This window comes from Phyllobates terribilis, unplaced genomic scaffold (assembly GCF_046119375.1).
Source record: "Phyllobates terribilis strain yellow unplaced genomic scaffold, ASM4611937v1 Scaffold_9__5_contigs__length_417890890, whole genome shotgun sequence".
Taxonomy (NCBI): Eukaryota; Metazoa; Chordata; class Amphibia; order Anura; family Dendrobatidae; genus Phyllobates; species Phyllobates terribilis.
In genome coordinates this window covers 294,621,665-294,693,753 of record NW_027362769.1, presented here as the reverse complement: position 1 = coordinate 294,693,753, position 72,089 = coordinate 294,621,665, and positions in this window count along the sequence as shown.

Below are 72,089 nucleotides of genomic sequence, written 5' to 3'. Positions count from 1 at the left end.
TGGTGTCTGGCCAGTCAGGGAGACACTATTACTGTTTTTTTATGTCAAAAATTGCCAAAAGCAGGATAATACAGAGATTAGACCAGTGGAACTGCAAAACCACAGCTCTATTTCTCTGGCCTACACCAGACTCTGTTAAACAGACATATTGGCGTATGACCAGTCAGGGAGACACTATTACAGTTTTTTTTACGGCAAAAATTGCCAAAAGCAGGATAATACAGAGATTTGACCCGTGGAATTGCAAAACCACAGCTCTATTTCTCTGGCCTACACCAGACTCTTTTAAACAGATATATTGGTGTATGACCAGTCAGGGAGACACTAGAACTGTTTTTTTTATGGCAAAAAATGCCTAAAGCAGGATAATACAGAGATTTGACCAGTGGAACTGCAAAACCACAGTTCTATTTCTCTGGCCTACACCAGACTCTTTTAAACAGATATATTGGTGTATGACCAGTCAGGGAGACACTATTACAGTTTTTTTTATGGCAAAAAATGCCAAAAACAGGATAATACAGAGATTTGACACATGGAACTGCAAAACTACAGACCTATTTCTCTGGCCTACACCAGACTCTTTTAAACAGATATATTGGTGTCGGACCAGTCAGGGAGACACTAGAACTGTTTTTTTTTACAGCAAAAAATGCCAAAAGCAGGATAATACAGAGATTTGACCCGTGGAACTGCAAAACCACAGTTCTATTTCTCTGGCCTACACCAGACTCTTTTAAACATATATATTGGTGTTTGACCAGTCAGGGAGACACTAGAACTGTTTTTTTTTTTTACGGCAAAAATTGCCAAAAGCAGGATAATACAGAGATTTGAGACGTGGAACTGCAAAACCACAGTATTATTTCTCTGGCCTACACCAGACTCTTTTAAACAGATATATTGGTGTATGACCAGTTTGGGAAACATTATTACAGGTTTTTTGATGGCAAAAAATGCCAAAAGCAGGATAATACAGAGATTTGACCCATGGAACTGCAAAACAACAGTTCTATTTCTCTGGCCTACACCAGACTCTTTTAAACAGATATATTGGGGTCTGACCAGTCAGGGCGACACTATTACTGTTTTTTCTATGGCAAAAAATTCCAAAAACAGGATACTGTAGAGATTTGACCCATGGTACTGCAAAACCACAGTTCTATTTCTCTGGCCTACACCAGACTCTTTTAAACAGATATATAGGTGTCTGACCAGTCAGGGAGACACTATTATATTTTTTTTTTACACAAAAAATTGCCAAAAGCAGGATAATACAGAGATTTGACCCGTGGAACTGCAAAACCACAGTTCTATTTCTATGGCCTACACCAGACTCTTTTTAAATTATATATTGGTGTCTGACCATTCAGGGAGACACTATTACAGTTTTTTTTTACGGCAAAAATTGCCAAAAGCAGGATAATACAGAGATTTAACCCGTGGAACTGCAAAACCACAGCTCTATTTCTCTGGCCTACACCAGACTCTGTTATACAGACATATTGGTGTATGACCAGTCAGGGAGACACTATTACAGTTTTTTTTACGGCAAAAATTGCCAAAATCAGGATAATACAGAGATTTGACCCGTGGAACTGCAAAACCACAGCTCTATTTCTCTGGCCTACACCAGACTCTTTTAAACAGATATATTGGTGTCTGACCAGTCAGAGAGACACTATTACAGTTTTCTTTTACGGCAAAAAATGCCAAAAGAAGGATAATACAGAGATTTGACCTGTGGAACTGCAAAACCACAGTTCTATTTCTCTGGCCTACACCAGACTCTTTTAAGCAGATAAATTGGTGTCTAACCAGTTAGGGAGACACTAGTACAGCTTTTTTTTATTGCAAAAATTGCCAAAAGCAGGATAATGCAGAGATTTGACCCGTAGAACTGCAAAACCACAGTTCTATTTCTCTGGCCTACACCAGACTCTTTTAAGCAGATATATTGGTATCTAACCAGTTAGGGAGACACTATTACAGTTTTTTTAATATGGCAAAAAATGCCAATAGCAGGATAATACAGAGATTTGACCCGTGGAACTGCAAAACCACAGTTCTATTTCTCTGGCCTACACCAGACTCTTTTAAACAGATATATTGGTGTCTGACCAGTCAGGGAGACACTAATACAGTTTTTTTTATGGCAAAAATTGCCAAAAGCAGGATAATACAGTGATTTTAACCATGGAACTGCAAAACCACAGTTTTATTTCTCTGGCTTACACCAGACTCTTTTAAACAGATATATTGGTGTCTGACCAGTCAGGGAGACACTATTACAGTTTTTTTACGGCAAAAAATGCCAAAAGCATGATAATACAAAGATTTGACCCGTGGAACTGCAAAATCACAGTTCTATTTCTCTGGCCTACACCAGACTCTTTTAAAGAGATATATTGGTGTCTGACCAGTCAGGGAGACACTATTACAGTTTTCTTTTACGGCAAAAAATGCCAAAAGCAGGATAATACAGATATTTGACCCGTGGAACTGCAATACCACAGTTCTATTTCTCTGGCCTACACCAGACTCTTTTAAGCAGATATATTGGTGTCTAACCAGTTAGGGAGACACTATTACAGTTTTTTTTACGGCAAAAAATGCCAAAAGCATGATAATACAAAGATTTGAACCGTGGATCTGAAAAATCACAGTTCTATTTCTCTGGCCTACACCAGACTCTTTTAAACAGATATATTTGTGTTTGACCAGTCAGGGAGACACTATAACTGTTTTTTTTTACGGCAAAAATTGCCAAAACAGGATAATACAGAGATTTGACCCGTGGAACTGCAAAACCACAGTTCTATTTCTCTTGCCTACACCAGACTCTTAAACAGATATATTGGTGTATGATCAGTCAGGGAGACACCATTACAGTTTTTTTTATGGCAAAAAATGCCAAAAGCAGGATAATACTGAGACTTGACCCGTGGATCTGCAAAACCACAGCTCTATTTCTCTGGCCTACATCAGACTCTTTTATACAGATATATTGGTGTCTGACCAATCAGGGAGACACTATTATAGTTTTTTTCATGGCAAAAAATGCCAAAGGCAGGATAACACAGAGATTTGACCCATGGAACTGCAAAACCACAGTTCTATTTCTCTGACCTACACCAGACTCTTTTAAACAGATATATTGGTGTCGGACCAGTTATGGAGACAATATTACAGTTTTTTTTTACGGAAAAAAATGCCAAAAGGAGGATAATACAGAGATTTTACCAGTGGAACTGCAAAACCACAGTTCTATTTCTCTGGTCTCCACCAGACTCTTTTAAAAAGATATATTGGTGTCTGACCAGTCAGGGAGATAATATTACTGTTTCTTTTAAGGCAAAAAATACCAAAGGCAGGATAATACAGAGATTTGACCCATAGTTATATTTATCTGGCCTACACCAGACTCTTTTAAGCAGATATATTGGTGTCTGACCAGTCAGGGCGACACTATTACTGTTTTTTCTATGGCAAAAATTGCCAAAGGCAGGATAATACAGAGATTTGACCCCTGGAACTGCAAAACCACAGTTCTATTTCTCTGGCCTACACCAGACACTTTTTAAATGATATATTGGTGTCTGACCAGTCTCGGAGACACTATTACAGTTTTTTTTTTCGTCAAAAATTGCCAAAAGCAGGATAATACAGAGATTTGAGACGTGGAACTGTAAAACAACAGTTCTATTTCTCTGGCCTACACAAGACTCTTTTAAACAGATATATTGGGGTCTGACCAGTCAGGGCGACACTATTACTGTTTTTTCTATGGCAAAAAATTCCAAAAACAGGATACTATAGAGATTTGACCCATGGTACTGCAAAACCACAGTTCTGTTTCTCTGGCCTACACCAGACTCTTTTAAAGAGATATATAGGTGTCTGACCAGTCAGGGAGACACTATTATATTTTTTTTTTACAGAAAAAATTGCCAAAAGCAGGATAATACAGAGATTTGACCCGTGGAACTGCAAAACCACAGTTCTATTTCTATGGCCTACACGAGACTCTTTTTAAATTATATATTGGTGTCTGACCAGTCAGGGAGACACTATTACAGCTTTTGCTATGTCAAAAAATTGCCAAAAGCAGGATAATACAGAGATTAGACCCGTGGAACTGCAAAACCACAGCTCTATTTCTCTGGCCTACACCAGACTCTGTTAAACAGACATATTGGTGTATGACCAGTCAGGGAGACACTATTACAGGTTTTTTTACGGCAAAAATTGCCAAAAGCAGGATAATAGAGAGATTTGACCCGTGGAACTGCAAAACCACAGCTCTATTTCTCTGGCCTACACCAGACTCTTTTAAACAGATATTTTGGTGTATGACCAGTCAGGGAGACACTAGAACTGTTTTTTTTATGGCAAAAAATGCCTAAAGCAGGATAATACCGAGATTTGACCCGTGGAACTGCAAAACCACAGTTCTATTTCTCTGGCCTACACCAGACTCTTTTAAACAGATATATTGGTGTCGGACCAGTCAGGGAGACACTAGAACTGTTTTTTTTTACAGCAAAAAATGCCAAAAGCAGGATAATACAGAGATTTGACCCGTGGAACTGCAAAACCACAGTTCTATTTCTCTGGCCTACACCAGACTCTTTTAAACATATATATTGGTGTTTGACCAGTCAGGGAGACACTAGAACTGTTTTTTTTTTTTACGGCAAAAATTGCCAAAAGCAGGATAATACAGAGATTTGAGACGTGGAACTGCAAAACCACAGTATTATTTCTCTGGCCTACACCAGACTCTTTTAAACAGATATATTGGTGTATGACCAGTTTGGGAAACATTATTACAGGTTTTTTGATGGCAAAAAATGCCAAAAGCAGGATAATACAGAGATTTGACCCATGGAACTGCAAAACAACAGTTCTATTTCTCTGGCCTACACCAGACTCTTTTAAACAGATATATTGGGGTCTGACCAGTCAGGGCGACACTATTACTGTTTTTTCTATGGCAAAAAATTCCAAAAACAGGATACTGTAGAGATTTGACCCATGGTACTGCAAAACCACAGTTCTATTTCTCTGGCCTACAGCAGACTCTTTTAAACAGATATATAGGTGTCTGACCAGTCAGGGAGACACTATTATATTTTTTTTGTACACAAAAAATTGCCAAAAGCAGGATAATACAGAGATTTGACCCGTGGAACTGCAAAACCACAGTTCTATTTCTATGGCCTACACCAGACTCTTTTTAAATTATATATTGGTGTCTGACCATTCAGGGAGACACTATTACAGTTTTTTTTTACGGCAAAAATTGCCAAAAGCAGGATAATACAGAGATTTAACCCGTGGAACTGCAAAACCACAGCTCTATTTCTCTGGCCTACACCAGACTCTGTTATACAGACATATTGGTGTATGACCAGTCAGGGAGACACTATTACAGTTTTTTTTACGGCAAAAATTGCCAAAATCAGGATAATACAGAGATTTGACCCGTGGAACTGCAAAACCACAGCTCTATTTCTCTGGCCTACACCAGACTCTTTTAAACAGATATATTGGTGTCTGACCAGTCAGAGAGACACTATTACAGTTTTCTTTTACGGCAAAAAATGCCAAAAGAAGGATAATACAGAGATTTGACCTGTGGAACTGCAAAACCACAGTTCTATTTCTCTGGCCTACACCAGACTCTTTTAAGCAGATAAATTGGTGTCTAACCAGTTAGGGAGACACTAGTACAGCTTTTTTTTATTGCAAAAATTGCCAAAAGCAGGATAATGCAGAGATTTGACCCGTAGAACTGCAAAACCACAGTTCTATTTCTCTGGCCTACACCAGACTCTTTTAAGCAGATATATTGGTATCTAACCAGTTAGGGAGACACTATTACAGTTTTTTTAATATGGCAAAAAATGCCAATAGCAGGATAATACAGAGATTTGACCCGTGGAACTGCAAAACCACAGTTCTATTTCTCTGGCCTACACCAGACTCTTTTAAACAGATATATTGGTGTCTGACCAGTCAGGGAGACACTAATACAGTTTTTTTTATGGCAAAAATTGCCAAAAGCAGGATAATACAGTGATTTTAACCATGGAACTGCAAAACCACAGTTTTATTTCTCTGGCTTACACCAGACTCTTTTAAACAGATATATTGGTGTCTGACCAGTCAGGGAGACACTATTACAGTTTTTTTACGGCAAAAAATGCCAAAAGCATGATAATACAAAGATTTGACCCGTGGAACTGCAAAATCACAGTTCTATTTCTCTGGCCTACACCAGACTCTTTTAAAGAGATATATTGGTGTCTGACCAGTCAGGGAGACACTATTACAGTTTTCTTTTACGGCAAAAAATGCCAAAAGCAGGATAATACAGATATTTGACCCGTGGAACTGCAATACCACAGTTCTATTTCTCTGGCCTACACCAGACTCTTTTAAGCAGATATATTGGTGTCTAACCAGTTAGGGAGACACTATTACAGTTTTTTTTACGGCAAAAAATGCCAAAAGCATGATAATACAAAGATTTGAACCGTGGATCTGAAAAATCACAGTTCTATTTCTCTGGCCTACACCAGACTCTTTTAAACAGATATATTTGTGTTTGACCAGTCAGGGAGACACTATAACTGTTTTTTTTTACGGCAAAAATTGCCAAAACAGGATAATACAGAGATTTGACCCGTGGAACTGCAAAACCACAGTTCTATTTCTCTTGCCTACACCAGACTCTTAAACAGATATATTGGTGTATGATCAGTCAGGGAGACACCATTACAGTTTTTTTTATGGCAAAAAATGTCAAAAGCAGGATAATACTGAGACTTGACCCGTGGATCTGAAAAACCACAGCTCTATTTCTCTGGCCTACATCAGACTCTTTTATACAGATATATTGGTGTCTGACCAATCAGGGAGACACTATTATAGTTTTTTTCATGGCAAAAAATGCCAAAGGCAGGATAACACAGAGATTTGACCCATGGAACTGCAAAACCACAGTTCTATTTCTCTGACCTACACCAGACTCTTTTAAACAGATATATTGGTGTCGGACCAGTTATGGAGACAATATTACAGTTTTTTTTTACGGAAAAAAATGCCAAAAGGAGGATAATACAGAGATTTTACCAGTGGAACTGCAAAACCACAGTTCTATTTCTCTGGTCTCCACCAGACTCTTTTAAAAAGATATATTTGTGTCTGACCAGTCAGGGAGATAATATTACTGTTTCTTTTAAGGCAAAAAATACCAAAGGCAGGATAATACAGAGATTTGACCCATAGTTATATTTATCTGGCCTACACCAGACTCTTTTAAGCAGATATATTGGTGTCTGACCAGTCAGGGCGACACTATTACTGTTTTTTCTATGGCAAAAATTGCCAAAGGCAGGATAATACAGAGATTTGACCCCTGGAACTGCAAAACCACAGTTCTATTTCTCTGGCCTACACCAGACACTTTTTAAATGATATATTGGTGTCTGACCAGTCTCGGAGACACTATTACAGTTTTTTTTTTCGTCAAAAATTGCCAAAAGCAGGATAATACAGAGATTTGAGACGTGGAACTGTAAAACAACAGTTCTATTTCTCTGGCCTACACAAGACTCTTTTAAACAGATATATTGGGGTCTGACCAGTCAGGGCGACACTATTACTGTTTTTTCTATGGCAAAAAATTCCAAAAACAGGATACTATAGAGATTTGACCCATGGTACTGCAAAACCACAGTTCTATTTCTCTGGCCTACACCAGACTCTTTTAAAGAGATATATAGGTGTCTGACCAGTCAGGGAGACACTATTATATTTTTTTTTTACAGAAAAAATTGCCAAAAGCAGGATAATACAGAGATTTGACCCGTGGAACTGCAAAACCACAGTTCTATTTCTATGGCCTACACGAGACTCTTTTTAAATTATATATTGGTGTCTGACCAGTCAGGGAGACACTATTACAGCTTTTGCTATGTCAAAAAATTGCCAAAAGCAGGATAATACAGAGATTAGACCCGTGGAACTGCAAAACCACAGCTCTATTTCTCTGGCCTACACCAGACTCTGTTAAACAGACATATTGGTGTATGACCAGTCAGGGAGACACTATTACAGTTTTTTTTACGGCAAAAATTGCCAAAAGCAGGATAATAGAGAGATTTGACCCGTGGAACTGCAAAACCACAGCTCTATTTCTCTGGCCTACACCAGACTCTTTTAAACAGATATTTTGGTGTATGACCAGTCAGGGAGACACTAGAACTGTTTTTTTTATGGCAAAAAATGCCTAAAGCAGGATAATACCGAGATTTGACCCGTGGAACTGCAAAACCACAGTTCTATTTCTCTGGCCTACACCAGACTCTTTTAAACAGATATATTGGTGTATGACCAGTCAGGGAGACACCATTACAGTTTTTTTTATGGCAAAAAATGCCAAAAGCAGGATAATACAGAGATATGACCCGTGGAACTGCAAAACCACAGTTCTATTCCTCTGGCCTACACCAGACTCTTTTAAACAGATATATTGGTGTCTGACCAGTCAGAGAGACACTATTACAGTTTTCTTTTACGGCAAAAAATGCCAAAAGCAGGATAATACAGAGATTTGACCCATGGAACTGCAAAACCACAGTTCTATTTCTCTGGCCTACATCAGACTCTTTTAAGCAGATATATTGGTGTCTAACCAGTTAGGGAGACACTATTACAGCTTTTTTTTATGGCAAAAATTGCCAAAAGCAGGATAATACAGAGATTTGACACGTGGAACTGCAAAACCACAGTTCTATTTCTCTAGCCTACACCAGACTCTTTTAAACAGATATATTGGTGTATGACCAGTTTGGGAAACATTATTACAGGTTTTTTTATGGCAAAAAATGCCAAAAGCAGGATAATACAGAGATTTGACCCATGGAACTGCAAAACAACAGTTCTATTTCTCTGGCCTACACCAGACTCTTTTAAACAGATATATTGGTGTATGACCAGTCAGGGAGACACTATTTCAGTTTTTTTTACGGCAAAAAATGCCAAAAGCAGGATAATACAGAGATTTGACCCGTGGAACTGCAAAACCACATTTCTATTTCTCTGGCCTCCACCAGACTCTTTTAAAAAGATATATTGGTGTTTGACCAGTCAGGGAGACACTATAGCTGTTTTTTTTTACGGCAAAAATTGCCAAAACAGGATAATACAGAGATTTGACCCGTGGAACTGCAAAACCACAGTTCTATTTCTCTTGCCTACACCAGACTCTTAAACAGATATATTGGTGTATGATCAGTCAGGGAGACACTATTACAGTTTTTTTTATGGCAAAAAATGCCAAAAGCAGGATAATACTGAGACTTGACCCGTGGATCTGCAAAACCACAGCTCTATTTCTCTGGCCTACATCAGACTCTTTTATACAGATATATTGGTGTCTGACCAATCAGGGAGACACTATTATAGTTTTTTTTCATGGCAAAAAATGCCAAAAGCAGGATAACACAGAGACTTGACCCATGGAACTGCAAAACCACAGTTCTATTTCTCTGACATACACCAGACTCTTTTAAACAGATATATTGGTGTCTGTCCAGTCATGGAGACAATATTATAGTTTTTTTTAACGGAAAAAAATGCAAAAAGCAGGAATAATACAGAGATTTGACCCGTGGAACTGCAAAACCACAGTTCTATTTCTCTGGCCTACACCAGACTCTTTTAAACAGATATATTGGAGTCTGACCAGTCTGGGAGACACTATATCTGTTTTTTTTTCCAGCAAAAAATGACAAAAGCAGGATAATACAGAGATTTGACCCATGGAACTGCAAAACCACAGTTCTATTTCTCTGGCCTACACCAGACTCTTTTATACAGACATATTGGTGTCTGACCAGTCAGGGAGACACTATTATAGTTTTTTTCACAGTAAAAAGTGCCAAAAGCAGGATAATACAGAGATTTTACCCGTGGAACTGAAAAACCACAGTTCTATTTCTCTGGTCTCCACCAGACTCTTTTAAAAAGATATATTGGTGTCTGACCAGTCAGGGAGACACTATTACTTTTTCTTTTAAGGCAAAAAATGCCAAAAGCAGGATAATACAGAGATTTGACCCATAGTTATATTTCTCTGGCCTACACCAGACTCTTTTAAACAGATATATTGGTGTTTGACCAGTCAGGGCGACACTGTCACTGTTTTTTCTATGGCAAAAATTGCCAAAGACAGGATAATACAGAGATTTGACCCGTGGAACTGCAAAACCACAGTTCTATTTCTCTGGCCTACACCAGACTCTTTTTAAATGATATATTGGTGTCTGACCAGTCAGGGAGATACTATTACTGTTTTTTTTATGGCAAAAAATGCCAAAAACAGGATAATACAGAGATTTGACACATGGAACTGCAAAACTACAGACCTATTTCTCTGGCCTACACCAGACTCTTTTAAACAGATATATTGGTGTCGGACCAGTCAGGGAGACACTAGAACTGTTTTTTTTTACAGCAAAAAATGCCAAAAGCAGGATAATACAGAGATTTGACCCGTGGAACTGCAAAACCACAGTTCCATTTCTCTGGCCTACACCAGACTCTTTTAAACAGATATATTGGTGTATGACCAGTCAGGGAGACACTATTACAGTTTTTTTACGGCAAAAAATGCCAAAAGCAGGATAATACAGAGATTTGACCCGTGGAACTGCAAAACCACAGTTCTATTTCTCTGGCCTACACCAGACTCTTTTAAACATATATATTGGTGTTTGACCAGTCAGGGAGACACTAGAACTGTTTTTTTTTTTTACGGCAAAAATTGCCAAAAGCAGGATAATACAGAGATTTGAGACGTGGAACTGCAAAACCACAGTATTATTTCTCTGGCCTACACCAGACTCTTTTAAACAGATATATTGGTGTATGACCAGTTTGGGAAACATTATTACAGGTTTTTTGATGGCAAAAAATGCCAAAAGCAGGATAATACAGAGATTTGACCCATGGAACTGCAAAACAACAGTTCTATTTCTCTGGCCTACACCAGACTCTTTTAAACAGATATATTGGGTCTGACCAGTCAGGGCGACACTATTACTGTTTTTTCTATGGCAAAAAATTCCAAAAACAGGATACTGTAGAGATTTGACTCATGGAACTGCAAAACCACAGTTCTATTTCTCTGGCCTACACCAGACTCTTTTAAACAGATATATAGGTGTCTGACCAGTCAGGGAGACACTATTATATTTTTTTTTTACACAAAAAATTGCCAAAAGCAGGATAATACAGAGATTTGACCCGTGGAACTGCAAAACCACAGTTCTATTTCTATGGCCTACACCAGACTCTTTTTAAATTATATATTGGTGTCTGACCATTCAGGGAGACACTATTACAGTTTTTTTTTACGGCAAAAATTGCCAAAAGCAGGATAATACAGAGATTTAACCCGTGGAACTGCAAAACCACAGCTCTATTTCTCTGGCCTACACCAGACTCTGTTATACAGACATATTGGTGTATGACCAGTCAGGGAGACACTATTACAGTTTTTTTTACGGCAAAAATTGCCAAAATCAGGATAATACAGAGATTTGACCCGTGGAACTGCAAAACCACAGCTCTATTTCTCTGGCCTACACCAGACTCTTTTAAACAGATATATTGGTGTCCGACCAGTCAGAGAGACACTATTACAGTTTTCTTTTACGGCAAAAAATGCCAAAAGAAGGATAATACAGAGATTTGACCTGTGGAACTGCAAAACCACAGTTCTATTTCTCTGGCCTACACCAGACTCTTTTAAGCAGATAAATTGGTGTCTAACCAGTTAGGGAGACACTAGTACAGCTTTTTTTTATGGCAAAAATTGCCAAAAGCAGGATAATGCAGAGATTTGACCCGTAGAACTGCAAAACCACAGTTCTATTTCTCTGGCCTACACCAGACTCTTTTAAGCAGATATATTGGTATCTAACCAGTTAGGGAGACACTATTACAGTTTTTTTATATGGCAAAAAATGCCAATAGCAGGATAATACAGAGATTTGACCCGTGGAACTGCAAAACCACAGTTCTATTTCTCTGGCCTACACCAGACTCTTTTAAACAGATATATTGGTGTCTGACCAGTCAGGGAGACACTAATACAGTTTTTTTTACGGCAAAAATTGCCAAAAGCAGGATAATACAGTGATTTTAACCATGGAACTGCAAAACCACAGTTTTATTTCTCTGGCTTACACCAGACTCTTTTAAACAGATATATTGGTGTCTGACCAGTCAGGGAGACACTATTACAGTTTTTTTACGGCAAAAAATGCCAAAAGCATGATAATACAAAGATTTGACCCGTGGAACTGCAAAATCACAGTTCTATTTCTCTGGCCTACACCAGACTCTTTTAAAGAGATATATTGGTGTCTGACCAGTCAGGGAGACACTATTACAGTTTTCTTTTACGGCAAAAAATGCCAAAAGCAGGATAATACAGATATTTGACCCGTGGAACTGCAATACCACAGTTCTATTTCTCTGGCCTACACCAGACTCTTTTAAGCAGATATATTGGTGTCTAACCAGTTAGGGAGACACTATTACAGTTTTTTTTACGGCAAAAAATGCCAAAAGCATGATAATACAAAGATTTGAACCGTGGATCTGAAAAATCACAGTTCTATTTCTCTGGCCTACACCAGACTCTTTTAAACAGATATATTTGTGTTTGACCAGTCAGGGAGACACTATAACTGTTTTTTTTTACGGCAAAAATTGCCAAAACAGGATAATACAGAGATTTGACCCGTGGAACTGCAAAACCACAGTTCTATTTCTCTTGCCTACACCAGACTCTTAAACAGATATATTGGTGTATGATCAGTCAGGGAGACACCATTACAGTTTTTTTTATGGCAAAAAATGCCAAAAGCAGGATAATACTGAGACTTGACCCGTGGATCTGCAAAACCACAGCTCTATTTCTCTGGCCTACATCAGACTCTTTTATACAGATATATTGGTGTCTGACCAATCAGGGAGACACTATTATAGTTTTTTTCATGGCAAAAAATGCCAAAGGCAGGATAACACAGAGATTTGACCTATGGAACTGCAAAACCACAGTTCTATTTCTCTGACCTACACCAGACTCTTTTAAACAGATATATTGGTGTCGGACCAGTTATGGAGACAATATTACAGTTTTTTTTTACGGAAAAAAATGCCAAAAGGAGGATAATACAGAGATTTTACCAGTGGAACTGCAAAACCACAGTTCTATTTCTCTGGTCTCCACCAGACTCTTTTAAAAAGATATATTGGTGTCTGACCAGTCAGGGAGATAATATTACTGTTTCTTTTAAGGCAAAAAATACCAAAGGCAGGATAATACAGAGATTTGACCCGTGGAACTGCAAAACCACAGTTCTATTTCTCTGGCCTACACCAGACACTTTTTAAATGATATATTGGTGTCTGACCAGTCTCGGAGACACTATTACAGTTTTTTTTTTCGTCAAAAATTGCCAAAAGCAGGATAATACAGAGATTTGAGACGTGGAACTGTAAAACAACAGTTCTATTTCTCTGGCCTACACAAGACTCTTTTAAACAGATATATTGGGGTCTGACCAGTCAGGGCGACACTATTACTGTTTTTTCTATGGCAAAAAATTCCAAAAACAGGATACTATAGAGATTTGACCCATGGTACTGCAAAACCACAGTTCTATTTCTCTGGCCTACACCAGACTCTTTTAAAGAGATATATAGGTGTCTGACCAGTCAGGGAGACACTATTATATTTTTTTTTTACAGAAAAAATTGCCAAAAGCAGGATAATACAGAGATTTGACCCGTGGAACTGCAAAACCACAGTTCTATTTCTATGGCCTACACCAGACTCTTTTTAAATTATATATTGGTGTCTGACCAGTCAGGGAGACACTATTACAGCTTTTGTTATGTCAAAAAATTGCCAAAAGCAGGATAATACAGAGATTAGGCCCGTGGAACTGCAAAACCACAGCTCTATTTCTCTGGCCTACACCAGACCCTGTTAAACAGACATATTGGTGTATGACCAGTCAGGGAGACACTATTACAGGTTTTTTTACGGCAAAAATTGCCAAAAGCAGGATAATACAGAGATTTGACCCGTGGAACTGCAAAACCACAGCTCTATTTCTCTGGCCTACACCAGACTCTTTTAAACAGATATTTTGGTGTATGACCAGTCAGGGAGACACTAGAACTGTTTTTTTTATGGCAAAAAATGCCTAAAGCAGGATAATACCGAGATTTGACCCGTGGAACTGCAAAACCACAGTTCTATTTCTCTGGCCTACACCAGACTCTTTTAAACAGATATATTGGTGTATGACCAGTCAGGGAGACACCATTACAGTTTTTTTTATGGCAAAAAATGCCAAAAGCAGGATAATACAGAGATATGACCCGTGGAACTGCAAAACCACAGTTCTATTCCTCTGGCCTACACCAGACTCTTTTAAACAGATATATTGGTGTCTGACCAGTCAGAGAAACACTATTACAGTTTTCTTTTACGGCAAAAAATGCCAAAAGCAGGATAATACAGAGATTTGACCCATGGAACTGCAAAACCACAGTTCTATTTCTCTGGCCTACATCAGACTCTTTTAAGCAGATATATTGGTGTCTAACCAGTTAGGGAGACACTATTACAGCTTTTTTTTATGGCAAAAATTGCCAAAAGCAGGATAATACAGAGATTTGACACGTGGAACTGCAAAACCACAGTTCTATTTCTCTAGCCTACACCAGACTCTTTTAAACAGATATATTGGTGTATGACCAGTTTGGGAAACATTATTACAGGTTTTTTTATGGCAAAAAATGCCAAAAGCAGGATAATACAGAGATTTGACCCATGGAACTGCAAAACAACAGTTCTATTTCTCTGGCCTACACCAGACTCTTTTAAACAGATATATTGGTGTATGACCAGTCAGGGAGACACTATTTCAGTTTTTTTTACGGCAAAAAATGCCAAAAGCAGGATAATACAGAGATTTGACCCGTGGAACTGCAAAACCACATTTCTATTTCTCTGGCCTCCACCAGACTCTTTTAAAAAGATATATTGGTGTTTGACCAGTCAGGGAGACACTATAGCTGTTTTTTTTTACGGCAAAAATTGCCAAAAGCAGGATAATACAGAGATTTGACCCGTGGAACTGCAAAACCACAGTTCTATTTCTCTTGCCTACACCAGACTCTTAAACAGATATATTGGTGTATGATCAGTCAGGGAGACACTATTACAGTTTTTTTTATGGCAAAAAATGCCAAAAGCAGGATAATACTGAGACTTGACCCGTGGATCTGCAAAACCACAGCTCTATTTCTCTGGCCTACATCAGACTCTTTTATACAGATATATTGGTGTCTGACCAATCAGGGAGACACTATTATAGTTTTTTTTCATGGCAAAAAATGCCAAAAGCAGGATAACACAGAGACTTGACCCATGGAACTGCAAAACCACAGTTCTATTTCTCTGACATACACCAGACTCTTTTAAACAGATATATTGGTGTCTGTCCAGTCATGGAGACAATATTATAGTTTTTTTTAACGGAAAAAAATGCAAAAAGCAGGAATAATACAGAGATTTGACCCGTGGAACTGCAAAACCACAGTTCTATTTCTCTGGCCTACACCAGACTCTTTTAAACAGATATATTGGAGTCTGACCAGTCTGGGAGACACTATATCTGTTTTTTTTTCCAGCAAAAAATGCCAAAAGCAGGATAATACAGAGATTTGACCCATGGAACTGCAAAACCACAGTTCTATTTCTCTGGCCTACACCAGACTCTTTTATACAGACATATTGGTGTCTGACCAGTCAGGGAGACACTATTATAGTTTTTTTCACAGTAAAAAGTGCCAAAAGCAGGATAATACAGAGATTTTACCCGTGGAACTGAAAAACCACAGTTCTATTTCTCTGGTCTCCACCAGACTCTTTTAAAAAGATATATTGGTGTCTGACCAGTCAGGGAGACACTATTACTTTTTCTTTTAAGGCAAAAAATGCCAAAAGCAGGATAATACAGAGATTTGACCCATAGTTATATTTCTCTGGCCTACACCAGACTCTTTTAAACAGATATATTGGTGTTTGACCAGTCAGGGCGACACTGTCACTGTTTTTTCTATGGCAAAAATTGCCAAAGGCAGGATAATACAGAGATTTGACCCGTGGAACTGCCAAACCACAGCTCTATATCTCTGGCCTACACCAGACTCATATAAACAGATATATTGATGTCTGACCAGTCAGGGAGATACTATTACTGTTTTTTTTATGGCAAAAAATGCCAAAAGCAGGATAATACAGAGATTTGACACATGGAACTGCAAAACTACAGACCTATTTCTCTGGCCTACACCAGACTCTTTTAAACAGATATATTGGTGTCGGACCAGTCAGGGAGACACTAGAACTGTTTTTTTTTACAGCAAAAAATGCCAAAAGCAGGATAATACAGAGATTTGACCCGTGGAACTGCAAAACCACAGTTCTATTTCTCTGGCCTACACCAGACTCTTTTAAACAGATATATTGGTGTATGACCAGTCAGGGAGACACTATTACAGTTTTTTTACGGCAAAAAATGCCAAAAGCAGGATAATACAGAGATTTGACCCGTGGAACTGCAAAACCACAGTTCTATTTCTCTGGCCTACACCAGACTCTTTTAAACATATATATTGGTGTTTGACCAGTCAGGGAGACACTAGATCTGTTTTTTTTTTACGGCAAAAATTGCCAAAAGCAGGATAATACAGAGATTTGAGACGTGGAACTGCAAAACCACAGTATTATTTCTCTGGCCTACACCAGACTCTTTTAAACAGATATATTGGTGTATGACCAGTCAGGGAGACACTATTACAGTTTTTTTATGGAAAAAAATGCCAAAAGCAGGATAATACAGAGATTTGACCCGTGGAACTGCAAAACCACAGTTCTACTTCTCTGGCCTACACCAGACTCTTTTAAACAGATACATTGGGGACTGACCAGTCAGGGTGAGACTTTTACTGTTTTTTCTATGGCAAAAAAATTCCAAAAACAGGATACTATAGAGATTTGACCCATGGTACTGCAAAACCACAGTTCTATTTCTCTGGCCTTCACCAGACTCTTTTAAGCAGATATATTGGTGTTTGACCAGTCAGGGAGATACTATTACTATTTATTTTTATGGCAAAAAATGCCAAAAGCAGGATAATACAGAGATTTGACCCATGGAACTGCAAAACCACAGATCTATTTCTCTGGCCTACACAAGACTCTTTTAAACAGATATATTGGTGTCTGACCAGTCAGGGAGACACTAGAACTGTTTTTTTACAGCAAAAAATAACAAAAGCAGGATAATACAGAGATTTGACCCGTGGAACTGCAAAACCACAGTTCTATTTCTCTGGCCTACACCAGACTCTTTTAAACAGATATATTGGTGTTTGACCAGTCAGGGAGACACTATAACTGTTTTTTTTTATGGCAAAAATTACCAAAACAGGATAATACAGAGATTTGACCCGTGGAACTGCAAAACCACAGTTCTATTACTCTTGCCCACACCAGACTCTTAAACAGATATATTGGTGTATGATCAGTCAGGGAGACACTATTACAGTTTTTTTTACGGCAAAAAATGCCAAAAGCAGGATAATACTGAGACTTGACCCGTGGATCTGCAAAACCACAGCTCTATTTCTCTGGCCTGCATCAGACTCTTTTATACAGATATATTGGTGTCTGACCAATCAGGGAGACACTATTATAGTTTTTTTCATGGCAAAAAATGCCAAAAGCAGGATAACACAGAGATTTGACCCATGAAACTGCAAAACCACAGTTCTATTTCTCTGACCTACAGCAGACTCTTTTAAACAGATATATTGGTGTCTGACCAGTCATGGAGACAATATTATAGTTTTTTTTTACGGAAAAAAAAGGAAAAAGCAGGAATAATACAGAGATTTGACATGTGGAACTGCAAAACCACAGTTCTATTTCTCTGGCCTACACCAGACTCTTTTACACACAGACATATTGGTGTCTGACCAGTCAGGGAGACACTATAACTGTTTTTTTTTCCGGCAAAAAATGACAAAAGCAGGATAATACAGAGATTTGACCCGTGGAACTGCAAAACCACAGTTCCATTTCTCTGGCCTACACCAGACTCTTTTACACAGACATATTGGTGTCTGACCAGTCAGGGAGACACTATTATAGTTTTTTTCACAGTAAAAAATGCCAAAAGCAGGATAATACAGAGATTTTACCCGTGGAACTGCAAAATCACAATTCTATTTCTCTGGCTTTCACCAGACTCTTTTAAAAGATATATTGGTGTTTGACTAGTCAGGGAGACATTATTCCTGTTTTTTTTTATGGCAAAAAATGCCAAAAGCAGGATAATATGGAGATTTGAGCCGTGGAACTGCAAAACCACAGTTCTATTTCTCTGGCCTACACCAGACTCTGTTAAACAGATATATTGGTGTATGACCAGTCAGGGAGACACTATTACAGTTTTTTTTTCGGCAAAAATTGCCAAAAGCAGGATAATACAGAGATTTGACCCGTGGAACTGCAAAACCACAGTTCTATTTCTCTGGCCTACACCAGACTCTTTTAAACAGATATATTGGTGTATGACCAGTCAGGGAGACATTATTACAGTTTTTTTTTATGGCAAAAAATGCCAAAAGCAGGATAATACAGAGATTTGACCAGTGGAACTGCAAAACCACAGTTCTATTTCTTTGGCCTACACCAGACTCTTTTAAACAGATATATTGGGGTATGACCAGTTTGGGAACCATTATTACAGTTTTTTTATGGCAAAAAATGGCAAAAGCAGGATAATACAGAGATTTGACCCATGGAATTGCAAAACCACAGTTCTATTTCTCTGGCCTACACCAGACTCTTTTAAACAGATATATAGGTGTATGACCAGTCAGGGAGACACTATTACTGTTTTTTTTACGGCAAAAAATGCCAAAAGCAGGATAATACAGAGATTTGACCCATGGAACTGCAAAACCACAGTTCTATTTCTCTGGCCTACACCAGACTCTTTTAAACAGATATATTGGTGTATGACCAGTCAGGGAGACATGATTACGTTTTTTTAAGGCAAAAAATGCCAAAAGCAGGATAATACAGAGATTTGACCCGTGGAACTGCAAAACCACAGTTCTATTTCTCTGGCCTTCACCAGACTCTTTTAAACAGACATATTGGTGTATGACCAGTCAGGGAGACACTATTATAGTTTTTTTTTACAGCAAAAAATGCCAAAAACAGGATAATACAGAGATTTAACCCGTGGAACTGCAAAACCACAGTTCTTTTTCTCTGGCTTACACCCGACTCTTTTAAAAACATATATTGGTGTCTGACCAGTCAGGGTGACACTATTCCTGTTTTTTTATGGCAAAAAATGAAAAAAGCAGGATAATACAGAGAGGTGACCCGTGGAACTTCAGAACCACAGTTCTATTTCTCTGGCATACACCAGACTCTTTTATACAGATATATTGGTGTCTGACCAATCAGGGAGACACTATTATAGTTTTTTTCATGGCAAAAAATGCCAAAAGCAGGATAACACAGAGATTTGACCCATGGAACTGCAAAACCACAGTTCTATTTCTGTGACCTACAGCAGACTCTTTTAAACAGATATATTGGTGTCTGACCAGTCATGGAGACAATATAATAGTTTTTTTTTACGGAAAAAAAAGGAAAAAGCAGGAATAATACAGGGATTTGACCTGTGGAACTGCAAAACCACAGTTCTATTTCTCTGGCCTACACCAGACTCTTTTACACAGACATATTGGTGTCTGACCAGTCAGGGAGACTCTATTATAGTTTTTTTCACAGTAAAAAATGCCAAAAGCAGGATAATACAGAGATTTTACCCGTGGAACTGCAAAATCACAATTCTATTTCTCTGGCTTTCACCAGACTCTTTTAAAAGATATATTGGAGTCTGACTAGTCAGGGAGACATTATTCCTGTTTTTTATTATGGCAAAAAATGCCAAAAGCAGGATAATATGGAGATTTGAGCCGTGGAACAGCAAAACCACAGTTCTATTTCTCTGGCCTACACCAGACTCTTTTAAACAGATATATTGGTATGTGACCAGTCAGGGAGACACTATTACAGTTTTTTTTACGGCAAAAAATGCCAAAAGCAGGATAATAAAGAGATTTGACCCATGGAACTGCAAAACCACAGTTCTATTTCTCTGGCCTACACCAGACTCTTTTAAACAGATATATTGGTGTATGACCAGTCAGGGAGACACTATTACAGTTTTTTTTACAGCAAAAAATGCCAAAAGCAGGATAATACAGAGATGTGACCCGTGGAACTTCAAAACCACAGGTCTATTTCTCTGGCCTACACCAGACTCTTTTAAGCAGATATATTGGTGTCTGACCAGTCAGGGAGACACTATTACTGTTTCTTTTAAGGCAAAAAATGCCAAAAGCAGGATAATACAGAGATTTGACCAATAGAACTGCAAAACCACTGTTATTTTTCTCTCGCCTACACCAGACTCTTTTAAACAGATATATTGGTGTCTGACCAGTCAGGGAGACACTATTACTATTTTTTCTATGGCAAAAATTGCCAAAGGCAGGATAATACAGAGATTTGACACGTGGTACTGCAAAACCACAGTTCTATTTCTCTGGCCTACGCCAGACTCTTTTTAAATGATATATTGGTGTCTGACCAGTCTGGGAGACACTATTACAGTTTTTTTTTCGTCAAAAATTGCCAAAAGCAGGATAATACAAAGATTTGACCCGTGGAACTGCAAAACCACAGTTCTAATTCTCTGGCCTACACCAGACTCTTTAAACAGATATATTGGTGTATGACCAGTCAGGGAGACATTACTACAGTTTTTTTTTATGGCAAAAAATGCCAAAAGCAGGATAATACAGAGATTTGACCAGTGGAACTGCAAATCCACAGTTCTATTTCTCTGGCCTACACCAGACTCTTTTAAACAGATATATTGGTGTATGACCAGTTTGGGAACCATTATTACAGTTTTTTTATGGCAAAAAATGCCAAAAGCAGGATAATACAGAGATTTGACCCATGGAACTGCAAAACAACAGTTCAATTTCTCTGGCCTACACCAGACTCTTTTAAACAGATATATTGGTGTATGACCAGTCAGGTAGACACTATTACTGTTTTTTTTACGGCAAAAAATGCCAAAAGCAGGATAATACAGAGATTTGACCCATGGAACTGCAAAACCACAGATCTATTTCTCTGGCCTACACCAGACTCTTTTAAACAGATATATTGGTGTCTGACCAGTCAGGGAGACACTATTACTGTTTCTTTTAAGGCAAAAAATGCCAAAAGCAGGATAATACAGAGATGTGACCAATAGAACTGCAAAACCACAGTTATTTTTCTCTGGCCTACACCAGACTCTTTTAAACAGATATATTGGTGTCTGACCAGTCAGGGAGACACTATTACTATTTTTTCTATGGCAAAAATTGAAAAAAGGCAGGATAATACAGAGATTTGACACGTGGTACTGCAAAACCACAGTTCTATTTCTCTGGCCTACGCCAGACTCTTTTTAAATGATATATTGGTGTCTGACCAGTCTGGGAGACACTATTACAGTTTTTTTTTTCGTCAAAAATTGCCAAAAGCAGGATAATACAGAGATTTGACCCGTGGAACTGCAAAACCACAGCTCTATTTCTCTGGCCTACACCAGACTCTTTTAAACAGATATATTGGTGTATGACCAGTTTGGGAACCATTATTACAGTTTTTTTATGGCAAAAAATGCCAAAAGCAGGATAATACAGAGATTTGACCCATGGAACTGCAAAACAACAGTTCTATTTCTCTGGCCTACAGCAGACTCTTTTAAACAGATATATTGGTGTATGACCAGTCAGGGAGACACTATTACTGTTTTTTTTACGGCAAAAAATGCCAAAAGCAGGATAATACAGAGATTTGACCCATGGAACTGCAAAACCACAGATCTATTTCTCTGGCCTACACCAGACTCTTTTAAACATATATATTGGTGTTTGACCAGTCAGGGAGACACTAGAACTGTTTTTTTTTTACGGCAAAAATTGCCAAAAGCAGGATAATACAGAGATTTGAGCCGTGGAACTGCAAAACCACAGTAATATTTCTCTGGCCTACTCCAGACTCTTTTAAACAGATATATTGGTGTATGACCAGTCAGGGAGACACTAGAACTGTTTTGTTTTTATGTCAAAAAGTGCCAAAAGCAGGATAATACAGAGAATTGACCAGTGGAACTGCAAAAAAACAGTTCTATTTCTCTGGCCTACACCAGACTCTTTTAAACAGATATATTGGTGTATGACCAGTCAGGGAGACACTATTACAGTTTTTTTTTACAGCAAAAAATGCCAAAAGCAGGATAATACAGAGATTTGACCCGTGGAGCTGCAAAACCACAGTTCTTTTTCTCTGGCTTACACCCGACTCTTTTAAAAACATATATTGGTGTCTGACCAGTCAGGGTGACACTATTCCTGTTTTTTTTATGGTAAAAAATGAAAAAAGCAGGATAATACAGAGAGGTGACCCGTGGAACTTCAGAACCACAGTTCTATTTCTCTGGCATACACCAGACTCTTTTAAACAGATATATTGGTGTCTGAACAGTCAGGGCGACAATATTACTGTTTTTTCTATGGCAAAAAATTCCAAAAACAGGATACTACAGAGATTTGACCCATGGAACTGCAAAACCACAGTTCTATTTCTCTGGCCTACACCAGGCTCTTTTAAAAAGATATATTGGTGTCTGACCAGTCAGGGAGCTACTATTACTGTTTTTTTTTTATGGCAAAAAATGCCAAAAGCAAGATAATACAGAGACTTGACCCATGGAACTGCAAAACAACAGATCTATTTCTCTGGCCTACACAAGACTCTTTTAAACAGATATATTGGTGTCTGACCAGTCAGGGAGACACTAGAACTGTTTTTTTTACAGCAAAAAATGCCAAAAACACATAATACAGAGATTTGAACTGTGGAACTGCAAAACCACAGTTCTATATCTCTGGCCTACACCAGACTCTTTTAAACAGATATATTGGTGTTTGACCAGTCGTGGAGACATTATAACTGTTTTTCTTTTACGGCAAAAATTGCCAAAAGCACGATAATACAGAGATTTGACCCGTGGATCTGCAAAACCACAGTTCTATTTCTCTGGCCTACACCAGACTCTTTTAAACAGATATATTGGAGTCTGACCACTCGGGGAGACACTATAACTGTTTTTTTTTCCGGCAAAAAATGCCAAAAGCAGGATAATACAGAGATTTGACCCGTGGAACTGCAAAATCACAGTTCTATTTCTCTGGCCTACACCAGACTCTTTTAAACAGATATATTGGAGTCTGACCACTCGGTGAGACACTATAACAGTTTTTTTTCCTGCAAAAAATGCCAAAAGCAGGATAATAAAGAGATTTGACCCGTGGAACTGCAAAACCACAGTTCTATTTCTCTGGCTTACACCCGACTCTTTTATACAGATTTAATGGTGTCTGACCAATCAGGGAGACACTATTCCTGTTTTTTTATGGCAAAAAATGACAAAAGCAGGATAATACAGAGATTTGAACCATAGAACTGCAAAACAACAGTTCTATTTCTCTGGCCTACACCAGACTCTTTTAAACAGATATATTGGTGTATGACCAGTCAGGGAGACACTATTACTGTTTTTTTTACGGCAAAAAATGCCAAAAGCAGGATAATACAGAGATTTGACCCATGGAACTGCAAAACCACAGATCTATTTCTCTGGCCTACACCAGACTCTTTTAAACATATATATTGGTGTTTGACCAGTCAGGGAGACACTAGAACTGTTTTTTTTTTACGGCAAAAATTGCCAAAAGCAGGATAATACAGAGATTTGAGCCGTGGAACTGCAAAACCACAGTAATATTTCTCTGGCCTACTCCAGACTCTTTTAAACAGATATATTGGTGTATGACCAGTCAGGGAGACACTAGAACTGTTTTGTTTTTATGTCAAAAAATGCCAAAAGCAGGATAATACAGAGAATTGACCAGTGGAACTGCAAAAAAACAGTTCTATTTCTCTGGCCTACACCAAACTCTTTTAAACAGACATATTGGTGTATGACCAGTCAGGGAGACACTATTACAGTTTTTTTTTACAGCAAAAAATGCCAAAAGCAGGATAATACAGAGATTTGACCCGTGGAGCTGCAATACCACAGTTCTTTTTCTCTGGCTTACACCCGACTCTTTTAAAAACATATATTGGTGTCTGACCAGTCAGGGTGACACTATTCCTGTTTTTTTTATGGTAAAAAATGAAAAAAGCAGGATAATACAGAGAGGTGACCCGTGGAACTTCAGAACCACAGTTCTATTTCTCTGGCATACACCAGACTCTTTTCAACAGATCTATTGGTGTCTGAACAGTCAGGGCGACACTATTACTGTTTTTTCTATGGCAAAAAATTCCAAAAACAGGATACTACAGAGATTTGACCCATGGAACTGCAAAACCACAGTTCTATTTCTCTGGCCTACACCAGGCTCTTTTAAAAAGATATATTGGTGTCTGACCAGTCAGGGAGCTACTATTACTGTTTTTTTTTTTATGGCAAAAAATGCCAAAAGCAAGATAATACAGAGACTTGACCCATGGAACTGCAAAACAACAGATCTATTTCTCTGGCCTACACAAGACTCTTTTAAACAGATATATTGGTGTCTGACCAGTCAGGGAGACACTAGAACTGTTATTTTTACAGCAAAAAATGCCAAAAACACAATAATACAGAGATTTGAACTGTGGAACTGCAAAACCACAGTTCTATATCTCTGGCCTACACCAGACTCTTTTAAACAGATATATTGGTGTTTGACCAGTCATGGAGACATTATAACTGTTTTTCTTTTACGGCAAAAATTGCCAAAAGCACGATAATACAGAGATTTGACCCGTGGATCTGCAAAACCACAGTTCTATTTCTCTGGCCTACACCAGACTCTTTTAAACAGATATATTGGAGTCTGACCACTCGGGGAGACACTATAACTGTTTTTTTTTCCGGCAAAAAATGCCAAAAGCAGGATAATACAGAGATTTGACCCGTGGAACTGCAAAATCACAGTTCTATTTCTCTGGCCTACACCAGACTCTTTTAAACAGATATATTGGAGTCTGACCACTCGGTGAGACACTATAACAGTTATTTTTCCGGCAAAAAATGCCAAAAGCAGGATAATAAAGAGATTTGACCCGTGGAACTGCAAAACCACAGTTCTATTTCTCTGGCTTACACCCGACTCTTTTATACAGATTTAATGGTGTCTGACCAATCAGGGAGACACTATTCCTGTTTTTTTATGGCAAAAAATGACAAAAGCAGGATAATACAGAGATTTGAACCATGGAACTGCAAAACAACAGTTCTATTTCTCTGGCCTACACCAGACTCTTTTAAACAGATATATTGGTGTATGACCAGTCAGGGAGACACTATTACTGTTTTTTTTAACGGCAAAAAATGCCAAAAGCAGGATAATACAGAGATTTGACCCATGGAACTGCAAAACCACAGATCTATTTCTCTGGCCTACACCAGACTCTTTTAAACAGATATATTGGCGTCTGACCAGTCAGCGCGACACTATTACTGTTTTTTCTATTGCAAAAAATTCCAAAAACATGATACTACAGAGATTAGACCCATGGAACTGAAAAACCACAGTACTATATCTCTGGCCTACACCAGACTCTTTTAAACAGATATATTGGTGTCTGCCAGTCAGGGAGACACTATTATATTTTTTTTTTACGGCAAAAAAATGCCAAAAGCAGGATAATACAGAAATTTGACTCGTGAAGCTGCAAAACCACAGTTCTTTTTCTCTGGCCTACACCAGACTCTTTTAAACAGATATATTGGTGTCTGACCAGTCAGGGAGACACTATTACTGTTTTTTTTTATGCCAAAAAATTCAAAATGCAGGATGATACAGAGATTTGACCCGTGGAACTGCAAAACCACAGTTCTATTTCTCTGGCCTACACCAGACTCTTTTAAATATATATATTGGTGTTTGACCAGTCAGGGAGACACTAGAACTGTTTTTTTTTTACGGCAAAAATTGCCAAAAGCAGGATAATATAGAGATTTGAGCCGTGGAACTGCAAAACCACAGTAATACTTCTCTGGCCTACACCATACTCTTTTAAACAGATATATTGGTGTATGAACAGTCACGGAGACACTAGAACTGTTTTTTTTATGGCAAAAAATGCCAAAAGCAGGATAATACAGAGATTTGACCCGTGGAACTGCAAAACCACAGATCTATTTCTCTGGCCTCCACCAGACTCTTTTAAACAGATATATTGTTGTATGACCAGTCATGGAGACACTATTACAGTTTTTTTTACAGCAAAAAATGCCAAAAGCAGGATAATACAGAGATTTGACCCATGGAACTGCAAAACAACAGATCTATTTCTCTGGCCTACACCAGACTCTTTTAAACAGATATATTGGTGTATGACCAGTTTGGGAAACATTATTAAAGTTTTTTTATGGCTAAAAATGCCAAAAGCAGGATAATACAGAGATTTGACCCATGGAACTGCAAAACAACAGTTCTATTTCTCTGGCCTACACCAGACTCTTTTAAACAGATATATTGGCGTCTGACCAGTCAGCGCGACACTATTACTGTTTTTTCTATGGCAAAAAATTCCAAAAACAGGATACTACAGAGATTTGACCCATGGTACTGCAAAACCACAGTTCTATTTCTCTGGCCTATACCAGACTCTTTTAAGCAGATATATTGGTGTCTGACCAGTCAGGGAGACACTATTATCTATTTTTTTTTACGGCAAAAATTGCCAAAAGCTGGATAATACAGAGATTTGACCCGTGGAACTGCAAAACCACAGTTCTATATCTATGGCTTACACCAGAGTCTTTTTAAATGATATATTGGTGTCTGACCAGTCAGGGAGACACTATTACAGTTTTTTTTTTTGGAAAAAATTGCCAAAAGCAGGATAATACAGAGATTTCACCCGTGGAACTGCAAAACCACAGTTCTATTTCTCTGGCCTACACCAGACTCTGTTAAACAGATATATTGGTGTCTGACCAGTCAGGGAGATACTATTACTGTTTTTTTTAAGGCAAAAAATGCCAAAAGCAGGATAATACAGAGATTTGACCCGTGGAACTGCAAAACCACAGTTTATTTCTCTGGCCTACACCAGACTCTTTTAAACATATATATTGGTGTTTGACCAGTCAGGGAGACACTAGAACTGTTTTTTTTTTTACGGCAAAAATTGCCAAAAGCAGGATAATACAGAGATTTGAGCCTTGGAACTGCAAAACCACAGTACTATTTCTCTGGCCTACACCAGACTCTTTTAAACAGATATATTGGTGTATGACCAGTCAGGGAGACACAATTAAAGTTTTTTTTGCAGCAAAAAATGCCAAAAGCAGGATAATACAGAGATTTGACCCATGGAACTGCAAAACCACAGTTCTATTTCTTTGGCCTACACCAGACTCTTTTAAACAGATATATTGGTGTATGACCAGTTTGGGAAACATTATTACAGTTTTTTTTATGGGAAAAAAATGAAAAAAGCAGTATAATACAGAGATTTGACCCATGGAACTGCAAAACAACAGTTCTATTTCTCTGGCCTACACCAGACTCTTTTAAACAGATATATTGGTGCATGACCAGTCAGGGAGAAACAATTACAGTTTTTTTTATGGCAAAAAATGCCAAAAGCAGGATAATACAGAGATTTGACCTGTGGAACTGCAAAACCACAGTTCTATTTCTCTGGCCTACACCAGACTCTTTTAAACAGGTATATTGGTGTCTGACTAGTCAGGGAGACAATATTATATATTTTTTTTATGAAAAAAATTGCCAAAAGCAGGATAATACAGAGATTTGACCCGTGGAACTGCAAAACCACAGTTCTATTTCTATGGCCTACAACAGACTCTTTTTAAATGATATATTGGTGTCTGACCAGTCAGGAAGACACTATTACAGTTTTTTTTCGGCAAAAATTGGCAAAAGCAGGATAATACAGAGATTTGACCCGTGGAACTGCAAAACCACAGCTCTATTTCTCTGGCCTACCCCAGACTCTTTTAAACAGATATATTGGTGTATGACCAGTCAGGGAGACACAATTAAAGTTTTTTTTACAGCAAAAAATGCCAAAAGCAGGATAATACAGAGATTTGACCCATGGAACTGCAAAACCACAGTTCTATTTCTTTGGCCTACACCAGACTCTTTTAAACAGATATATTGGTGTATGACCAGTTTGGGAAACATTATTACAGTTTTTTTATGGCAAAAAAATGAAAAAAGCAGTATAATACAGAGATTTGACCCATGGAACTGCAAAACCACAGTTCTATTTCTTTGGCCTACACCAGACTCTTTTAAACAGATATATTGGTGTCTGACCAGTCAGGGCGACACTATTACAGTTTTTTCTATGGCAAAAAATTCCAAAAACAGGATAATACAGAGATTTGACCCATGGTACTGCAAAACCACAGTTCTATTTCTCTGGCCTACACCAGACTCTTTTAAACAGATATATTGGTGTCTGACCAATCAGGGAGACACTATTAAATATTTTTTTTTAACGGAAAAAATTGCCAAAAGCTGGATAATACAGAGATTTGACCCATGGAACTGCAAAACCACAGTTCTATTTCTATGGCCTACACCAGACTCTTTTTATATGATATATTGGTGTCTGACCAGTCAGGGAGACACTATTACAGTTTTTTTTTTCGGCAAAAATTGCCAAAAGCAGGATAATACAGAGATTTGACCCGTGGAACTGCAAAACCACAGCTCTATTTCTCTGGCCTACACCAGACTCTGTTAAACAGATATATTGGTGTCTGAACAGTCAGGGAGATGCTATTACTGTTTTTTTTTATGGCAAAAAATGCCAAAAGCAGGATAATACAAAGATTTGACCCATGGAACTGCAAAACCACAGATCTATTTCTCTGGACTACACCAGACTCTTTTCAACAGATATGTTGGTGTCTGACCAGTCAGGGAGACAATAGAACTGTTTTTTTTAAAGTAAAAAATGCCAAAAGCAGGATAATACAGAGATTTGCCCCATGGAACTGCAAAACCACAGTTCTATTTCTCTGGCCTACACCAGACTCTTTTAAACAGATATATTGGTGTCTGACCAGTCAGGGAGACACTAGAACTGTTTTTTTTTTACAGCAAAAAATGCCACAAGCAGGATAATACAGATATTTGACCCGTGGAACTGCAAAACCACAGTTCTATTTCTCTGGCCTACACCAGACTGTTTTAAACAGATATATTGGTGTCTGACCAGTCAGGGAGACACTATTACAGTTTTTTTATGGCAAAAAATGCCAAAAGCAGGATAATACAGAGATTGGACCCGTGGAACTGCAAAACCACAGTTCTATTTCTCTGGCCTCCACCAGACTCTTTTAAACATATATATTGATGTTTGACAAATCAGGGAGACACTAGAACTGTTTTTTTTTTTTACGGCAAAAATTGCCAAAAGCAGGATAATACAGAGATTTGAGCCGTGGAACTGCAAAACCACAGTACTATTTCTCTGGCCTACGCCAGACTCTTTTAAACAGATATATTGGTGTATGACCAGTCAGGGAGACACTAGAACTGTTTTTTATATGGCAAAAAATGCTAAAAGCAGGATAATACAGAGATTTGACCCACGGAACTGCAAAGCAACAGTTCTATTTCTCTGGCCTACACCAGACTCTTTTAAACAGATATATTGGTTTCTGACCAGTCAGGGCGACACTATTACTGTTTTTTCTATTGCAAAAATTCCAAAAACAGGATACTACAGAGATTTGACCCATGGTACTGCAAAACCACAGTTCTATTTCTCTGGCCTACACCAGACTGTTTTAAACAGATATATTGGTGTATGACCAGTCAGGGAGACACTATTACAGTTTTTTTACGGCAAAAAATGCCAAAAGCAGGATAATACAGAGATTGGACCCGTGGAACTGCAAAACCACAGTTCTATTTCTCTGGCCTCCACCAGACTCTTTTAAACATATATATTGATGTTTGACCAGTCAGGGAGACACTAGAACTGTTTTTTTTTATGGCAAAAATTGCCAAAAGCAGGATAATACAGAGATTTGAGCCGTGGAACTGCTAAACCACAGTACTATTTCTCTGGCCTACACCAGACCCTTTTAAACAGATATACTGGTGTATGACCAGTGAGGGAGACACTATTACAGTTTTTTTTATGGCAAAAAATGCCAAAAGCAGGATAATACAGAGATTTGACCCGTGGAACTGCAAAACCACAGTTCTATTTCTCTGGCCTACACCAGACTCTTTTAAACATATATATTGGTGTTTGACCAGTCAGGGCGACACTATTACTGTTTTTTCTATGGCAAAAAATTCCAAAAACAGGATACTACAGAGATTTGACCCATGGAACTGCAAAACCACAGTTCTATTTCTCTGGCCTATACCAGACTCTTTTAAACAGATATATTGGTGTATGACTAGTCAGGGAGACATTAGAACTGTTTTTTTATGGCAAAAAATGCCAAAAGCAGGATAATACAGAGATTTGACCCGTGGAACTGCAAAACCACAGTTCTATTTCTCTGGCCTACACCAGACTCTTTTAAACAGATATATTGGTGTCTGACCAGTCAGGGAGACACTATTATATTTTTTTTGGGGGCAAAAATTGCCAAAAGCAGGATAATACAGAGATTTGACCCGTGGAACTGCAAAACCACAGATCTATTTCTCTGGCCTACACCAGACTCTTTTAAACAGATATATTGGTGTCTGACCAGTCAGGGAGACACTATTAAATATTTTTTTTTAACGGAAAAAATTGCCAAAAGCTGGATAATACAGAGATTTGACCCATGGAACTGCAAAACCACAGTTCTATTTCTATGGCCTACACCAGACTCTTTTTATATGATATATTGGTGTCTGACCAGTCAGGGAGACACTATTACAGTTTTTTTTTTCGGCAAAAATTGCCAAAAGCAGGATAATACAGAGATTTGACCCGTGGAACTGCAAAACCACAGCTCTATTTCTCTGGCCTACACCAGACTCTGTTAAACAGATATATTGGTGTCTGAACAGTCAGGGAGATGCTATTACTGTTTTTTTTTATGGCAAAAAATGCCAAAAGCAGGATAATACAAAGATTTGACCCATGGAACTGCAAAACCACAGATCTATTTCTCTGGACTACACCAGACTCTTTTCAACAGATATGTTGGTGTCTGACCAGTCAGGGAGACAATAGAACTGTTTTTTTTAAAGTAAAAAATGCCAAAAGCAGGATAATACAGAGATTTGCCCCATGGAACTGCAAAACCACAGTTCTATTTCTCTGGCCTACACCAGACTCTTTTAAACAGATATATTGGTGTCTGACCAGTCAGGGAGACACTAGAACTGTTTTTTTTTTACAGCAAAAAATGCCACAAGCAGGATAATACAGATATTTGACCCGTGGAACTGCAAAACCACAGTTCTATTTCTCTGGCCTACACCAGACTGTTTTAAACAGATATATTGGTGTCTGACCAGTCAGGGAGACACTATTACAGTTTTTTTATGGCAAAAAATGCCAAAAGCAGGATAATACAGAGATTGGACCCGTGGAACTGCAAAACCACAGTTCTATTTCTCTGGCCTCCACCAGACTCTTTTAAACATATATATTGATGTTTGACAAATCAGGGAGACACTAGAACTGTTTTTTTTTTTTACGGCAAAAATTGCCAAAAGCAGGATAATACAGAGATTTGAGCCGTGGAACTGCAAAACCACAGTACTATTTCTCTGGCCTACGCCAGACTCTTTTAAACAGATATATTGGTGTATGACCAGTCAGGGAGACACTAGAACTGTTTTTTATATGGCAAAAAATGCTAAAAGCAGGATAATACAGAGATTTGACCCATGGAACTGCAAAGCAACAGTTCTATTTCTCTGGCCTACACCAGACTCTTTTAAACAGATATATTGGTTTCTGACCAGTCAGGGCGACACTATTACTGTTTTTTCTATTGCAAAAATTCCAAAAACAGGATACTACAGAGATTTGACCCATGGTACTGCAAAACCACAGTTCTATTTCTCTGGCCTACACCAGACTGTTTTAAACAGATATATTGGTGTACGACCAGTCAGGGAGACACTATTACAGTTTTTTTACGGCAAAAAATGCCAAAAGCAGGATAATACAGAGATTGGACCCGTGGAACTGCAAAACCACAGTTCTATTTCTCTGGCCTCCACCAGACTCTTTTAAACATATATATTGATGTTTGACCAGTCAGGGAGACACTATAACTGTTTTTTTTTATGGCAAAAATTGCCAAAAGCAGGATAATACAGAGATTTGAGCCGTGGAACTGCTAAACCACAGTACTATTTCTCTGGCCTACACCAGACCCTTTTAAACAGATATACTGGTGTATGACCAGTGAGGGAGACACTATTACAGTTTTTTTTATGGCAAAAAATGCCAAAAGCAGGATAATACAGAGATTTGACCCGTGGAACTGCAAAACCACAGTTCTATTTCTCTGGCCTACACCAGACTCTTTTAAACATATATATTGGTGTTTGACCAGTCAGGGCGACACTATTACTGTTTTTTCTATGGCAAAAAATTCCAAAAACAGGATACTACAGAGATTTGACCCATGGAACTGCAAAACCACAGTTCTATTTCTCTGGCCTATACCAGACTCTTTTAAACAGATATATTGGTGTATGACTAGTCAGGGAGACATTAGAACTGTTTTTTTATGGCAAAAAATGCCAAAAGCAGGATAATACAGAGATTTGACACGTGGAACTGCAAAACCACAGTTCTATTTCTCTGGCCTACACCAGACTCTTTTAAACAGATATATTGGTGTATGACCAGTCAGGGAGACACAATTACAGTTTTTTTTATGCCAAAAAATGCCAAAAGCAGGATAATACAGAGATTTGACCCGTGGAACTGCAAAACCACAGTTCTATTTCTCTGGCCTACACCAGACTCTTTTAAACAGATATATTGGTGTCTGACCAGTCAGGGAGACACTATTATATTTTTTTGGGGGGCAAAAATTGCCAAAAGCAGGATAATACAGAGATTTGACCCGTGGAACTGCAAAACCACAGATCTATTTCTCTGGCCTACACCAGACTCTTTTAAACAGATATATTGGTGTATGACCAGTCAGGAGACACTATTACAGTTTTTTTATGGCAAAAAATGCCAAAAGCAGGATAATACAGAGATTTGACCCGTGGAACTGCAAAACCACAGTTCTATTTCTCTGGCCTACACCAGACTCTTTTAAACAGATATATTGGTGTATGACCAGTCAGGGAGACACTATTACAGTTTTTTTTACGGCAAAAAATGCCAAAAGCAGGATAATACAGAGATTTGACCCGTGGAACTGCAAAACCACAGTTCTATTTCTCTGACCTACACCAGACTCTTTTAAACAGATATATTGGTGTATGACCAGTTTGGGAAACATTATTACAGTTTTTTTATGGCAAAAAATGCCAAAAGCAGGATAATACAGAGATTTGACCCATGGAACTGCAAAACCACAGTTCTATTTCTCTGGCCTACACCAGACTCTTTTAAACAGATATATTGGTGTATGACCAGTCAGGAGACACTATTACAGTTTTTTTATGGCAAAAAATGCCAAAAGCAGGATAATACAGAGATTTGACCCGTGGAACTGCAAAACCACAGTTCTATTTCTCTGGCCTACACCAGACTCTTTTAAACAGATATATTGGTGTATGACCAGTCAGGGAGACACTATTACAGTTTTTTTACGGCAAAAAATGCCAAAAGCAGGATAATACAGAGATTTGACCCGTGGAACTGCAAAACCACAGTTCTATTTCTCTGACCTACACCAGACTCTTTTAAACAGATATATGGGTGTATGACCAGTTTGGGAAACATTATTACAGTTTTTTATGGCAAAAAATGCCAAAAGCAGGATAATACAGAGATTTGACCCATGGAACTGCAAAACAACAATTCTATTTCTCTGGCCTACACCAGACTCATTTAAACAGATATATTGGTGTCTGACCAGTCAGGGCGACACTATTACTGTTTTTTCTATTGCAAAAAATTCCAAAAACAGGATACTACAGAGATTTGACCCATGGTACTGCAAAACCACAGTTCTATTTCTCTGGCCTACACCAGACTCTTTTAAGCAGATATATTGGTGTCTGACCAGTCAGGGAGACAGGGAGTCAGGGGAGGAGTCCTGAGGAGATAATTTGCATATTCCCACTGCATTTTGGGGTAAGTGAAGAGTCTCCGTGAGCTCAAAGAACACTGGATTTTGGCTGTTGGAGCTGAAAAGAGGACATCGGTAAACCAGGGGAGGAGTCCTGAGGAGATAATTTGCATATTCCCACTGCATTTTGGGGTAAGTGAAGAGTCTCCGTGAGCTCAAAGAACACTGGATTTTGGCTGTTGGAGCTGAAAAGAGGACATCGGTAAACCGCGCGCCTGCTGGCGCGCGCATTTTGAAGCTTTTTTTTTAAGCTTTTTTCACTGTTTTCAGAACATTAACAGTAAGAACATGGAAGAGTCCAGGAGCCATTTGGTGAGCTGCATATCCTGCTACATGTTCACAGACTTGCCAGTGGAAAAGCCAAACTTCACATGCCAGAAATGCAAGCTTGTGTCCCTGTTGGAGGAAAAGTTGCGAAATCTAGAAGAGAGGTTAACTACCTTGAAAATCATTAAGGAAGGTGAAGAGTTCTTAGACAGAGCAGAATTATCTCTTCATGATTCAGAAAGAGAAGAAATTCGAACTGCACCTGAGGAAACAGAGGAATGGAAGCATGTGACCCAGAGAAGCAGGAGGATAGAGAGGCAGTCAGCACCTATACTGCTCAGGAACCAGTACCAGGCTCTCTCGCAGGAGAACCATGAAGAAATACAGCAAGATAAGACTTTGCCAGCAATGAATAACCTTGTAAGCCCTCAGAATCCTCCTGGATGGAGAAAGAAGAATGTTGTGAAGAAAAAACGGAGAGTGGTGGTCATGGGGGATTCCCTGTTAAGAGGAACAGAGGCCGCTATCTGCAGACCAGACATAACCTCAAGAGAAATGTGCTGTCTTCCAGGAGCAAAAATTAAAGATGTGTCTGACAGGATATCAAGACTCTTCAGACCTACAGATCACTACCCATTCCTGCTAATACATGTGGGGACAAATGACACCGCAAGAAAGGACCTGGAAACCATCTGCAGTGACTTTGAAGACTTAGGTAAGAAAGTGAAAGAATTGGGAGCGCAGGTGGTCTTCTCATCCATCCTCCCAGTGGATGGCCATGGAACAATGAGGTGGAATAAGATTCTACAGGTGAACAACTGGCTACGTCGATGGTGCCGTCAACAAGGATTTGGATTTCTGGATCACGGAATGAATTACCTATACGATGGACTACTTGCTAGAGATGGGGTGCACCTTACGAAGACTGGAAAACATGTATTTGGAAATTGCCTTGCTGCACTCATCAGGAGAGCTTTAAACTAGAACAATGTGGGAAGGGAAGCAAAAGGCCAGAAAAAGCCATACAGCTGACAAATACTATTGAGATCTCTGCTACTGGAAGTGGAAAGGAAGAACAAAGACAAAACAATTTAAATAATAAAAATATGGGAGGAAGAGAAACCAATCACAAACTAAAATGTTTTTATACAAATGCACAAAGCATGGGCAACAAACAAGGAGAATTAGAACTACTAACGCAGGAAAAGAAATATGATGTCATTGGAATCACTGAAACTTGGTGGGACGATACACATGATTGGAATAAAAGGCTAAAAGAATACAACTTATTTGCAAGAAACAGACTTGATAAACGAGGAGGAGGTGTCGCATTGTATGTTAGAAAAGCGTATATCTGCACAGAGATTGAAGCTTCAGAGACTGGGAGTTCTGTGGAAACTGTTTGGGTAAGAATACAAGGAGAGAACAACGGAAAGGACACCATTGTAGGCATTTACTACAGGCCACCTGGGCAAGCTGAAGATATGGATGAACTCTTTATGTATCAAATGACCAAGTTCTCAAAAAAATATGACGTAGTGGTCATGGGAGATTTCAACTATCCAGACATTTGTTGGGAATCTCTCTCAAGTAAAACTAACAGGTCAAGCAAATTCTTATCCTCTCTTGCTGACAACTTTATCTTCCAAAAGGTAGGGGAGAAAACAAGGGGATCTGCTACTTTGGATCTAATCCTTATAAACAAGGAGGAAATGGTTGAGGAGGTAAAAGTGGCTGGGACCCTAGGAGGCAGCGATCATGCTATTATAGAATTTTGGATAACTAGAGGAGGAAGACATGTGAAGACTCAAACTTCAAGGTTAGATTTTAGAAAGGCAGATTTTAAGAGACTCAGAAAGAGAATAGGAGGGATCCAATGGCTGGATGTCCTTAAGGACAAAAATGTCCAGGAAGGATGGGAAATTCTTAAAAATGAGATTCTCAAAGCACAATCGTTAACAATCCCGAAAAGTAGGAAGAATGGGAAGCATTTAAGGAAACCAGGATGGATGAACACAGAACTTAAACACATGCTAAAAAGAAAGAAAGAAATGTTTATTAAATGGAAAGAGGGAGGCATATCTAAAGAAGATTATAATGCAGTCTGCAGATCCTGCAGGGCATGTATCAGGTTAGCTAAAGCTGACAATGAATTAAGGCTTGCAAGAGATGTCAAAAGCAATAAAAAAGGATTTTGGGGGTATGTCAAAAGTAAAAGAAAAGTCAAAGATGCTATAGGATTTTTACAGGCTGAAAATGGAGAAATTGTAAGAGAGGATGTTGAGAAGGCCAAACTTTTTAATTCCTATTTTGCATCTGTTTTCTCTCAGAAAGAAAATGTAACATCAACTGATCTTCACTGTCCTTTTAAAGGAATAGAAGAATCCAAGTTATCTGTAAACAGAAAGATTGTGAGGGAATATTTAGCTAACATAAATGAGTTCAAGTCTCCAGGTCCAGATGAATTACACCCCAGAGTACTGAAGGAGATCGTAGAAGAAATTTTAGAACCACTCTCCATAATCTTTGAAAATTCTTGGAGAACAGGAGAAGTCCCAGAAGACTGGAGAAGAGCAAATGTTGTTCCTATCTTCAAAAAGGGGAAGAAGGTGGACCCAGGGAACTATAGGCCGGTGAGTCTGACTTCTATACCAGGAAAGATCTTTGAAAAAATTATTAAACAACATGTATGTAAGTACCTGGATAAGAATGAAGTGATTAACCAGAGTCAGCATGGGTTTATAACTAACAAGTCATGTCAGACTAACTTAATTTCCTTCTATGACAGAATCACTGACTGGGTGGATCAGGGAAATGCTGTAGATATAGTATATCTTGACTTCAGCAAAGCATTTGACAAAGTATCTCACACCATCCTTATTGAAAAAATGACCAAGTATGCAATGGACCAGGCAACTGTTAGGTGGATTCATAACTGGCTTAGTGATCGGACTCAAAGGGTGATTGTAAATGGCTTCACATCCAGCTGGATGAATGTCTCAAGTGGGGTACCACAGGGCTCCGTCCTGGGACCTGTATTGTTCAACATCTTTATCAATGATTTAGATGAAGGAATTGAGGGTAAACTGATTAAATTTGCTGATGACACAAAGCTAGGAGGGATAGCTAATACTAGAGAAGAGAGAGAGAGGATTCAAAAAGACCTAAATAAACTGGAGCAGTGGGCAGCAACCAACAGAATGGTTTTTAACAGGGAAAAGTGCAAAGTACTACATCTGGGCAATAAAAATGAAAAAAGCATATACAGAATGGGAGGAATAGAGCTAAGCAACAGTACATGTGAAAAAGACTTAGGTATACTAATAGATCATAGACTGAACATGAGTCAACAGTGTGATGCAGCAGCAAAAAAGGCAAATACAATTCTGGGATGTATTAACAGAAGCATACAGTCTAGATCACGTGAAGTCATTATTGGTCTTTACTCCTCTTTGGTCAGACCTCATCTGGAATACTGTGTACAGTTTTGGGCACCACATTTTAAAAAAGACATAGACAAACTGGAGCAAGTTCAGAGAAGAGCGACCAGAATGGTGACTGGTCTGCAAACCATGTCCTATGAGGAACGGTTGCAGGATTTGGGAATGTTTAGCTTGCAAAAAAGAAGACTGAGAGGAGACTTAATAGCTGTCTACAAATATGTCAAGGGCTGTCACATTGTAGAAGGATCATCTTTATTCTCATTTGCACAAGGAAAGACTAGAAGCAATGGGATGAAACTAAATGGGAGGAGACACAGATTAGATATTAGAAAAAACTTTTTGACAGTTAGGGTGATTAATGAGTGGAACAGGCTGCCACGAGAGGTGGTGAGTTCCCCTTCAATGGACGTCTTCAAACAGAGGCTGGACAGACATCTGTCTGAGATGATTTAGTGAATCCTGCTTTGAGCAGGGGGTTGGACCAGATGACCCAGGAGGTCCCTTCCAACTCTACCATTCTATGATTCTATGATTCTATATTTTTTTTTACGGCAAAAATTGCCAAAAGCAGAATAATACAGAGATTTGACCCGTGGAACTGCAAAACCAAAGTTTTATTTCTATGGCCTACACCAGACTCTTTTAAACAGATATATTGGTGTCTGACCAGTCAGGGCGACACTATTACAGTTTTTTTACGGCAAAAAATGCCAAAAGCTGGATAATACAGAGATTTGACCTGTGGAACTGCAAAACCACAGTTCTATTTCTCTGGCCTACACCAGACTCTTTTAAAAAGATATATTGTTGTCTGACCAGTCAGGGAGATACTATTACTTTTTTTTTTATGGCAAAAAATGCCAAAAGCAGGATAATACAGAGACTTGACCCATGGAACTGCAAAACCACAGTTCTATTTCTCTGGCCTACACCAGACTCTTTTAAACAGATATCTTGGTGTTTCACCAGTCAGGGAGACACTATAACTGTTTTTTTTTTACGGCAAAAATTGACAAAAGCAGGATAATACAGAGATTTGACCCGTGGAACTGCAAAACCACAGTTCTATTTCTCTGGCTTACACCCGACTCTTTTATACAGATTTATTGGTGTCTGACCAGTCAGGGTGACACTATTCCTGTTTTTTTATGGCAAAAAATGACAAAAGCAGGATAATACAGAGATGTGACCCGGGGAACTTCAGAACCACAGTTCTATTTCTCTGGCCTACACCAGACTCTTTTAAACAGATATATTGGTGTCTGACCAGTCAGGGCGACACTATTACAGTTTTTTTACGGCAAAAAATGCCAAAAGCTGGATAATACAGAGATTTGACCTGTGGAACTGCAAAACCACAGTTCTATTTCTCTGGCCTACACCAGACTCTTTTAAACATATATATTGGTGTTTGACCAGTCAGGGAGACACTAGAACTGTTTTTTTTTTACGGCAAAAAATGCCAAAAGCAGGATAATACAGAGATTTGAGCCGTGGAACTGCAAAACCACAGTACTATTTCTCTGGCCTACACCAGACTCTTTTAAACAGATATATTGGTGTATGACCAGTCAGGGAGACACTATTACAGTTTTTTTACGGCAAAAAATGCCAAAAGCAGGATAATACAGAGATTTGACCCGTGGAACTGCAAAACCACAGTTCTATTTCTCTGGCCTACACCAGACTCTTTTAAACAGATATATTGGTGTCTGCCAGTCAGGGAGACACTATTATATTTTTTTTTTACGGCAAAAAAATGCAAAAAGCAGGATAATAGAGAGATTTGTCTCGTGGAGCTGCAAAACCACAGTTCTATTTCTCTGGCCTACACCACACTCTTTTAAACAGATATATTGGTGTTTGACCAGTCAGGGAGACACTATAACTGATTTTTTTTTTACGGCAAAAATTGACAAAAGCAGGATAATACAGAGGTTTGACCCGTGGAACTGCAAAACCACAGTTCTATTTCTCTGGCCTACACCAGACTCTTTTAAACAGATATATTGGTGTATGACCAGTCAGGGAGACACTATTACAGTTTTTTTATGGCAAAAAATGCCAAAAGCAGGATAATACAGAGATTTGACCCGTGGAACTGCAAAACCACAGTTCTATTTCTCTGGCCTACACCAGACTCTTTTAAACATATATATTGGTGTTTGACCAGTCAGGAAGACACTAGAACTGGTTTTTTTTTACGGCAAAAATTGCCAAAAGCAGGATAGTACAGAGATTTGAGCCATGGAACTGCAAAACCACAGTACTATTTCTCTGGCCTACACCAGACTCTTTTAAACAGATATATTGGTGTATGACCAGTCACGGAGACATTAGAACTGTTTTTTATGGCAAAAAATGCCAAGAGCAGGATAATACAGAGATTTCACACGTGGAACTGCAAAACCACAGTTCTATTTCTCTGGCCTACACCAGACACTTTTAAACAGATATATTGGTGCATGACCAGTCAGGGAGAAACAATTACAGTTTTTTCTATGGCAAAACATGCCAAAAGCAGGATAATACAGAGATTTGACCCGTGGAACTGCAAAACCACAGTTCTATTTCTCTGGCCTACACCAGACTCTTTTAAACAGGTATATTGGTGTCTGACTAGTCAGGGAGACACTATTACAGTTTTTTTTCGGCAAAAATTGGCAAAAGCAGGATAATACAGAGATTTGACACGTGGAACTGCAAAACCACAGCTCTATTTCTCTGGCCTACACCAGACTCTTTTAAACAGATATATTGGTGTCTGACCAGAAAGGGCAACACTATTACAGTTTTTTTACGGCAAAAAATGCCAAAAGCAGGATAATACAGAGATTTGACCCGTGGAACTGCAAAACCACAGTTCTATTTCTCTGGCCTACACCAGACTCTTTTAAACATATATATTGGTGTTTGACCAGTCAGGGAGACATTAGAACTGTTTTTTTTTTACGGCAAAAAATGCCAAAAGCAGGATAATACAGAGATTTGAGTCGTGGAACTGCAAAACCACAGTACTATTTCTCTGGCCTACACCAGACTCTTTTAAACAGATATATTGGTGTATGACCAGTCAGGGAGACACTATTACCGTTTTTTTAACGGCAAAAAATGCCAAAAGCAGGATAATACAGAGATTTGACCCGTGGAACTGCAAAACCACAGTTCTATTTCTCTGGCCTACACCAGACTCTTTTAAACAGATATATTGGTGTCTGCCAGTCAGGGAGACACTATTATATTTTTTTTTTACGGCAAAAAAATGTCAAAAGCAGGATAATAGAGAGATTTGTCTCGTGGAGCTGCAAAACCACAGTTCTATTTCTCTGGCCTACACCACACTCTTTTAAACAGATATATTGGTGTCTGACCAGTCAGAGCGACACTATTACAGTTTTTTTACGGCAAAAAATGCCAAAAGCTGGATAATACAGAGATTTGACCTGTGGAACTGCAAAACCACAGTTCTATTTCTCTGGCCTACACCAGACTCTTTTAAAAAGATATATTGTTGTCTGACCAGTCAGGGAGATACTATTACTTTTTTTTTTTATGGCAAAAAATGCCAAAAGCAGGATAATACAGAGACTTGACCCATGGAACTGCAAAACCACAGTTCTATTTCTCTGGCCTACACCAGACTCTTTTAAACAGATATCTTGGTGTTTCACCAGTCAGGGAGACACTGTAACTGTTTTTTTTTTACGGCAAAAATTGACAAAAGCAGGATAATACAGAGATTTGACCCGTGGAACTGCAAAACCACAGTTCTATTTCTCTGGCCTACACCAGACTCTTTTAAACAGATATATTGGTGTCTGCCAGTCAGGGAGACACTATTATATTTTTTTTTTACGGCAAAAAAATGCAAAAAGCAGGATAATAGAGAGATTTGTCTCGTGGAGCTGCAAAACCACAGTTCTATTTCTCTGGCCTACACCACACTCTTTTAAACAGATATATTGGTGTTTGACCAGTCAGGGAGACACTATAACTGATTTTTTTTTTACGGCAAATATTGACAAAAGCAGGATAATACAGAGGTTTGACCCGTGGAACTGCAAAACCACAGTTCTATTTCTCTGGCCTACACCAGACTCTTTTAAACAGATATATTGGTGTATGACCAGTCAGGGAGACACTATTACAGTTTTTTTATGGCAAAAAATGCCAAAAGCAGGATAATACAGAGATTTGACCCGTGGAACTGCAAAACCATAGTTCTATTTCTCTGGCCTACACCAGACTCTTTTAAACATATATATTGGTGTTTGACCAGTCAGGAAGACACTAGAACTGGTTTTTTTTTACGGCAAAAATTGCCAAAAGCAGGATAGTACAGAGATTTGAGCCATGGAACTGCAAAACCACAGTACTATTTCTCTGGCCTACACCAGACTCTTTTAAACAGATATATTGGTGTATGACCAGTCACGGAGACATTAGAACTGTTTTTTATGGCAAAAAATGCCAAGAGCAGGATAATACAGAGATTTCACACGTGGAACTGCAAAACCACAGTTCTATTTCTCTGGCCTACACCAGACACTTTTAAACAGATATATTGGTGCATGACCAGTCAGGGAGAAACAATTACAGTTTTTTCTATGGCAAAACATGCCAAAAGCAGGATAATACAGAGATTTGACCCGTGGAACTGCAAAACCACAGTTCTATTTCTCTGGCCTACACCAGACTCTTTTAAACAGGTATATTGGTGTCTGACTAGTCAGGGAGACACTATTACAGTTTTTTTTCGGCAAAAATTGGCAAAAGCAGGATAATACAGAGATTTGACCCGTGGAACTGCAAAACCACAGCTCTATTTCTCTGGCCTACACCAGACTCTTTTAAACAGATATATTGGTGTCTGACCAGAAAGGGCAACACTATTACAGTTTTTTTACGGCAAAAAATGCCAAAAGCAGGATAATACAGAGATTTGACCCGTGGAACTGCAAAACCACAGTTCTATTTCTCTGGCCTACACCAGACTCTTTTAAACATATATATTGGTGTTTGACCAGTCAGGGAGACATTAGAACTGTTTTTTTTTTACGGCAAAAAATGCCAAAAGCAGGATAATACAGAGATTTGAGTCGTGGAACTGCAAAACCACAGTACTATTTCTCTGGCCTACACCAGACTCTTTTAAACAGATATATTGGTGTATGACCAGTCAGGGAGACACTATTACCGTTTTTTTAACGGCAAAAAATGCCAAAAGCAGGATAATACAGAGATTTGACCCGTGGAACTGCAAAACCACAGTTCTATTTCTCTGGCCTACACCAGACTCTTTTAAACAGATATATTGGTGTCTGCCAGTCAGGGAGACACTATTATATTTTTTTTTTACGGCAAAAAAATGTCAAAAGCAGGATAATAGAGAGATTTGTCTCGTGGAGCTGCAAAACCACAGTTCTATTTCTCTGGCCTACACCACACTCTTTTAAACAGATATATTGGTGTCTGACCAGTCAGAGCGACACTATTACAGTTTTTTTACGGCAAAAAATGCCAAAAGCTGGATAATACAGAGATTTGACCTGTGGAACTGCAAAACCACAGTTCTATTTCTCTGGCCTACACCAGACTCTTTTAAAAAGATATATTGTTGTCTGACCAGTCAGGGAGATACTATTACTTTTTTTTTTTATGGCAAAAAATGCCAAAAGCAGGATAATACAGAGACTTGACCCATGGAACTGCAAAACCACAGTTCTATTTCTCTGGCCTACACCAGACTCTTTTAAACAGATATCTTGGTGTTTCACCAGTCAGGGAGACACTATAACTGTTTTTTTTTTACGGCAAAAATTGACAAAAGCAGGATAATACAGAGATTTGACCCGTGGAACTGCAAAACCACAGTTCTATTTCTCTGGCTTACACCCGACTCTTTTATACAGATTTATTGGTGTCTGACCAGTCAGGGTGACACTATTCCTGTTTTTTTATGGCAAAAAATGACAAAAGCAGGATAATACAGAGATGTGACCCGGGGAACTTCAGAACCACAGTTCTATTTCTCTGGCCTACACCAGACTCTTTTAAACAGATATATTGGTGTCTGACCAGTCAGGGCGACACTATTACAGATTTTTTACGGCAAAAAATGCCAAAAGCTGGATAATACAGAGGTTTGACCTGTGGAACTGCAAAACCACAGTTCTATTTCTCTGGCCTACACCAGACTCTTTTAAACATATATATTGGTGTTTGACCAGTCAGGGAAACACTAGAACTGTTTTTTTTTTACGGCAAAAAATGCCAAAAGCAGGATAATACAGAGATTTGAGCCGTGGAACTGCAAAACCACAGTACTATTTCTCTGGCCTACACCAGACTCTTTTAAACAGATATATAGGTGTATGACCAGTCAGGGAGACACTATTACAGTTTTTTTACGGCAAAAAATGCCAAAAGCAGGATAATACAGAGATTTGACCCGTGGAACTGCAAAACCACAGTTCTATTTCTCTGGCCTACACCAGACTCTTTTAAACAGATATATTGGTGTCTGCCAGTCAGGGAGACACTATTATATTTTTTTTTTACGGCAAAAAAATGCAAAAGCAGGATAATAGAGAGATTTGTCTCGTGGAGCTGCAAAACCACAGTTCTATTTCTCTGGCCTACACCACACTCTTTTAAACAGATATATTGGTGTTTGACCAGTCAGGGAGACACTATAACTGATTTTTTTTTTACGGCAAAAATTGACAAAAGCAGGATAATACAGAGATTTGACCCGTGGAACTGCAAAACCACAGTTCTATTTCTCTGGCCTACACCAGACTCTTTTAAACAGATATATTGGTGTATGACCAGTCAGAGAGACACTATTACAGTTTTTTTATGGCAAAAAATGCCAAAAGCAGGATAATACAGAGATTTGACCCGTGGAACTGCAAAACCACAGTTCTATTTCTCTGGCCTACACCAGACTCTTTTAAACATATATATCGGTGTTTGACCAGTCAGGAAGACACTAGAACTGTTTTTTTTTTACGGCAAAAATTGCCAAAAGCAGGATAGTACAGAGATTTGAGCCATGGAACTGCAAAACCACAGTACTATTTCTCTGGCCTACACCAGACTCTTTTAAACAGATATATTGGTGTATGACCAGTCACGGAGACATTAGAACTGTTTTTTATTGCAAAAAATGCCAAGAGCAGGATAATACAGAGATTTGACACGTGGAACTGCAAAACCACAGTTCTATTTCTCTGGCCTACACCAGACTCTTTTAAACATAAATATTGGTGTTTGACCAGTCAGGGAGACACTAGAACTGTTTTTTTTACGGCAAAAATTGCAAAAAGCAGGATAGTACAGAGATTTGAGCCGTGGAACTGCAAAACCACAGTACTATTTCTCTGGCCTACACCAGACTCTTTTAAACAGATATATTGGTGTATGACCAGTCACGGAGACATTAGAACTGTTTTTTATGGCAAAAAATGCCAAGAGCAGGATAATACAGAGATTTAACACGTGGAACTGCAAAACCACAGTTCTATTTCTCTGGCCTACACCAGACTCTTTTAAACAGATATATTGGTGCATGACCAGTCAGGGAGAAACAATTACAGTTTTTTTTATGGCAAAAAGTGCCAAAAGCAGGATAATACAGAGATTTGACCTGTGGTACTGCAAAACCACAGTTCTATTTCTCTGGCCTACACCAGACTCTTTTAAACAGGTATATTGGTGTCTGACTAGTCAGGGAGACAATATTATATTTTTTTTTTATGGAAAAAATTGCCAAAAGCAGGATAATACAGAGATTTGACCCGTGGAACTGCAAAACCACAGTTCTATTTCTATGGCCTACACCAGACTCTTTTTAAATGATATATTGGTGTCTGACCAGTCAGGGAGACACTATTACAGTTTTTTTTCGGCAAAAATTGGCAAAAGCAGGATAATACAGAGATTTGACTCGTGGAACTGCAAAACCACAGCTCTATTTCTCTGGCCTACACCAGACTCTGTTAAACAGATATATTGGTGTCTGACCAGTCAGGGAGATACTATTACTGTTTTTTTATGGCAAAAAATTGCCAAAAGCAGGATAATACCGAGATTTGACCCATGGAACTGCAAAACCACAGATCTATTTCTCTGGCCTACACCAGCCTCTTTTAAACAGATATATTGGTGTCTGACCAGTCAGGGAGACACTAGAACTGTTTTTTTTACAGCAAAAAATGCCAAAAGCAGGATAATACAGAGATTTGACCCATGGAACTGCAAAACCACAGTTCTATTTCTCTGGCCTACACCAGACTCTTTTAAACAGATATATTGGTGTATGACCAGTCAGGGAGACACTATTACAGTTTTTTTATGGCAAAAAATGCCAAAAGCAGGATAATACAGAGATTTGACCCGTGGAACTGCAAAACCACAGTTCTATTTCTCTGGCCTACACCAGACTCTTTTAAACATATATATTGGTGTTTGACCAGTCAGGGAGACACTAGAACTGTTTTTTTTATGGCAAAAAATGCCAAAAGCAGGATAATACAGAGATTTGACCCGTGGAACTGCAAAACCACAGTTCTATTTCTCTGGCCTACACCAGACTCTTTTAAACAGATATATTGGTGTATGACCAGTCAGGGAGACACTATTACAATTTTTTTTTACGGCAAAAAATGCCAAAAGCAGGATAATACAGAGATTTGACCCATGGAATTGCAAAACAACAGTTCTATTTCTCTGGCCTACACCAGACTCTTTTAAGCAGATATATTGGTTTCTGACCAGTCAGGGAGACACTGTTATATTTTTTTTTACGGCAAAAATTGCTAAAAGCAGGATAATACAGAGATTTGACCCGTGGAACTGGAAAACCAAAGTTTTATTTCTATGGCCTACATCAGACTCTTTTTAAATGATATTTTGGTGTCTGACCAGTCAGGGAGACACTATTACAGTTTTTTTTTTCGGCAAAAATTGCCAAAAGCAGGAGAATACAGAGATTTGACCCATGGAAATGCAAAACCACAGTTCTATTTCTTTGGCCTCCACCAGACTCTTTTAAACATATATATTGGTGTTTGACCATTCAGGGAGACACTAGAACTGTTTTTTTTTTACGGCAAAAAATGCCAAAAGCAGGATAATACAGAGATTTGAGCCGTGGAACTGCAAAACCACAGTACTATTTCTCTGGCCTACACCAGACTCTTTTAAACAGATATATTGGTGTATGACCAGTCAGGGAGACACAATTACAGTTTTTTTTATGGCAAAAAATGCCAAAAGCAGGATAATACAGAGATTTGACCCATGGAACTGCAAAACCACAGTTCTATTTCTCTGGCCTACACCAGACTCTTTTAAGCAGATATATTGGTGTCTGACCAGTCAGGGAGACACTATTATATTTTTTTTTTTACGGCAAAAATTGCCAAAAGCTGGATAATACAGAGATTTGACCCGTGGAACTGCAAAACCACAGTTCTATATCTATGGCCTACACCAGAGTCTTTTTAAATGATATATTGGTGTCTGACCAGTCAGGGAGACACTATTACAGTTTTTTTTTTCGGAAAAAATTGCCAAAAGCAGGATAATACAGAGATTTCACCCGTGGAACTGCAAAACCACAGTTCTATTTCTCTGGCCTACACCAGACTCTGTTAAACAGATATATTGGTGTCTGACCAGTCAGGGAGATACTATTACTGTTTTTTTTAAGGCAAAAAATGCCAAAAGCAGGATAATACAGAGATTTGACCCGTGGAACTGCAAAACCACAGTTCTATTTCTCTGGCCTACACCAGACTCTTTTAAACATATATATTGGTGTTTGACCAGTCAGGGTGACACTAGAACTGTTTTTTTTTTTACGGCAAAAATTGCCAAAAGCAGGATAATACAGAGATTTGAGACTTGGAACTGCAAAGCCACAGTACTATTTCTCTGGCCTACACCAGACTCTTTTAAACAGATATATTGGTGTATGACCAGTCAGGGAGACAAAATTAAAGTTTTTTTTACAGCAAAAAATGCCAAAAGCAGGATAATACAGAGATTTGACCCATGGAACTGCAAAACCACAGTTCTATTTCTTTGGCCTACACCAGACTCTTTTAAACAGATATATTGGTGTATGACCAGTTTGGGAAACATTATTACAGTTTTTTTTATGGCAAAAAAATGAAAAAAGCAGTATAATACAGAGATTTGACCCATGGAACTGCAAAACAACAGTTTTATTTCTCTGGCCTACACCAGACTCTTTTAAACAGATATATTGGTGTCTGACCAGTCAGGGTGACACTATTACAGTTTTTTCTATGGCAAAAAATTCCAAAAACAGGATAATACAGAGGTTTGACCCATGGTACTGCAAAACCACAGTTCTATTTCTCTGGCCTACACCAGACTCTTTTAAACAGATATATTGGTGTCTGACCAGTCAGGGAGACACTATTAAATATTTTTTTTTACGGAAAAAATTGCCAAAAGCTGGATAATACAGAGATTTGACCCATGGAACTGCAAAACCACAGTTCCATTTCTATGGCCTACACCAGACTCTTTTTATATGATATATTGGTGTGTGACCAGTCAGGGAGACACTATTACAGTTTTTTTTTTCGGCAAAAATTGCCAAAAGCAGGATAATACAGAGATTTGACCCGTGGAACTGCAAAACCACAGCTCTATTTCTCTGGCCTACACCAGACTCTGTTAAACAGATATATTGGTGTCTGAACAGTCAGGGAGATGCTATTACTGTTTTTTATGGCAAAAAATGCCAAAAGCAGGATAATACAAAGATTTGACCCATGGAACTGCAAAACCACAGATCTATTTCTCTGGCCTACACCAGACTCTTTTAAACAGATATGTTGGTGTCTGACCAGTCAGGGAGACAATAGAACTGTTTTTTTTACAGTAAAAAATGCCAAAAGCAGTATAATACAGAGATTTGCCCCATGGAACTGCAAAACCACAGTTCTATTTCTCTGGCCTACACCAGACTCTTTTAAACAGATATATTGGTGTATGACCAGTCAAGGGACACTATTACAGTTTTTTTATGGCAAAAAATGCCAAAAGCAGGATAATACAGAGATTTGACCCGTGGAACTGCAAAACCACAATTCTATTTCTCTGGCCTACACCAGACTCTTTTAAACATATATATTGGTGTTTGACCAGTCAGGGAGACACTAGAACTGTTTTTTTTTACGGTAAAAATTGCCAAAAGCAGGATAATACAGAGATTTGAGCCGTGGAACTGCAAAACCACAGATCTATTCCTCTGGCCTACACAAGACTCTTTTAAACAGATATATTGGTGTCTGACCAGTCAGGGAGACACTAGAACTGTTTTTTTTTTTACAGCAAAAAATGCCACAAGCAGGATAATACAGATATTTGACCCGTGGAACTGCAAAACCACAGTTCTATTTCTCTGGCCTCCACCAGACTCTTTTAAACATATATATTGATGTTTGACAAATCAGGGAGACACTAGAACTGTTTTTTTTTTTACGGCAAAAATTGACAAAAGCAGGATAATACAGAGATTTGAGCCGTGGAACTGCAAAACCACAATACTATTTCTCTGGCCTACGCCAGACTCTTTTAAACAGATATATTGGTGTATGACCAGTCAGGGAGACACTAGAACTGTTTTTTTTATGGCAAAAAATGCTAAAAGCAGGATAATACAGAGATTTGACCCATGGAACTGCAAAGCAACAGTTCTATTTCTCTGGCCTACACCAGACTCTTTTAAACAGATATATTGGTTTCTGACCAGTCAGGGCGACACTATTACTGTTTTTTCTATTGCAAAAATTCCAAAAACAGGATACTACAGAGATTTGACCCATGGTACTGCAAAACCACAGTTCTATTTCTCTGGCCTACACCGGACTGTTTTAAACAGATATATTGGTGTATGACCAGTCAGGGAGACACTATTACAGTTTTTTTACGGCAAAAAATGCCAAAATCAGGATAATACAGAGATTGGACCCGTGGAACTGCAAAACCACAGTTCTATTTTTCTGGCCTACACCAGACTCTTTTAAACAGATATATTGGTGTATGACCAGTCAGGAAAACACTATTACAGTTTTTTTTTACGGCAAAAAATGCCAAAAGCAGGATAATACAGAGATTTGACCCATGGAATTGCAAAACCACAGTTCTATTTCTCTGGCCTCCACCAGACTCTTTTAAACATAAATATTGATGTTTGACCAGTCAGGGAGACACTAGAACTGTTTTTTTTATGGCAAAAATTGCCAAAAGCAGGATAATACAGAGATTTGAGCCGTGGAACTGCTAAACCACAGTACTATTTCTCTGGCCTACACCAGACCCTTTTAAACAGATATACTGGTGTATGACCAGTGAGGGAGACACTATTACAGTTTTTTTTATGGCAAAAAATGCCAAAAGCAGTATAATACAGAGATTTGACCCGTGGAACTGCAAAACCACAGTTCTATTTCTCTGGCCTAAACCAGACTCTTTTAAACATATATATTGGTGTTTGACCAGTCAGGGCGACACTATTACTGTTTTTTCTATGGCAAAAAAATTCCAAAAACAGGATACTACAGAGATTTGACCCATGGAACTGCAAAACCACAGTTCTATTTCTCTGGCCTACACCAGACTCTTTTAAACAGATATATTGGTGTCTGACCTGTCAGGGCAACACTATTACTGTTTTTTCAATGGCAAAAAATTCCAAAAACAGGATACTACAGAGATTTGACCCATGGAACTGCAAAACCACAGTTCTATTTCTCTGGCCTACACCAGACTCTTTTAAACAGATATATTGGTGTTTGACCAGTCAGGGAGACACTATAACTGTTTTTTTTTTATGGCAAAAATTGACAAAAGCAGGATAATACTGAGATTTGACCCGTGGAACTGCAAAACCACAGTTCTATTTCTCTGGCCTACACCAGACTCTTTTAAACAGATATATTGGTGTATGACCAGTCAGGGAGACACTATTACAGTTTTTTTACGGCAAAAAATGCCAAAAGCAGGATAATACAGAGATTTGACCCGTGGAACTGCAAAACCACAGTTCTATTTCTCTGGCCTACACCAGACTCTTTTAAACATATATATTGGTGTTTGACCAGTCAGGGAGACACTAGAACTGTTTTTTTTACGGCAAAAATTGCCAAAAGCAGGATAATACAGAGATTTGAGCAGTGGAACAGCAAAACCACAGTACTATTTCTCTGGCCTACACCAGACTCTTTTAAACAGATATATTGGTGTATGACCAGTCAGGGAGACACTATTACAGTTTTTTATGGCAAAAAATACCAAAAGCAGGATAATACAGAGATTTGACCCGTGGAACTGCAAAACCACAGTTCTATTTCTTTGGCCTACACCAGACTCTTTTAAACAGATATATTGGTGTATGACCAATTTGGGAAACATTATTACAGTTTTTTTTATGGCAAAAAAATGAAAAAAGCAGTATAATACAGAGATTTGACCCATGGAACTGCAAAACAACAGTTTTATTTCTCTGGCCTACACCAGACTCTTTTAAACAGATATATTGGTGTCTGACCAGTCAGGGCGACACTATTACAGTTTTTTCTATGGCAAAAAATTCCAAAAACAGGATAATACAGAGGTTTGACCCATGGTACTGCAAAACCACAGTTCTATTTCTCTGGCCTACACCAGACTCTTTTAAACAGATATATTGGTGTCTGACCAGTCAGGGAGACACTATTAAATATTTTTTTTTACGGAAAAAATTGCCAAAAGCTGGATAATACAGAGATTTGACCCATGGAACTGCAAAACCACAGTTCCATTTCTATGGCCTACACCAGACTCTTTTTATATGATATATTGGTGTCTGACCAGTCAGGGAGACACTATTACAGTTTTTTTTTCGGCAAAAATTGCCAAAAGCAGGATAATACAGAGATTTGACCCGTGGAACTGCAAAACCACAGCTCTATTTCTCTGGCCTACACCAGACTCTGTTAAACAGATATATTGGTGTCTGAACAGTCAGGGAGATGCTATTACTGTTTTTTATGGCAAAAAATGCCAAAAGCAGGATAATATAAAGATTTGACCCATGGAACTGCAAAACCACAGATCTATTTCTCTGGCCTACACCAGACTCTTTTAAACAGATATGTTGGTGTCTGACCAGTCAGGGAGACAATAGAACTGTTTTTTTTACAGTAAAAAATGCCAAAAGCAGTATAATACAGAGATTTGCCCCATGGAACTGCAAAACCACAGTTCTATTTCTCTGGCCTACACCAGACTCTTTTAAACAGATATATTGGTGTATGACCAGTCATGGGACACTATTACAGTTTTTTTATGGCAAAAAATGCAAAAAGCAGGATAATACAGAGATTTGACCCGTGGAACTGCAAAACCACAGTTCTATTTCTCTGGCCTACACCAGACTCTTTTAAACATATATATTGGTGTTTGACCAGTCAGGGAGACACTAGAACTGTTTTTTTTTTACGGTAAAAATTGCCAAAAGCAGGATAATACAGAGATTTGAGCCGTGGAACTGCAAAACCACAGATCTATTCCTCTGGCCTACACCAGACTCTTTTAAACAGATATATTGGTGTCTGACCAGTCAGGGAGACACTAGAACTGTTTTTTTTTTTACAGCAAAAAATGCCACAAGCAGGATAATACAGATATTTGACCCGTGGAACTGCAAAACCACAGTTCTATTTCTCTGGCCTCCACCAGACTCTTTTAAACATATATATTGATGTTTGACAAATCAGGGAGACACTAGAACTGTTTTTTTTTTTACGGCAAAAATTGCCAAAAGCAGGATAATACAGAGATTTGAGCCGTGGAACTGCAAAACCACAATACTATTTCTCTGGCCTACGCCAGACTCTTTTAAACAGATATATTGGTGTATGACCAGTCAGGGAGACACTAGAACTGTTTTTTTTATGGCAAAAAATGCTAAAAGCAGGATAATACAGAGATTTGACCCATGGAACTGCAAAGCAACAGTTCTATTTCTCTGGCCTACACCGGACTGTTTTAAACAGATATATTGGTGTATGACCAGTCAGGGAGACACTATTACAGTTTTTTTACGGCAAAAAATGCCAAAAGCAGGATAATACAGAGATTGGACCCGTGGAACTGCAAAACCACAGTTCTATTTCTCTGGCCTACACCAGACTCTTTTAAACAGATATATTGGTGTATGACCAGTCAGGAAAACACTATTACAGTTTTTTTTTACGGCAAAAAATGCCAAAAGCAGGATAATACAGAGATTTGACCCATGGAATTGCAAAACCACAGTTCTATTTCTCTGGCCTCCACCAGACTCTTTTAAACATAAATATTGATGTTTGACCAGTCAGGGAGACACTAGAACTGTTTTTTTTATGGCAAAAATTGCCAAAAGCAGGATAATACAGAGATTTGAGCCGTGGAACTGCTAAACCACAGTACTATTTCTCTGGCCTACACCAGACCCTTTTAAACAGATATACTGGTGTATGACCAGTGAGGGAGACACTATTACAGTTTTTTTTATGGCAAAAAATGCCAAAAGCAGTATAATACAGAGATTTGACCCGTGGAACTGCAAAACCACAGTTCTATTTCTCTGGCCTAAACCAGACTCTTTTAAACAGATATATTGGTGTCTGACCTGTCAGGGCAACACTATTACTGTTTTTTCAATGGCAAAAAATTCCAAAAACAGGATACTACAGAGATTTGACCCATGGAACTGCAAAACCACAGTTCTATTTCTCTGGCCTACACCAGACTCTTTTAAACAGATATATTGGTGTTTGACCAGTCAGGGAGACACTATAACTGTTTTTTTTTTATGGCAAAAATTGACAAAAGCAGGATAATACAGAGATTTGACCCGTGGAACTGCAAAACCACAGTTCTATTTCTCTGGCCTACACCAGACTCTTTTAAACAGATATATTGGTGTATGACCAGTCAGGGAGACACTATTACAGTTTTTTTACGGCAAAAAATGCCAAAAGCAGGATAATACAGAGATTTGACCCGTGGAACTGCAAAACCACAGTTCTATTTCTCTGGCCTACACCAGACTCTTTTAAACATATATATTGGTGTTTGACCAGTCAGGGAGACACTAGAACTGTTTTTTTTACGGCAAAAATTGCCAAAAGCAGGATAATACAGAGATTTGAGCAGTGGAACAGCAAAACCACAGTACTATTTCTCTGGCCTACACCAGACTCTTTTAAACAGATATATTGGTGTATGACCAGTCAGGGAGACACTATTACAGTTTTTTATGGCAAAAAATACCAAAAGCAGGATAATACAGAGATTTGACCCGTGGAACTGCAAAACCACAGTTCTATTTCTTTGGCCTACACCAGACTCTTTTAAACAGATATATTGGTGTATGACCAATTTGGGAAACATTATTACAGTTTTTTTTATGGCAAAAAAATGAAAAAAGCAGTATAATACAGAGATTTGACCCATGGAACTGCAAAACAACAGTTTTATTTCTCTGGCCTACACCAGACTCTTTTAAACAGATATATTGGTGTCTGACCAGTCAGGGCGACACTATTACAGTTTTTTCTATGGCAAAAAATTCCAAAAACAGGATAATACAGAGGTTTGACCCATGGTACTGCAAAACCACAGTTCTATTTCTCTGGCCTACACCAGACTCTTTTAAACAGATATATTGGTGTCTGACCAGTCAGGGAGACACTATTAAATATTTTTTTTTACGGAAAAAATTGCCAAAAGCTGGATAATACAGAGATTTGACCCATGGAACTGCAAAACCACAGTTCCATTTCTATGGCCTACACCAGACTCTTTTTATATGATATATTGGTGTCTGACCAGTCAGGGAGACACTATTACAGTTTTTTTTTTCGGCAAAAATTGCCAAAAGCAGGATAATACAGAGATTTGACCCGTGGAACTGCAAAACCACAGCTCTATTTCTCTGGCCTACACCAGACTCTGTTAAACAGATATATTGGTGTCTGAACAGTCAGGGAGATGCTATTACTGTTTTTTATGGCAAAAAATGCCAAAAGCAGGATAATACAAAGATTTGACCCATGGAACTGCAAAACCACAGATCTATTTCTCTGGCCTACACCAGACTCTTTTAAACAGATATGTTGGTGTCTGACCAGTCAGGGAGACAATAGAACTGTTTTTTTTACAGTAAAAAATGCCAAAAGCAGTATAATACAGAGATTTTCCCCATGGAACTGCAAAACCACAGTTCTATTTCTCTGGCCTACACCAGACTCTTTTAAACAGATATATTGGTGTATGACCAGTCATGGGACACTATTACAGTTTTTTTATGGCAAAAAATGCAAAAAGCAGGATAATACAGAGATTTGCCCCGTGGAACTGCAAAACCACAGTTCTATTTCTCTGGCCTACACCAGACTCTTTTAAACATATATATTGGTGTTTGACCAGTCAGGGAGACACTAGAACTGTTTTTTTTTTACGGTAAAAATTGCCAAAAGCAGGATAATACAGAGATTTGAGCCGTGGAACTGCAAAACCACAGATCTATTCCTCTGGCCTACACCAGACTCTTTTAAACAGATATATTGGTGTCTGACCAGTCAGGGAGACACTAGAACTGTTTTTTTTTTACAGCAAAAAATGCCACAAGCAGGATAATACAGATATTTGACCCGTGGAACTGCAAAACCACAGTTCTATTTCTCTGGCCTCCACCAGACTCTTTTAAACATATATATTGATGTTTGACAAATCAGGGAGACACTAGAACTGTTTTTTTTTTTACGGCAAAAATTGCCAAAAGCAGGATAATACAGAGATTTGAGCCGTGGAACTGCAAAACCACAATACTATTTCTCTGGCCTACGCCAGACTCTTTTAAACAGATATATTGGTGTATGACCAGTCAGGGAGACACTAGAACTGTTTTTTTATGGCAAAAAATGCTAAAAGCAGGATAATACAGAGATTTGACCCATGGAACTGCAAAGCAACAGTTCTATTTCTCTGGCCTACACCAGACTCTTTTAAACAGATATATTGGTTTCTGACCAGTCAGGGCGACACTATTACTGTTTTTTCTATTGCAAAAATTCCAAAAACAGGATACTACAGAGATTTGACCCATGGAACTGCAAAACCACAGTTCTATTTCTCTGGCCTAAACCAGACTCTTTTAAACATATATATTAGTGTTTGACCAGTCAGGGCGACACTATTACTGTTTTTTCTATGGCAAAAAAATTCCAAAAACAGGATACTACAGAGATTTGACCCATGGAACTGCAAAACCACAGTTCTATTTCTCTGGCCTACACCAGACTCTTTTAAACAGATATATTGGTGTCTGACCAGTCAGGGCAACACTATTACTGTTTTTTCAATGGCAAAAAATTCCAAAAACAGGATACTACAGAGATTTGACCCATGGAACTGCAAAACCACAGTTCTATTTCTCTGGCCTACACCAGACTCTTTTAAACAGATATATTGGTGTTTGACCAGTCAGGGAGACACTATAACTGTTTTTTTTTTATGGCAAAAATTGACAAAAGCAGGATAATACAGAGATTTGACCCGTGTAACTGCAAAACCACAGTTCTATTTCTCTGGCCTACACCAGACTCTTTTAAACAGATATATTGGTGTATGACCAGTCAGGGAGACACTATTACAGTTTTTTTACGGCAAAAAATGCCAAAAGCAGGATAATACAGAGATTTGACCCGTGGAACTGCAAAACCACAGTTCTATTTCTCTGGCCTACACCAGACTCTTTTAAACATATATATTGGTGTTTGACCAGTCAGGGAGACACTAGAACTGTTTTTTTTACGGCAAAAATTGCCAAAAGCAGGATAATACAGAGATTTGAGCAGTGGAACAGCAAAACCACAGTACTATTTCTCTGGCCTACACCAGACTCTTTTAAACAGATATATTGGTGTATGACCAGTCAGGGAGACACTATTACAGTTTTTTATGGCAAAAAATACCAAAAGCAGGATAATACAGAGATTTGACCCGTGGAACTGCAAAACCACAGTTCTATTTCTTTGGCCTACACCAGACTCTTTTAAACAGATATATTGGTGTATGACCAATTTGGGAAACATTATTACAGTTTTTTTTATGGCAAAAAAATGAAAAAAGCAGTATAATACAGAGATTTGACCCATGGAACTGCAAAACAACAGTTTTATTTCTCTGGCCTACACCAGACTCTTTTAAACAGATATATTGGTGTCTGACCAGTCAGGGCGACACTATTACAGTTTTTTCTATGGCAAAAAATTCCAAAAACAGGATAATACAGAGCTTTGACCCATGGTACTGCAAAACCACAGTTCTATTTCTCTGGCCTACACCAGACTCTTTTAAACAGATATATTGGTGTCTGACCAGTCAGGGAGACACTATTAAATATTTTTTTTTACGGAAAAAATTGCCAAAAGCTGGATAATACAGAGATTTGACCCATGGAACTGCAAAACCACAGGTCCATTTCTATGGCCTACACCAGACTCTTTTTATATGATATATTGGTGTCTGACCAGTCAGGGAGACACTATTACAGTTTTTTTTTTCGGCAAAAATTGCCAAAAGCAGGATAATACAGAGATTTGACCCGTGGAACTGCAAAACCACAGCTCTATTTCTCTGGCCTACACCAGACTCTGTTAAACAGATATATTGGTGTCTGAACAGTCAGGGAGATGCTATTACTGTTTTTTATGGCAAAAAATGCCAAAAGCAGGATAATACAAAGATTTGACCCATGGAACTGCAAAACCACAGATCTATTTCTCTGGCCTACACCAGACTCTTTTAAACAGATATGTTGGTGTCTGACCAGTCAGGGAGACAATAGAACTGTTTTTTTTACAGTAAAAAATGCCAAAAGCAGTATAATACAGATATTTGCCCCATGGAACTGCAAAACCACAGTTCTATTTCTCTGGCCTACACCAGACTCTTTTAAACATATATATTGGTGTTTGACCAGTCAGGGAGACACTAGAACTGTTTTTTTTTTATGGTAAAAATTGCCAAAAGCAGGATAATACAGAGATTTGAGCCGTGGAACTGCAAAACCACAGATCTATTCCTCTGGCCTACACCAGACTCTTTTAAACAGATATATTGGTGTCTGACCAGTCAGGGAGACACTAGAACTGTTTTTTTTTTTACAGCAAAAAATGCCACAAGCAGGATAATACAGATATTTGACCCGTGGAACTGCAAAACCACAGTTCTATTTCTCTGGCCTCCACCAGACTCTTTTAAACATATATATTGATGTTTGACAAATCAGGGAGACACTAGAACTGTTTTTTTTTTAACGGCAAAAATTGCCAAAAGCAGGATAATACAGAGATTTGAGCCGTGGAACTGCAAAACCACAATACTATTTCTCTGGCCTACGCCAGACTCTTTTAAACAGATATATTGGTGTATGGCCAGTCAGGGAGACACTAGAACTGTTTTTTTTATGGCAAAAAATGCTAAAAGCAGGATAATACAGAGATTTGACCCATGGAACTGCAAAGCAACAGTTCTATTTCTCTGGCCTACACCAGACTCTTTTAAACAGATATATTGGTTTCTGACCAGTCAGGGCGACACTATTACTGTTTTTTCTATTGCAAAAATTCCAAAAACAGGATACTACAGAGATTTGACCCATGGTACTGCAAAACCACAGTTCTATTTCTCTGGCCTACACCGGACTGTTTTAAACAGATATATTGGTGTATGACCAGTCAGGGAGACACTATTACAGTTTTTTTACGGCAAAAAATGCCAAAAGCAGGATAATACAGAGATTGGACCCGTGGAACTGCAAAACCACAGTTCTATTTCTCTGGCCTACACCAGACTCTTTTAAACAGATATATTGGTGTATGACCAGTCAGGGAGACACTATTACAGTTTTTTATGGCAAAAAATACCAAAAGCAGGATAATACAGAGATTTGACCCGTGGAACTGCAAAACCACAGTTCTATTTCTTTGGCCTACACCAGACTCTTTTAAACAGATATATTGGTGTATGACCAATTTGGGAAACATTATTACAGTTTTTTTTATGGCAAAAAAATGAAAAAAGCAGTATAATACAGAGATTTGACCCATGGAACTGCAAAACAACAGTTTTATTTCTCTGGCCTACACCAGACTCTTTTAAACAGATATATTGGTGTCTGACCAGTCAGGGCGACACTATTACAGTTTTTTCTATGGCAAAAAATTCCAAAAACAGGATAATACAGAGGTTTGACCCATGGTACTGCAAAACCACAGTTCTATTTCTCTGGCCTACACCAGACTCTTTTAAACAGATATATTGGTGTCTGACCAGTCAGGGAGACACTATTAAATATTTTTTTTTACGGAAAAAATTGCCAAAAGCTGGATAATACAGAGATTTGACCCATGGAACTGCAAAACCACAGGTCCATTTCTATGGCCTACACCAGACTCTTTTTATATGATATATTGGTGTCTGACCAGTCAGGGAGACACTATTACAGTTTTTTTTTTCGGCAAAAATTGCCAAAAGCAGGATAATACAGAGATTTGACCCGTGGAACTGCAAAACCACAGCTCTATTTCTCTGGCCTACACCAGACTCTGTTAAACAGATATATTGGTGTCTGAACAGTCAGGGAGATGCTATTACTGTTTTTTATGGCAAAAAATGCCAAAAGCAGGATAATACAAAGATTTGACCCATGGAACTGCAAAACCACAGATTTATTTCTCTGGCCTACACCAGACTCTTTTAAACAGATATGTTGGTGTCTGACCAGTCAGGGAGACAATAGAACTGTTTTTTTTACAGTAAAAAATGCCAAAAGCAGTATAATACAGATATTTGCCCCATGGAACTGCAAAACCACAGTTCTATTTCTCTGGCCTACACCAGACTCTTTTAAACATATATATTGGTGTTTGACCAGTCAGGGAGACACTAGAACTGTTTTTTTTTTATGGTAAAAATTGCCAAAAGCAGGATAATACAGAGATTTGAGCCGTGGAACTGCAAAACCACAGATCTATTCCTCTGGCCTACACCAGACTCTTTTAAACAGATATATTGGTGTCTGACCAGTCAGGGAGACACTAGAACTGTTTTTTTTTTTACAGCAAAAAATGCCACAAGCAGGATAATACAGATATTTGACCCGTGGAACTGCAAAACCACAGTTCTATTTCTCTGGCCTCCACCAGACTCTTTTAAACATATATATTGATGTTTGACAAATCAGGGAGACACTAGAACTGTTTTTTTTTTAACGGCAAAAATTGCCAAAAGCAGGATAATACAGAGATTTGAGCCGTGGAACTGCAAAACCACAATACTATTTCTCTGGCCTACGCCAGACTCTTTTAAACAGATATATTGGTGTATGGCCAGTCAGGGAGACACTAGAACTGTTTTTTTTATGGCAAAAAATGCTAAAAGCAGGATAATACAGAGATTTGACCCGTGGAACTGCAAAACCACAGTTCTATTTCTCTGGCCTACACCAGACTCTTTTAAACAGATATATTGGTGTATGACCAGTCAGGGAGACACTATTACAGTTTTTTTACGGCAAAAAATGCCAAAAGCAGGATAATACAGAGATTTGACCCGTGGAACTGCAAAACCACAGTTCTATTTCTCTGGCCTACACCAGACTCTTTTAAACATATATATTGGTGTTTGACCAGTCAGGGAGACACTAGAACTGTTTTCTTTACGGCAAAAATTGCCAAAAGCAGGATAATACAGAGATTTGAGCAGTGGAACAGCAAAACCACAGTACTATTTCTCTGGCCTACACCAGACTCTTTTAAACAGATATATTGGTGTATGACCAGTCAGGGAGACACTATTACAGTTTTTTATGGCAAAAAATACCAAAAGCAGGATAATACAGAGATTTGACCCGTGGAACTGCAAAACCACAGTTCTATTTCTTTGGCCTACACCAGACTCTTTTAAACAGATATATTGGTGTATGACCAATTTGGGAAACATTATTACAGTTTTTTTTATGGCAAAAAAATGAAAAAAGCAGTATAATACAGAGATTTGACCCATGGAACTGCAAAACAACAGTTTTATTTCTCTGGCCTACACCAGACTCTTTTAAACAGATATATTGGTGTCTGACCAGTCAGGGCGACACTATTACAGTTTTTTCTATGGCAAAAAATTCCAAAAACAGGATAATACAGAGGTTTGACCCATGGTACTGCAAAACCACAGTTCTATTTCTCTGGCCTACACCAGACTCTTTTAAACAGATATATTGGTGTCTGACCAGTCAGGGAGACACTATTAAATATTTTTTTTTACGGAAAAAATTGCCAAAAGCTGGATAATACAGAGATTTGACCCATGGAACTGCAAAACCACAGTTCCATTTCTATGGCCTACACCAGACTCTTTTTATATGATATATTGGTGTCTGACCAGTCAGGGAGACACTATTACAGTTTTTTTTTTCGGCAAAAATTGCCAAAAGCAGGATAATACAGAGATTTGACCCGTGGAACTGCAAAGCAACAGTTCTATTTCTCTGGCCTACACCAGACTCTTTTAAACAGATATATTGGTGTCTGACCAGTCAGGGAGACAATAGAACTGTTTTTTTTACAGTAAAAAATGCCAAAAGCAGTATAATACAGAGATTTGCCCCATGGAACTGCAAAACCACAGTTCTATTTCTCTGGCCTACACCAGACTCTTTTAAACAGATATATTGGTGTATGACCAGTCATGGGACACTATTACAGTTTTTTTATGGCAAAAAATGCAAAAAGCAGGATAATACAGAGATTTGACCCGTGGAACTGCAAAACCACAGTTCTATTTCTCTGGCCTACACCAGACTCTTTTAAACATATATATTGGTGTTTGACCAGTCAGGGAGACACTAGAACTGTTTTTTTTTTACGGTAAAAATTGCCAAAAGCAGGATAATACAGAGATTTGAGCCGTGGAACTGCAAAACCACAGATCTATTCCTCTGGCCTACACCAGACTCTTTTAAACAGATATATTGGTGTCTGACCAGTCAGGGAGACACTAGAACTGTTTTTTTTTTTACAGCAAAAAATGCCACAAGCAGGATAATACAGATATTTCACCCGTGGAACTGCAAAACCACAGTTCTATTTCTCTGGCCTCCACCAGACTCTTTTAAACATATATATTGATGTTTGACAAATCAGGGAGACACTAGAACTGTTTTTTTTTTTACGGCAAAAATTGCCAAAAGCAGGATAATACAGAGATTTGAGCCGTGGAACTGCAAAACCACAATACTATTTCTCTGGCCTACGCCAGACTCTTTTAAACAGATATATTGGTGTATGACCAGTCAGGGAGACACTAGAACTGTTTTTTTTATGGCAAAAAATGCTAAAAGCAGGATAATACAGAGATTTGACCCATGGAACTGCAAAGCAACAGTTCTATTTCTCTGGCCTACACCAGACTCTTTTAAACAGATATATTGGTTTCTGACCAGTCAGGGAGACACTATTACTGTTTTTTCTATTGCAAAAATTCCAAAAACAGGATACTACAGAGATTTGACCCATGGTACTGCAAAACCACAGTTCTATTTCTCTGGCCTACACCGGACTGTTTTAAACAGATATATTGGTGTATTACCAGTCAGGGAGACACTATTACAGTTTTTTTACGGCAAAAAATGCCAAAAGCAGGATAATACAGAGATTGGACCCGTGGAACTGCAAAACCACAGTTCTATTTCTCTGGCCTACACCAGACTCTTTTAAACAGATATATTGGTGTATGACCAGTCAGGAAAACACTATTACAGTTTTTTTTTACGGCAAAAAATGCCAAAAGCAGGATAATACAGAGATTTGACCCATGGAATTGCAAAACCACAGTTCTATTTCTCTGGCCTCCACCAGACTCTTTTAAACATAAATATTGAAGTTTGACCAGTCAGGGAGACACTAGAACTGTTTTTTTTATGGCAAAAATTGCCAAAAGCAGGATAATACAGAGATTTGAGCCGTGGAACTGCTAAACCACAGTACTATTTCTCTGGCCTACACCAGACCCTTTTAAACAGATATACTGGTGTATGACCAGTGAGGGAGACACTATTACAGTTTTTTTTATGGCAAAAAATGCCAAAAGCAGTATAATACAGAGATTTGACCCGTGGAACTGCAAAACCACAGTTCTATTTCTCTGGCCTAAACCAGACTCTTTTAAACATATATATTGGTGTTTGACCAGTCAGGGCGACACTATTACTGTTTTTTCTATGGCAAAAAAAATCCAAAAACAGGATACTACAGAGATTTGACCCATGGAACTGCAAAACCACAGTTCTATTTCTCTGGCCTACACCAGACTCTTTTAAACAGATATATTGGTGTCTGACCAGTCAGGGCAACACTATTACTGTTTTTTCAATGGCAAAAAATTCCAAAAACAGGATACTACAGAGATTTGACCCATGGAACTGCAAAACCACAGTTCTATTTCTCTGGCCTACACCAGACTCTTTTAAACAGATATATTGGTGTTTGACCAGTCAGGGAGACACTATAACTGTTTTTTTTTTATGGCAAAAATTGACAAAAGCAGGATAATACAGAGATTTGACCCGTGGAACTGCAAAACCACAGTTCTATTTCTCTGGCCTACACCAGACTCTTTTAAACAGATATATTGGTGTATGACCAGTCAGGGAGACACTATTACAGTTTTTTTACGGCAAAAAATGCCAAAAGCAGGATAATACAGAGATTTGACCCGTGGAACTGCAAAACCACAGTTCTATTTCTCTGGCCTACACCAGACTCTTTTAAACATATATATTGGTGTTTGACCAGTCAGGGAGACACTAGAACTGTTTTTTTTACGGCAAAAATTGCCAAAAGCAGGATAATACAGAGATTTGAGCAGTGGAACAGCAAAACCACAGTACTATTTCTCTGGCCTACACCAGACTCTTTTAAACAGATATATTGGTGTATGACCAGTCAGGGAGACACTATTACAGTTTTTTATGGCAAAAAATACCAAAAGCAGGATAATACAGAGATTTGACCCGTGGAACTGCAAAACCACAGTTCTATTTCTTTGGCCTACACCAGACTCTTTTAAACATATATATTGGTGTTTGACCAGTCAGGGAGACACTAGAACTGTTTTTTTTATGGCAAAAAATGCCAAAAGCAGGATAATACAGAGATTTGACCCGTGGAACTGCAAAACCACAGTTCTATTTCTCTGGCCTACACCAGACTCTTTTAAACAGATATATTGGTGTCTGGCCAGTCAGGGAGACACTATTACAGTTTTTTTTACGGCAAAAAATGCCAAAAGCAGGATAATACAGAGATTTGACACGTGGAACTGCAAAACTAAAGTTCTATTTCTCTGGCCTACACCAGACTCTTTTAAACAGATATATTGGTGTATGACCAGTTTGGGAAACATTATTACAGTTTTTTTTATTGAAAAAAATGCCAAAAGCAGGATAATACAGAGATTTGACCCATGGAATTGCAAAACAACAGTTCTATTTCTCTGGCCTACACCAGACTCTTTTAAACAGATATATTGGTGTATGGCCAGTCAGGACGACACTATTACTGTTTTTTCTATTGCAAAAAATTCCAAAAACAGGATACTACAGAGATTTGACCCATGGTACTGCAAAACCACAGTTCTATTTCTCTGGCCTACACCAGACTCTTTTAAGCAGATATATTGGTGTCTGACCAGTCAGGGAGACACTATTATATTTTTTTTTACGGCAAAAATTGCCAAAAGCAGGATAATACAGAGATTTGACCTGTGGAACTGCAAAACCAAAATTCTATTTCTATGACCTACACCAGACTCATTTTAAATGATATATTGGTGTCTGACCAGTCAGGGAGACACTATTACAGTTTTTTTTTTTGGCAAAAATTGCCAAAAGCAGGATAATACAGAGATTTGACCCATGGAAATGCAAAACCACAGTTCTATTTCTATGGCCTACACCAGACTCTTTTAAACAGATATATTGGTGTCTGACCAGTCAGGGAGACACTAGAACTGTTTTTTTTTTACAGCAAAAAATGCCAAAAGCAGGATAATACAGAGATTTGACCCGTGGAACTGCAAAACCACAGTTCTATTTCTATGGCCTACACCAGACTCTTTTTAAATGATATATTGGTGTCTGACCAGTCAGGGAGACACTATTACAGTTTTTTTTTCGGCAAAAATTGGCAAAAGCAGGATAATACAGAGATTTGACCCGTGGAACTGCAAAACCACAGCTCTATTTCTCTGGCCTACACCAGACTCTGTTAAACAGATATATTGGTGTCTGACCAGTCAGGGAGATACTATTACTGTTTTTTTATGGCAAAAAATTGCAAAAAGCAGGATAATACCGAGATTTGACCCATGGAACTGCAAAACCACAGATCTATTTCTCTGGCCTACAACAGACTCTTTTAAACAGATATATTGGTGTCTGACCAGTCAGGGAGACACTAGAACTGTTTTTTTTACAGCAAAAAATGCCAAAAGCAGGATAATACAGAGATTTGACCCATGGAACTGCAAAACGACAGTTCTATTTCTCTGGCCTACACCAGACTCTTTTAAACAGATATATTGGTGTCTGGCCAGTCAGGGAGACAATATTACAGTTTTTTTTACGGCAAAAAATGCCAAAAGAAGGATAATACAGAGATTTGACACATGGAACTGCAAAACTAAAGTTCTATTTCTCTGGCCTACACCAGACTCTTTTAAACAGATATATTGGTGTATGACCAGTTTGGGAAACATTATTACAGTTTTTTTTTATTGCAAAAAATGCCAAAAGCAGGATAATACAGAGATTTGACCCATGGAATTGCAAAACAACAGTTCTATTTCTCTGGCCTACACCAGACTCTTTTAAACAGATATATTGGTGTCTGGCCAGTCAGGACGACACTATTACTGTTTTTTCTATTGCAAAAAATTCCAAAAACAGGATACTACAGAGATTTGACCCATGGTACTGCAAAACCACAGTTCTATTTCTCTGGCCTACACCAGACTCTTTTAAGCAGATATATTGGTGTCTGACCAGTCAGGGAGACACTATTATATTTTTTTTTACGGCAAAAATTGCCAAAAGCAGGATAATACAGAGATTTGACCTGTGGAACTGCAAAACCAAAATTCTATTTCTATGACCTACACCAGACTCTTTTTAAATGATATATTGGTGTCTGACCAGTCAGGGAGACACTATTACAGTTTTTTTTTTTGGCAAAAATTGCCAAAAGCAGGATAATACAGAGATTTGACCCATGGAAATGCTAAACCACAGTTCTATTTCTCTGGCCTACACCAGACTCTTTTAAACAGATATATTGGTGTCTGACCAGTCAGGGAGACACTAGAACTGTTTTTTTTTACAGCAAAAAATGCCAAAAGCAGGATAATACAGAGATTTGACCCGTGGAACTGCAAAACCACAGTTCTATTTCTATGGCCTACACCAGACTCTTTTTAAATGATATATTGGTGTCTGACCAGTCAGGGAGACACTATTACAGTTTTTTTTCCGGCAAAAATTGGCAAAAGCAGGATAATACAGAGATTTGACCCGTGGAACTGCAAAACCACAGCTCTATTTCTCTGGCCTACACCAGACTCTGTTAAACAGATATATTGGTGTCTGACCAGTCAGGGAGACACTAGAACTGTTTTTTTACAGCAAAAAATGCCAAAAGCAGGATAATACAGAGATTTGACCCATGGAACTGCAAAACCACAGTTCTATTTCTCTGGCCTACACCAGACTCTTTTAAACAGATATATTGGTGTATGACCAGTCAGGGAGACACTATTACAGTTTTTTTATGGCAAAAAATGCCAAAAGCAGTATAATACAGAGATTTGACCCGTGGAACTGCAAAACCACAGTTCTATTTCTCTGGCCTACACCAGACTCTTTTAAACATATATATTGGTGTTTGACCAGTCAGGGAGACACTAGAACTGTTTTTTTTATGGCAAAAAATGCCAAAAGCAGGATAATACAGAGATTTGACCCGTGGAACTGCAAAACCACAGTTCTATTTCTATGACCTACACCAGACTCTTTTTAAATGATATATTGGTGTCTGACCATTCAGGGAGACACTATTACAGTTTTTTTTTTGGCCAAAATTGCCAAAAGCAGGATAATACAGAGATTTGACCCGTGGAAGTGCAAAACCACAGCTCTATTTCTCTGGCCTACACCAGACCCTGTTAAACAGATATATTTTTGTCTGACCAGTCAGGGAGATACTATTACTGTTTTTTTATGGCAAAAATAGCAAAAGCAGGAGAATACAGAGATTTGACCCATGGAAATGTAAAACCACAGTTCTATTTCTCTGGCCTACACCAGACTCTTTTAAACAGATATATTAGTGTCTGACCAGTCAGGGAGACACTTGAACTGTTTTTTTTTACAGCAAAAAATGCCAAAAGCAGGATAATACAGAGATTTGACCCGTGGAACTGCAAAACCACAGTTCTATTTCTCTGGCCTACACCAGACTCTTTTAAACAGATATATTGGTGTATGACCAGTCAGGGAGACACTATTACAGTTTTTTTACGGCAAAAATTGGCAAAAGCAGGATAATACAGAGATTTGACCCGTGGAACTGCAAAACCACAGCTCTATTTCTCTGGCCTACACCAGACTCTGTTAAACAGATATACAGTTATATGAAAAATTTTGGGCACCCCTATTAATCTTAAGCTTAATGTTTTCTAAAAATTTGTGTTTTTGCAACAGCTATTTCAGTTTGATATATGTAATAACTGTTGGACACAGTAATGTTTCTGCCTTGAAATGAGGTTTATTGTACTAACAGAAAATGTGCAATCTGCATTCAAACAAAATTTGACAGGTGCATAAGTATGGGCACCTCACCAGAAAGTGACATTAATATTTAGTAGATCCTCCTTTTGCAAAAATAACAGCCTCTAGTCGCTTCCTGTAGCTTTTAATGAGTTCCTGGATCCTGGATGAAGGTATTTTTGACCATTCCTCTTTACAAAACAATTCCAGTTCAGTTAAGTTTGATGGTCGCCGAGCATGGACAGCCCTCTTCAAATGATCCCACAGACGTTCAATGATATTCAGGTCTGGGGACTGGGATGGCCATTCCAGAACATTGTAATTGTTCCTCAGCATGAATGCCTGAGTAGATTTGGAGCGGTGTTTTGGATCATTGTCTTGCTGAAAGATCTATCCCCTGCGTAACTTCAACTTTATCACTGATTCTTGAACATTATTGTCAAGAATCTGCTGATACTGAGTGGAATCCATGCGTCCCTCAACTTTAACAAGATTCCCGGTGCCGGCATTGGCCACACAGCCCCAAAGCATGATGGAACCTCCACCAAATTTTACTGTGGGTAGCAAGTGTTTTTCTTGGAATGCTATGTTTTTTTGCCGCCATGCATAACACCTTTTTGTATGACCAAACAACTCAATCTTGGTTTCATCAGTCCACAGGACCTTCTTCCAAAAAGAAATTGGCTTCTCCAAATGTGCTTTTGCATACCTCAGCCGACTCTGTTTGTGGCGTGCTTGCAGAAGCGGCTTCTTTCGCATCACTCTCCCATACAGCTTCTCCTTGTGCAAAGTGCGTTGTATAGTTGACCGATGCACAGTGATACCATCTGCAGCAAGTTGATGCTGCAGCTCTCTGGAGGTGGTCTGAGGATTGTCCTTGACTGATCTCACCATTTTTCTTCTCTGCCTTTCTGATGTTTTTCTTGGCCTGCCACTTCTGGCCTCAACAAGAACTGTCCCTGTGTTCTTCCATTTCCTTACTATGTTCCTCACAGTGGAAACTGACAGGTTAAATCTCTGAGACAGCTTTTTGTATCCTTCCCCTGAACAACTATGTTGAATAATCTTTGTTTTCAGATCATTTGACAGTTGTTTTGAGGAGCCCATGATGCCACTCTTCAGAGGAGATTCAAACAGGAGAACAACTTGCAAGTGGCCACTTTAAGTAGCTTTTCTCATGATTGCATACACCTGGCTATGAAGTTCAAAGCTCAATGAGGTTACAAAACCAAAAAAAGTGCTTTAGTAAGTCAGTAAAAAGTAGGTAGGAGTATTTAAAACAAGAAAATGATAAGGGTGCCCATACTTATGCACCTGTCAAATTTTGTTTGAATGCAGATTGCACATTTTCTGTTAGTACAATAAACCTCATTTCAAGGCAGAAACATTACTGTGTACCACAGTTATTACATATATCAAACTGAAATAGCTATTGCAAAAACACCAATTTTTAGAAAACATTAAACTTAAGATTAATAGGGGTGCCCAAACTTTTTCATATAACTGTATTGGTGTTAGACCAGTCAGGGATATACTATTACTGTTTTTTTATGGCAAAAAATTGCCAAAAGCAGGATAATGCCGAGATTTGACCCATGGAACTGCAAAACCACAGATCTATTTCTCTGGCCTACACCAGACTCTTTTAAACAGATATATTGGTGTCTGACCAGTCAGGGAGACACTAGAACTGTTTTTTTTACAGCAAAAAATGCCAAAAGCAGGATAATACAGAGATTTGACCCATGGAACTGAAAAACCACAGTTCTATTTCTCTGGCCTACACCAGACTCTTTTAAACAGATATATTGGTGTATGACCAGTCAGGGAGACACTATTACAGTTTTTTTATGGCAAAAAATGCCAAAAGCAGGAAAATACAGAGATTTGACCCGTGGAACTGCAAAACCACAGTTCTATTTCTCTGGCCTACACCAGACTCTTTTAAACATATATATTGGTGTTTGACCAGTCAGGGAGACACTACAACTGTTTTTTTTATGGCAAAAAATGCCAAAAGCAGGATAATACAGAGATTTGACCCGTGGAACTGCAAAACCACAGTTCTATTTCTCTGGCCTACACCAGACTCTTTTAAACAGATATATTGGTGTATGACCAGTCAGGGAGACACTATTACAGTTTTTTTTACGGCAAAAAATGCCAAAAGCAGGATAATACAGAGATTTGACCCGTGGAACTGCAAAACCACAGCTCTATTTCTCTGGCATACACCAGACTCTGTTAAACAGATATATTGGTGTCTGACCAGTCAGTGAGATACTATTACTGTTTTTTTTATGGCAAAAAGTGCCAAAAGCAGGATAATACAAAGATTTGACCCATGGAACTGCAAAGCCACAGATCTATTTCTCTGGCCTACACCAGACTCTTTTAAACAGATATATTGGTGTCTGACCAGTCAGGGAGACACTAGAACTGTTTTTTTTTTACAGCAAAAAATGCCAAAAGCAGGATAATACAGAGATTTGACCCATGGAACTGCAAAACCACTGTTCTATTTCTCTGGCCTACACCAGACTCTTTTAAACAGATATATTGGTGTATGACCAGTCAGGGAGACACTATTACAGTTTTTTTATGGCAAAAAATACCAAAAGCAGGATAATACAGAGATTTGACCCGTGGAACTGCAAAACCACAGTTCTATTTCTCTGGCCTACACCAGACTCTTTTAAACATATATATTGGTGTTTGACCAGTCAGGGAGACACTATTACTGTTTTTTTTAAGGCAAAAAATGCCAAAAGCAGGATAATACAGAGATTTGACCCATGGAATTGCAAAACAACAGTTCTATTTCTCTGGCCTACACCAGACTCTTTTAAACAGATATATTGGTGTCTGGCCAGTCAGGGCGACACTATTACTGTTTTTCCTATTGCAAAAAATTCCAAAAACAGGATACTACAGAGATTTGACCCATGGTACTGCAAAACCACAGTTCTATTTCTCTGGCCTACACCAGACTCTTTTAAGCAGATATATTGGTGTCTGACCAGTCAGGGAGACACTATTATATTTTTTTTTATGGCAAAAATTGCCAAAATCAGGATAATACAGAGATTTGACCTGTGGAACTGCAAAACCAAAATTCTATTTCTATGACCTACACCAGACTCATTTTAAATGATATATTGGTGTCTGACCCGTCAGGGAGACACTATTACAGTTTTTTTTTTTGGCAAAAATTGCCAAAAGCAGGATAATACAGAGATTTGACCCGTGGAAGTGCAAAACCACAGCTCTATTTCTCTGGCCTACACCAGCCCTGATTAAACAGATATATTTTTGTCTGACCAGTCAGGGAGATACTATTACTGTTTTTTTTATGGCAAAAAAAGCCAAAAGCAGGAGAATACAGAGATTTGACCCATGGAAATGCAAAACCACAGATCTATTCCTCTGGCCTACACCAGACTCTTTTAAACAGATATATTGGTGTCTGACTAGTCAGGGAGACACTAGAACTGTTTTTTTTTACAGCAAAAAATGCCAAAAGCAGGATAATACAGAGATTTGACCCATGGAACTGCAAAACAACAGTTCTATTTCTCTGGCCTACACCAGACTCTTTTAAACAGATATATTGGTGTATGACCAGTCAGGGAGACACTATTACAGTTTTTTTACGGCAAAAAATGCCAAAAGCAGGATAATACCGAGATTGGACCCGTGGAACTGCAAAACCACAGTTCTATTTCTCTGGCCTCCACCCGACTCTTTTAAACATATATATTGGTGTTTGACCATTCAGGGAGACACTAGAACTGTTGTTTTTTTTTATTGCAAAAAATGCCA